The sequence below is a fragment of the Apium graveolens genome, chromosome 2, assembly GCF_009905375.1.
Source record: "Apium graveolens cultivar Ventura chromosome 2, ASM990537v1, whole genome shotgun sequence".
Classification (NCBI taxonomy): Eukaryota; Viridiplantae; Streptophyta; class Magnoliopsida; order Apiales; family Apiaceae; genus Apium; species Apium graveolens.
The window spans coordinates 30488777-30560865 of record NC_133648.1 but is presented as its reverse complement, the minus strand read 5'-3'; the positions used below and the strand labels follow the sequence as shown (position 1 = coordinate 30560865).

The following is a 72089-nucleotide window of genomic DNA, read 5'->3' as shown; positions in this document are numbered from 1 at the left end:
GGTGAAGGAAAGAGATGAGAAAATTGTAAGGGCAAAAGCTGAAAAGGAAGAAAGAGACAGGAAGTATGCAGAAGAACTTGCAAGAATGGATAAGTGATCAAATGAGCTTAAAGCAAAAGGGATGAGCAGACTCTCCAAGGATGGATATTTTCTGAACATAAAAGTTGGCAGATTCTCCAAATTTAGAGTAGAATATCTAAATGGTTATTCATTGGATGATGGCTCAAGCTTATGGAAGCCTTAAGGGGAACTGAAATCTTAGAAGAAATGGAAGTTTTGATAACTCTTAAGGAACTCATTAAAAAAGAGCCAGGCTATGAGGACTTTATGTAATGAATTTCCTTTTAAAAATTCTAATACCTCTCAATGATAAGTATTGTATTTCTGTCATTTTTTTTGTAAAGTTTAATTGTTCATTGTAGCTTGGGGTTAGTCTTGTTAACATGCATGAATTTGTGATAAGCAATCTTCTCACAAATTGGGGGAGACTGTTGTGCAAGACATGCCTGTACAATAACAAGACTAAGTCAAATTGACAACCCTAAGTAAGTTGTATGATAATCTAAGTTTGCATTTTGTATTGTAACAGTTAAGTCTGTAAAAGTGTAATTAAATTAGACTGGAGTATTTTTCTGTAAACAGTTTCAAGCCTAAGAATAAACTCTAAAGGAAGATCATGAAGATCATGCCTCAGAGAAAGTGTGAAGAAGCTTGGAGTTGAATAAATCTGTTTTGGGAAAAACATCTAAGTCAAGAAATCTACAAGTCACAGATTATGTGTTACAGAGAAGTCATTCGAGAACTCCAAAATGACTTATCGAGAAGTCAAGAAAAGCTACTAGAGAACTCAGAGATATCGACAAGCCAAATTGAAGACATCGACAAGTCATCTCTTCACTAGAGATCTCTGAGATATCGATAAGTTAAAATATCACTAGAGATCTCTGAAATATCGATAAGTCAATTTGTCACTAGAGAACTCAGAGATATTGATAAGCCAAAGTGAAGACATGAAGATGAGAGATCTCGACAAGCCAAATTCTCTTTTAGAGAACTCAGAGACTTCGATAATTCAAATAACTATGGAGTTATTAGAGATCTCGATAAGTCATTATACTTATCGAGATGTCGAGTTCTCTATATGACTAACTGGATATCTCGATATAAAACTCAAGTACTGTTATTCCCTAACAATACAACAAGAATTACAGAAGGGGGGTTGAATGTAATTCTGGCTTCTTTTTAAGATTTATGAAAAATGGTTCAACTCAATAATATATATATATATATATGTTTATGATTTGCAAAGTGCGGAATGAAAGAATTATATAAATCAAGACACAAATAATAAAAACACAAGTCTTTAAAACTTTCTGGTGGATTTGAATGTATCCACCAGATATATATATATATATATATATATATATATATATATCAAGAGAACTCTATGTAGCTCAAATAAGCTCACAGCTGCTTACAAGTATGAACAACTAAAACTTGCAGAGAAATGCTAAAGGATACATCTTACAAATATTTCTCTGAGAATGTATTTTCGTAGTCTAGTTAGTTGTTGATCTACTTGCTGCGTTTGGTTTATATATCACCAAGTTTACATAGAAAAAAGACAAGATAATAAAACAAAACTATCAAGTCTAACTCTATGCTACTTCATTACTCTATTCCAGCATCTTTGAAAACCTTCATAGCTTGCATGAAAATGGTAATGCTTATTTGTTCTCATTTTCCTGCTAAACAGGCTACCACATTCCTTTTACAAACACCCAATGCATGTGACTGCGTTGTCACTGTAAACAGATGTTTGAATTGATCATCCGTTGGGTACATGCTTGTTATCCGTCAGCTTGCCTTGTTGATCATTCGTCGGGTAGCTTCGTTAATCATCCGTCGGGTAGCCATTTATCACTTGACTCCATTTTATTTATGCAGAATTACAAGACATCTTATATTTACATTTAATCAACCTATTCTGCACATCTACTAGCAGTCTCCTAACTCATAAGCTACTACAGAAGCTATACAAAGTTGTTTGCAGAAATGTGCTACATGACTTATTATTACATAAGCTACTCACCCGATGGATATCAATTAGTCATCCGTCGGGACTATATTGAATCATCCGTCAGGACTATAATTGATCATTCGTCGGGTGCTACAATATTCACTAAGTTAAATCTACTAAGGTGTTTTGTTTAGCTTATCATCAAGTACACAACATATTCCTAACATTCTCCCCTAATTTATATCTACTGGTATTGTAGCCATAAATTAAGAGAAACTTGATGATAACAAAACATCCTAAAGATACATTTTAAAAAATAGTAGATAGAACTGATAAGTGCTACAATATTGCTGAAAGTTGAACAATGCAAAGTACACAAAGAAATTGCTCACAATTGTTATCAAGATGCTCCTCTAGTCTGAGAAGATAGATTTATTTCCTTGATTGTCTGGATTTCTTCCCAAGCCTTCTGTTGTTTTCTTCAATTTAATTTTGAAGTTGTCTGTGGAATTCTAGTTCATCAGCTTCTGAGAGATTTAGCATTTCCTGCATTTCCAAAAGAGTCTCATTGCTAGAGATACTCAGTTGGTCCTCCATTCTGAAGAATCTTCTGACACCTTTGTCATCCATGAACTCCATCAGCCAATAAGGCCTTAGATGCACTCTCTTTCCTATAAAGAGAATGGATAGAGTTTTTGGAAGTGCATATTTGGCTCTAATACTCCTTAGTTCATCAATCCTCTTTAGAACTGTTCTTCTTGCAGTCACATTGTATCCAAAGTTCTTCTTGAAGGATGAGTAGACTTTAATCAGAACATATTGGCTTTCTTGGAGAATCCTGTGAAAAGGCCATGTCATCTATTTCCCTCCCTTGTATTTGAATACCAGTCTTTCAGGAAGATGTCTGTAAGCATCAATTCCTCTCACTTCTTCCAATTCATTCAAGTAGAGATTCAAGTCTGAAAATTCCTTGATATCAAAAATGTACATGAGATCTCTCTTGTTGACTGTGGGTTGGGATTTAGTTAGAGCTTTGGATTTAAGAGATACGGGCTTCACTTTATTGCTGGCTCTAGTCTTTGTCTTCTTTGTCTTGAAGATGGGCAAATTTAGTTCAGGAATTGGTAAACTATCCCAGTCTACTGGCTCATCCTTGGGAACAATTGGTTCACCATAAATATTTCTTGTTGGATCAACCACTTTAAATTCTTCAAATACCACTGAGGGTTTTGATGTATGAGTTGTAGTTGTAGGCATTTTGGGAAACTGATCTTCCAATTCCTCTTCATCAAAGTTCACTTTCTTCTTGGAATGAAGTTTATATCTAAACCTTCTTTTCTGCTGTGATTCTTCTTGCATTTTCAGATCCTTAGGTTCAGTGATTACAGTTGATTGTACAAGAGGTTCTGTTGTGGTTTTTACAGCTTGAAACTTGGCCAAGATAGCAGCTTATTCTTTTTTTTTTGCTTCTTAGCATCCAAAGCAGTTTGCTTCTTCTCTAGCTTGATTCTTTCTTTCTCTTCCTTCTTAGCTTCCACAAACAGTGGGTGTCCAACCACCACACAAATCTCCTTACCATTTCTGTAAATTTTGTAAATTCTTCTTTTTAATACTGATTCAGCTGGATCCTTGTAGAATGCAATAGATCTTGACAATAGTATCTTTACATCTGGCTTTGGTGTCTCAAACACTGTATCCATAGGATTCTTGTCTGAACCCTTAGGATAGTTCCATTTGGCCTTTATGATGAGATCTTTCTTTGGAGACTTAACACAGGAAGTTTGACCCATTTCCAAATAGTTCATACTGATATCATTCACAAAGATTTTCATGAATTTAGAGTGATGATTGAAAGTTTTGTCTAGCTTCTGTGTTGGGCCAAATATTTTCTGGATGTTCTCATCAATTTTCTTCCAATTGATTGGACTCAATTGCTTCTTCTCAGCTGCTCTCAAATTGGCTGCTGCTTCTTTGATTAGATCTATGTTATCTTTAGCAGGTGGCTTTGTGAAAACAATTGTGGGCACAATTGCTTCACTTACTTGAACATTGAGCACTTTTTGCTCCCCCTCACTTCTTGAAACCCCTTGACTGAATAAGACTATTGAACTTTCTCCCTTAGATGAGGTTTCTTTCTTCCCCTTTTTGTTATCAGCAAGTTGAGTAGAAGAGGAGGTTTGTGCTGCCACCAGCCTTTGAAGCAAGTCTGTTTGTTGTGCTTGGTGGAGATGAATTGTTGTTAGAGAGGCTTCCATTGATGTCATTCTTGTATCCAAGGCATCTATTTTTGGGGCAAGATCAGAATTTTTCCTGATTGTCTCTTAATGTCAAGCATTGTAGCTTCTGGAAGTTTAGAATCCAATCTGTCAGAAATGTCCCTCTTTATTTGGTCAATTTCACCTTTGATAGAGGTGATATCCTGAGTATGTTCAAAACCTTGGATTTGTTGTAATTCCAGAGAAGCCAGGTGTGCTTGAAGGAGCTTCTTGGTTGTAACGCCTGAGAAATATTATGTAATTATTTTTATCAATAAATAATTATTATGTGATTTTTCTGTGAATTTTGGTGAATTATTTGATGATTGATATTAATATTTGGATGTGTATTTCTGATAAAAAGTTAAATATTTTAATCTTTAATTATCCAGAATTAAATCTAGATAATGTTGGTATTTTCTGGTAATTTTTGGAATATTATATATTTTTATAAGGATTTATAGAATTAATAATGATTACTTTCACATAATTATAAAATTACTTTTTGGAACCAAAAATCGTCTCACTTCAATTGTTTTTACGGTTTTACAACCCGAAACCCTTCCGAAAACTCCTTCCTAACCTAATATGATAATTCTGAACATTTTCCGTGTTTTGGCTTTTTCGATCCGGGGTACGGTTTGACCTGTACGAGTCCCGGTGTGAAATTTTCGATACGCAAATTATTTTATAGATTGATAAAAATTCGTATTTCCAAAAGGCGAGATACTATTACCTCATTTTCGTATAAAGTATTTTATAAGAGTCTCTGTTTTGATAATTATCCAATCCTGGTATTAAAATCGTATCGTCTTTTAGTTACTTAGCGGCTAAGTAACCTATTTTCGGATCTGGTATGTAAGTGTAATTATTGAATTATTCAATAAATAAAATATGTGATGGATCTGTCGGCTATGTGTTGCTGTATTATTAATTGTTTGTAATTTGTTGGATGCGAAGATTAATTTTATAATAAATTATCGAGCTGTATGAATTTAATTCATTTTAAAATGATTTTATTGAATATTTATTCTCATAAATGCTAAAATTGCTCCTAAAATTATTTTTGTTGTTTTATAATTTTATTTATTATTTTTAGGAGTTTATAAAATTTAGAAATCAATATTTTATTGATTAATTATTTTTAAATGATTTTCTGAATTTCACTTAATTGTAAAATCAGTATTTAATTCTAGAATATTTCAAAAATTATGAAAATTTTATTTTATTAACTTTTAAATATTTCAAGAATTTTAAAATTATTTCGGCAGTTTTCTAGCTTTTATTTATTTAACCCAACGTTTGTTCGTTAAATTGTAAAATGCGGGTACGTAACGCGTTTTAAAACTACTTTAAAAATTTTGGAAACTTTGTTTTAGTAGTTTTAAATTGTCCCGAAAATTTTAGAAACTATTTTGATAAATTTTAGGGTTATTTTACTCGTTAATTGTTTGTTAAAATGTTAATTGCAGTGTCGTATTCGGAATAATAAAAGAAAAAAAAAGGGGCGCAGGGTTTAAAATCGGGTTCAACCCGTCTCATTTTTCAGCCCTGTCTCTCTCTCGAAATCTCTTCTGTCTCCCTCCTGCTTCTCTCTTTCTCGATTCCCTGTTATTTCTTTCCGTTAATCTCTTCTCCTTCTCCTACCTTCTTGTTGTTCCCGATTTATTCCCCTTCTTCCCCGATTGTTTCTGGCCACTGCATAGTCCGGTAAGGCCTGGTGGTTCCTATCGGTTTCAATTGATATGCATATGTATATATACAGACGTGTATATATATTTGCTGCTATTTGTGTTTGACTTCTTGTAGTTCCTTGTCACTGCTATTATTTTGTACCGTCTGGTACGGTGGTTTCCGGCCGTCCTTTTGTTCCGGTTGTGTGATTTGTTTAGCAACGCGTATGCGCGTGATGATACCCTGTGACTTTTATTTTATTGCTGGACTGAATTTCTTTTATTGATTTTTTTGCAGAAAATGAATATATAAAATTTCTGGATATTCGTGATAAAAATAAATTATTCGGATGAGAATAATTTATAATAATCGGTGAAGTTCGCGTTGGATGTCCGATATAAACGGAAACCCGTGAATTTTACCGCCGTCGGCGATGAGCCTCGGCGAGCCGACGGTGGGCGATGATGATTTTTATCTGAGTCCTACATTTATTATTTAAATAAAAATTAATTTTAAAATAAATTTCGAAACAAAAACGAATAGTAATAATTAATAAAGCAATTTTGTATCGGTGAATGGGAGTGATGAATTGATTTTTGAATTGCTTGGTGTTGCGTTTGTGTTGTGATTGACGTCGAATTGTTTCGACGGGTAGGCCGATAAATAAAGGAGACGCTGCCCGATTTTCGGAAAAATAATTCCAAAAATACAGGAACGTAACATATAATTATCGGAGACGTCGAATAACCATATACAATTATATTGTATAAACTTAATTACGAATAACACAAAATAATTTATAAGTAATCGCTTACCCTATTTTCGAGATAACAAGTATATGTATTTTCTGAAAATAAATACCGAACTGAGTTTCGAAGATGTAAACCATAATTGCTATGTGTATTTAAATAATACATATAAATATGAATTCAGTTATGAAATCGTATGGGTAGAATAGGATAGCGAGTTGATATTAAGGTCAAGCAGATATCTAAATTAAGGTATTTCAACCCTGTAGGTTTTAGACGGAAGACCCGAGACGTGACATCGGACTAGGAACGATCTAGTTGTTAGGCGTCGAGATCAACGAAGTTCCAATTGAAGGGTCTGAATGTTGAGAATTGTATCCAGATTAGGGTAGTGGTTTGACGATGAAGCCAAACGCTCAAGGAAATACAAAAGTCGACTGATAATAGTGGTTAACGCTTAGTGAGGCAAGTATTCCAGAACATTTTTTAAATACTACAAGTATTCCCGAACTTTCTTTTAAATACTGCAAGCATTCCTGATTTTCTTTTAAATTACTGCAGTTATTTTTTCATTCCTATTCTAAGTTCAGAATAGTTAAATGTTTTACATTTTGCTGTAATTACTCTGATTATGCATGTTCATTTATTCTTGTTCCTATAATTCGATTGCTCTCTTGAGCAAATACCCATTCTTTCGGGTTATTTGCGAACCCTGAATTGGGATGTTTTGAATTCAAAATAATTTGACATCAAAATACTCCATGGGCTGGATAATGATGATTTTTTGGGGATTAAGTGTGTCTTAATCCTGAGGACCGGGATGACTGGTGCCTCGAGATGGGCCGTAGTGCCTGGGGACCCGACTGGATCTATATATTGAGATATAGATCTGCATTATATTCTGACTGATCAGCAGAATATAGATGCGAACTAGTGTCAAGTCTAATTTGTTGTTGATCGCCATTAACGGCATTCTCTCTCGTATGGTTTTATGATTCCAAAACCAGAAAAAACCCTGGTTCAGGAGATGAATCGGGGAATCGCTTGTCATTTTTGGATTTTAGTTAAAGGCTGGTGACAGCCAACGTTTACTCGCTCAACTCACTCAAATAATTAAAATTGTTTAAAATTGTTTTAAGATTTTGTCCAGAAGTTTCCTTTGGTATTAATATTTAAACTCAAATTATATACTTGTTGGGCATTTTTGGCTCACTCTTGCTTTGTCAATTCTTATTTCTGCCAGAAACAGAAAAGGATAAAAATGAATAGCTTAGATAGAAAGCAGAAGTTCGAGAAATCTCCGCTGCGAGAAGTGGAAGAAGTTAGAAGAATATGACACGATCATTAGTTCAAAGGTATTTACACTTGTATTCTAGTTATTGTGAGTTGTAAAGAGGTAGATTCTTGTTTCATACCATAACCTGTAAATGATCTGGATTCAAGGGGTTAATTGAATATTCTTTTGTTTTATGTATAGATTGTTTTCGTGACACCAAATCTTAACCCCGGATTTGGGTTGTTGCATTGGTGCTGGCATTTGTTGTGGTTTGAAGAGCAGAATGTGTCTGATTTATAAGTTGAATCAGGGTTGTTTTGAAATAGTGTTCATCACACTGCTTTGAAAATGCCCAAGATGGCATACCTGATCTGGAACTAGGGCCTACTTCTCCCCCTATGTCCAATGGCCCTTCTTCACTTTCTGCATTCTCACCACCAAAGATATCTTCTGAACCATCAGTCTCATAGTCAACATCACCAGCTGTAGAAGGCAGAGCTGTGATTGCATCCTTTGCTCTTTGCATAGACTGTGTGATGTGCACCAAATATAGTATCCATTCTGCATTGTCATTACCCTGTCCAGCTAGAAGTTGGTATGCTGGAACAGGGTGAGTAAATGCCTTAGCATCCAAGGAGGTTGAATCTACAACATCTTAACTTTGCTGAAATAGTTCCTCCCTGTTAGCATCCTGGACATTCATTCACTCACTTGCAATGACATCCATCCTTATATCTCATGTACTTGCATTTCTCTCATTATCTCTCTTTTCTTGCATCAAGGTCTCACCTTGGCTCCCCACCCTAACACCCTCACCTTCACCATCTAAGGTGGGACTCCTCTCACTCACTTTTGCCAGTCCTGAAGAAATGGACTGCATTGGTTCACTCTTTTCCTCTCCTTTTTCTTGGGAGCAACCCAGACTCTCACTCATATCACTCCCTTCCCTCAGTCCTAGGAGTGATTGCACTACTACTAAATCTTCTGCACTTGTAATAATTGATGAAATTTGAAGTTGTGCAGAGACACCCGACGAATGAGGAATATCCATCAGGTTAGCAGTTTGACTATCCGACGGATGACTTCTGTTAAGCTTATCCATCGGGATACAATCACTACTCGATGGATGAAAGATATCCATCGGGATAGAAGAAATAATTGAGTTTGGAGTGGAGACTATTGTGGACTCTATGCAGATTGATGAAAATTTTGGCACAAATGTCTCAACAGTCTCAGAAAGAAATGGCAAGTGAGCCAACAAATCATCTAGAAGATGATGCTCACTTGCATGGATTTTTGGCTTCTCCAAGAGAGTTAAAGATGGAGAATTTGGAAGTGATGTGTTTATCATGTCAACATCCAAAGAGTGTGAGGGAGAGTTTGGTGTATCAGGTGCTTCAAGTGTTAGAGATTTTGGCTGTGACTCCACATTTATTGGAGCCACATCAACCTGACTTTGAGAAGGTGCAGTGACTGTGTCTTTAGCACCAGTTTGCACAGTGTGTGAACCGTGTGCATCCCCAAGGGTTTTTGATTTCTTCTTTCTAGTATAAGTTTGGGTGAGCTTGTGTCCCTTACCCTTTTGGCCTGTGATCTTGGTTGAGAGCTTGTTTCAATGGTAACATCCTTTTGGGAGGATGAAACCAGTAATGAGCTAGTACTTTTATTAATCACTGCAGTTTGTTGAGCAACTGCAGTGTGACTAGGCTGGGAAACTCTCACCTCTCCATCCTTATTCTTAGGGCTTCTTTGATTTTCACCCTGTCCCTCACCTTTCTTACCCACCTTCACACTCCCCTCTTTAGGTTTGATGGATTTTACAACTGATTTCTTTTAAAAGAAATCAGAGGGGGCTTTCTTAGCTTTGGATTTAGAAACTTTTGTTGGTTTGGTAGCTTGGGTAGGCAACTATTGGGTCATTGACACAGTTGTCATAGCTACACTAGAAAGCAAAGAAGTTTGTGAGGTTGGAAGAGTGGACACAGAAGAAATTACCTCACTTACCTGAGGTCCCTCAATTACTGGAAAGTAGAACAAGGGAACCTTCTTGTGATGGTTTGCTCTGTTTAAATCTACAATTATCCTTCTTTTTTGAACCCAGCAATTCAGCTTGTTGGTTGCGTTTTCAATTACAATTTCCTCAACAAGATGGTTAGCAAGCATCATGAAAAATCTAGCATAATAGACACTTCTACCTCTCTTATTGGCCTCTCCTAACTTAAAGCCTAACTCAAACAAAATTAAATCACTGAAATTGAAGAATTTATCATTAACTAGCATGTAAAGCATGTTAAACATAGAAATGCTTATGGAATCAAAGTTACTCACTTTACCAGAAAACACCTTAGTTACTACATCACACATATAACTTCATTCTTTCCTAAGATCCAACCTCCTAATTTCACTTAATTTAGAAGTGGTGAGTCCATAGCCCATGAAATTAAGCATATCAACAATATCAGAGTCTGTGTGTGAGGCAGTTACAGTGTTATCAGGAATCTTAAAGCATGCTATAATAACATCACTATTTATGCAAAACTGCTTACCTTTCAAAGTGAATGTGATGGTTTTGTCAATTGAGTTGTACACTGCAGTTGTCCATATCTCTTTAACAACCTCACAGTAAATGGTGGGTGATTCCAGCATGGCATAGTTGAGTTTGCAGTTCTTCACAAAATCCATCATTTTGTGATAGTCACCAGACTGTTGAATCTCCTTGTTCACCAAAGCTGAGAAGTTGTTTTTCTCATAGATATAACCAGTTTGAGACATGATTTTCACTACAGGTGCCATTGTTAGAGATTTGGAATTTGAAGAGAGAGAGTTTGCTTTTGAGAAGAAAGAAACTAGAGCAATTGAATCTTGGGAATGATAAAAAATGAATAAAAGTGAAATTGCCTTTTATACTATCTCAGAAAATAACTGTCAAAAATAATAAAGTAAAACAAAGTGACCAATAAAAATTTCCCAAAATAGCTGTTTAAAAATAAACTGTAAAAATTACATCACTTATCCGTCATGTTATGTTTACAAACTGTAAGTATACTTGATGGATAATATTAAGAGAATTAACGGCTAGGATAGAGACAATTCGACGGATGAGGATAAATCAGTTATCCGTCGAGTTATAAAATATTCCATAAAAATAATTGATTTTATTAACAAATTGCATTTCGACGGATGATCGAACTCGATGGATAATGATCATCCGTCGGGATGTAAATTTTGACTTAGCCAAAATTTCATCCAAAAGTGAAAAATCAATTAAATTTCTGGATGCATTACAACTTGCAAAATATCTGAAATGATTCAAGAATAATTAAGCATACCTAACTCACTTACCAACCTTGAGAAGGTGGATTCATCCAGTGGCTTGGTAAATATATCTGCAAGCTGTTTTTCACTTGGAACAAAATGCAGTTCCACAGTACCATTCATCGCATGTTCCCTTATGAAGTGGTACTTGATGTCTATGTGCTTTGTTCTTGAATGCTGTACTGGATTTTCAGTGATGGCAATTGCAGTTGTGTTATCACAGAAAATAGGAATCCTATCCACTTGTAGACCATAGTCCAACAATTGGTTTTTCATCCATAGAATCTGTGCACAGCAAATACCAGCAGCAATATATTCAGCTTCAGCTGTAGAAGTAGAAACTGAATTTTGCTTTTTACTAAACTAGGACACAAGCTTGTTTCCTAAAAACTGACAGGTTCATGTTGTGCTTTTTCTGTCTATTTTACAACCTGCACAATCTACATCTGAATAACTAATTAGATCAAAACCAGAATCTCTAGGGTACCAAATGCCAAGTTTTGGTGTTCCCTTGAGATATCTGAAAATTCTCTTAATAGCTATAAAATGAGATTCTCTAGGATCAGCCTGAAATCTAGCACAAAGACAAGTAGCAAACATTATATCTGGCCTACTAGCTATTAAGTACATAAGTAAACCAACCATGCCCCTATAACTTGAAATATCCACAGACTTTTCAGTAGTGTTTAATTCAAGCTTAGTTGCAGTATCCATGGGAGTTTTTGCAGATGTGCAATCCATTAGATCAAACTTCTTTAAAAGATCATGAATATATTTAGTTTGACTAATGAATATTCCATCACTAACTTGCTTAACTCGTAAACCAAGAAAGTAAGTTAGTTCTCCCATCATGCTCATTTCATACTTACTTTACATCAATTTGGCAAACTTTTTGCAAAGTTTTTCATCTGTAGAGACAAATATAATATCATCTACATAAATTTGAACAAGTATACTAGAGCCATTAACATTTCTAAAGAATAAATTTTTATCCACAGTACCTCTTATGAAGTGATTTTCCAAAAGGAACTTTAATAAAGTGTCATACCAGGCTCTAGGTGCTTGCTTCAGTCCATAGAGTGCTTTCAAAAGATAGTAGACATGATTTGGGAAATTTGGATCTTTAAAACCAGGAGGTTAACTGACATAGACTTCCTCCTCCAAATCTCCTTTTAGAAAAGCACTCTTGACATCCATTTGATAGACCTTGAAATTGGCATGGGCTGCATAGGCTAAAAAAATTATGATGGCTTCAAGTCTTGCAACAAGAGCAAAGGTTTCATCAAAATCTATTCCTTCTTGTTGACAATAACCCTTAGCAACCAATCTAGCTTTGTTCCTGACCACTATGCCATTTTCATCCATCTTGTTTCCGAATACCCATTTGGTATCAATTGAATTCTTTCCTTTAGGCTTGGGTACCAGCTTCCATACTTTATTCCTTTCAAATTGGTTTAGCTCCTCCTGCATAGCTAAAATCCAATCAGGATCCAACAAAGCTTCTTCTACCTTCTTTGGTTCTTCCTCAGATAGGAAGCTGCTATATAGACATTCTTTTTGAGTTGCTCTCCTTGTTTGAACTCTAGAAGATATATCACCAATGATGAGCTCAAAGGGGTGATCTTTTGTCCATTTTCTTTGTTGAGGTAGATTAGCTCTAGATGAAGAGGCCTCATTGTTATCTTGATGTGTGATTGAGTTTTTATTATTAGAAACTCCCCCTGAGTTTATGGATCTTTGATTTGAGAAAGGGGAATTTTCCGTGAGTGATCTATTCTGACTTTCAGCTTCTTTTGATGACCCGACGGATGGTGTATTTTGAGTTCCGACGGATGAAGCTGATTGTCTCCCGACGGATAAAGCAGATTGTCTCCCGATGGATGAAGCATTTTGCAACTCGACAGATGTTAAATTTTGTGCTTCATTAGTAGTAGATTTTTCTGCAATATCCTTTGTCATTGTTTCCTGATCACTTTCATCATCATTATCATCACTAGCCATCTCCACATTATCAAATTTGAGGCTCTCATGGTAATCTTCATCTTGCAGTCCTTCAATCTTCTTATCATCAAACACAACATGTATTGATTCCATAACAATGTTGGTTCTTAGATTGTAGACTCTATATGATTTACCAACAGCATATCCAACAAAAATCCCTTCATCTGCTTTAGCATCAAACTTTCCATTTTGATCAGTTTGATTTCTTAAAGAATAACATTTGCAGCCAAAGACATGAAGAAATTTAAGGGTTGGCTTTTTGTTCTTGAACAATGGGTAGGGTGTCATACACTTTGCTTGATTAACCAAAGAAATATTCTGAGTGTAGCATGCAGTATTTACAGCTTCAGCCCAGAAGTATGTTGGTAACTTTGATTCTTCAAGCATTGTCCTTGTATCTTCAATAAGTGATCTATTCTTTCTTTCCACTACTCCATTTTGTTGTGGAATTCTTGCTGCTGAAAACTCATGCATAATCCCATTCTCTTCACAAAATGCTCTCATAACAGAATTCTTGAACCTAGTTCCATTGTCACTCCTGATTCTTCTAACTTTAAAATCAGGATGATTGTTGACTTGCCTTATGTGATTGATGATGATTTCACTAGCCTCATCTTTAGACTTTAGGAAATATGTCAAAGAGAACTTTGAGAAATCATCTACAATTACTAGGCAAAATCTTTTTCTTGAGATGGACAACACATTGACTGGTCCAAACAAATCCATGTGTAGCAATTGCAAAGGTTCTTCAATTGTTGAATCAAGCTTCTTTCTGAATGATGCTTTGATCTGCTTTCCTTTTTGACAAGCATCACACAGTCCATCCTTAGAAAACTCCACTTGAGGAATACCTCTAACCAGTTCTTTCTTGACAAGCTCATTCATGGTCTTGAAGTTTATATGGGATAGCTTCTTGTGCCATAACCAACTTTCATCTTGACTTGCTTTACTGAGAAGACAAGTAACAGATTCTGCATTTGATGAGTTGAAGTCAGCTAGGTACACATTTTCTTTTCTCACTCCAGTGAGAACCACTTTGTTGCTCCTCTTGTTTGTCACAACACAGGCTTCTAAATTGAAGGTTATTGAATTGCCTTTATCACAAAGCTGGCTGATACTCAACAAATTGTGCTTGAGACCATCCACTAAAGCAACCTCCTCAATGATGACATTGTCTTTTGAAATCAAGCCATATCCCTCAGTATAACCCTTGTTGTCATCTCCAAAAGTAATACTTGGGCCAACTCTCTCCTTGAACTCTGTGAGTAGGGTAGAATCTCCAGTCATGTGTCTTGAACAAAAACTATCCAAGTACCACAGATTCTTTCTGTTTCCCTGCACACATCAAAACCAAATCAAGTTGATTTTGGTACCCAAGTTTCCTTGGGTCCTGCCTTGTTAGCTTTCTTCTTTTGTTTCTTAGGTTTTATCTCATTTGACTTGGGGATATCAGATTCAAATTTTAGTCATCTGAGTTGGACCTTTGAAACCGGTCATTAAAACATAATTATCATGCATATTTTGATTAACATGAAATGACAAGCTATTTACAAACATGTTATTCCAGTAGGGCATGCTAAATGGCATTTGAGGCATACTAAATACAGCATAATAAGGATTAGGTGCAAATGGCTTATTATCAAATTGTGCATTCATATTCTGTGCAGACATAGCATTCATAGGCATAGAAGGCATAACACTCATATTGGGAAAAGAATGTGGTACAGATATGGGAGTAGGCATGGCAAGTTTGCAATTAACAGACAAATGATTAGCACTACCACACTTAACACAGATTTTTCTTGGAACATACTTATCAGGTGTGTAGATGCTATGTTTGTTAATCCCTACTTTCCCATTTCTATTTTTTTTCTTTTCAGCCTCTATTTTAACCTCAATCTTTTCTAGTCTGTCATTCAATTGCTTGATGGACAGATGACCAAAATTCACTTTCTTCTTCTTCTGCACTTGACTAGATTCTCCTGAAATAAAGTTTTTGGAAACTGATCCATATTTTTCATTTAACTTGGCAAGTTTGGCTTTACTCACAGGTTTGCTCACAGCCGATGGATGAGGATTTATGTCACTTGACGGATAATTTTTTGATTATCCGACGGATGACTCTCATCATCTGTCGAGTCTACATCTGTTAGCAATCCTTCAACTAAATTGGATTCCAGCTTCTCTTTACTCTCTTTCCAGGCTGCATCACAGAAGGACTCAATTCCTTGAACTTCGGTGATTTGAGCATGGACATCTCTAGATGATTTCCATGCCTTAATCACCTCCTGCTCTCGTTCAAGCTGCTTCTTCAAAATCTCTTCTTTCTTCAAGGACTCTGTTAATTCATCCTTAGCAATCTTACATTCTATTCTTAATTTTTCAAATTCAATGAACTGAGACTCTAGCACATTATTCCTCTCACTTAAAAACAAATTGTTTTCTTTAATTTTAGCATTTTCCTTAGTAGGGGACAAGTGTAACACACAAATGATACAATTATGTAGACATGTCATTAATTGTATCATTACACTCAGCTTTAGATAAATGTGCAAGGTTAGTGGTGATTACCTGATTACTTGAAGAACTTATCTTTGTTTAATCAGACTTGGCCATTAGGGCTAGATTGACATAGCTGACATCTTCATCCTCATCCAGACCATCTGCTGCCCAGTCATTTTCTTGTGTAATAAAAGCCCTTTTCCTTTTGTTTGAGCAACTCAAACTACTTCTGTTTATAATCCACAGGCTCAAACTTCTTCTTGATGGAATCTGACTTTCTACACTTACTGGCAAAGTGTTCTACCAAGCCACATTTGAAACACTTGAATTTTGATTTATCCACCATGTTTCTATTTGGCTTAGCTGCTCCAAAGTTCTTCTTGAACTTGAGCTTGGCAAATCTTCTGGAAAGAAATGCAAGATGTTCATCAATATCATCCATATCATTTTATCTCAAAGAATCTTCATTTTCGGCTACCAGCCCCTTGCCCTTGTTATCACAGACCTTTGAAGTAGACTCAACAGTTTCTACCTTCACCTATTTCTCTTTCTCTAACTCAGCAACCAGTGCTATGGACCCTTCTTTCTTCCTTCCTTTCTCCATCCTCTCATCTTGCTCTATTTTAAGCTCATAAGTCTTCAGGATGCCATACAGTCTCTCTAGAGTAAACTCCTTGTAATTTTGAGAGTTTCTCAATGAGACTGTCATTGGTTTCCATTCCTTTATAAGAGATCTAAGGAACTTGAGATTGGAGTCTTTTGTCTGATAGACTCTTCCATGCAACTTCAAAGCATTTAGAAGTTTTTGAAACCTACTAAAAATGTCCATGAGAGACTCACTATCTTCACAATGAAAGTGCTCATATTGCTGAATTAGCAGCTGCATCTTATTCTCCCTTACTTGATCAGTACCATCACAGATAATCTGAATTGTGTCCCAAATCTCCTTGGTAGTTTTGCAGTTAATGATGTTATCAAACATATCACCATCAACTCTATTGAATAATATATTCATGGCCTTCTTATTTTTCCTGACTTGCTCAATATCAGGATCTGACCATTCATGCCTAGGCTTGGGAACAGATGGTTCATTCCCTGTTGCAGCTCTCATTGGTACATGAGGACCTCCTTCAATGCAATCCACATAGGCCTCATCTTGAGAAAGAAGATGTAGGTGCATTTTCACCTTCCAGTGGTGATAATTGTCTTTGTCCAGAAATGGAATCTTCACTCCAACATCCTTCTTGTTTATCTTGTTATTTTGTTATGATCTTTAAACTCTTTGTACTTCAAGAGCTTGCTCTGATACCAATTGTTATTCCCTAACAATACAACAAGAATTAAAGAAGGGGGGGTTGAATGTAGTTCCGGCTTCTTTTTAAGATTTATGAAAAATGGTTCAACTCAATAATATATATGTGTATGATTTGCAAAGTGCGGAATGAAAGAATTATATAAATCAAGACACAAGTAATAAAACATAAGTCTTTAAAAATTTTTGGTGGATTTGAATGTATCCACCAGATATATATATATATATATATATATAGAGAGAGAGAGAGAGAGAGAGAGAGAGAGAGAGAACTTTGTATAGCTCAAATAAGCTCACAGCTGCTTACAAGTATGAACAACTAAAACTTGCAGAGAAATGCTAAAGGATACAGCTTACAAATGTTTCTCTGAGAATGTATTTTCTTAGTCTAGTTAGATGTTGTTCTACTTGCTGCACTTGGTTTATATATCACCAAGTTTACATAGCAAAAAGACAAGATAATAAAACAAAACTATCAAGTCTAACTCTATGCTACTTCATTACTCTATTCCAGCATCTTTGAAAACCTTCATAGCTTGCATGAAAATGGTAATGCTTCTTTGTTCTCATTTTCCTGCTAAACAGGCTGCCACATTCCTTTTACAAACACCCAACGCATGTGACTGTGTTGTCACTGTCGACAGATGTTTGAATTGATCATCCGTCAGGTACATGCTTGTTATCCATCATCTTGCCTTGTTGATCATCCGTCGGGTAGCTTTGTTAATCATCCGTCGGGTAGCCATTTATCACTTGACTCCATTTTATTTGTGCAGAATTACAAGACATCTTATATTTATATTTAATCAACCTATTCTGCACATCTACTAGCAGTCTCCATGACTCATAAGCTACTACAGAAGCTATACAAAGTTCTTTGCAGAAATGTGCTACATGACTTATTGTTACATAAGCTACTCACCCGATGGATATCAATTAGTCATCCATCGGGACTATATTGAATCATCCGTCGGGACTATAATTGATCATCCATCGGATGCTACAAAATTCACTAAGTTAAATGTACTAAGGTGTTTTGTTTAGCTTATCATCAAGTACACAACATATTCCTAACAAGTACAGAATGCAGATCAGTTAAATATCCAAGATTATCAATCAACAAATGAATCAATCACTGATTTGAAAAGTCTACAAAAGCATCTTGAAGAGTACAAGATCAAGGGTCAAGATTAGATGGCAAAGTACAGTCACAGTCAGGATAGATTAGCAAAGATACACTAAACCAGAAATAGAAAGATTTGGTTATCCAAAAATAGGGTTTAGTACATGCCGTTGCATGCTATGTAAAAAACAGTGGTTACTGTTCTATAAAGTAAACACTGGATGCTTTGTTTTGAAGTAACAAATAGATTCGAAAAATCTTGTAACTCTCAAGAGAGAAACTGAGTTCTTAACATACTAAGAACCCAAATATTCATAGCAAAACACTAGCTTAATTTTAATATAAAATCAAGTAGGTTTTGAAAGATAATTGTGTCCATGTGCCTGTTTTAATTATTTTGTTAAAGCACATTATCTCTATAATACAGATTACTCTATTCACCATTCTTAAAAGTTCAAAAAGCCATTAAAATTGTCTAAAACACATTCACCCCCTCCCATTACCCAATAGTATTTGACTTGTCGAGGTCTCCGAGTTTTGTATAAGTATATTTGACTTGTCGAGGTCTCTGAGTTCTCTATAAGTGTACTTGACTTATCGAGGTCTCTAGATCTCTACATGTAGAAATGACTTATAGATATCTCTGAGATCTCTATATACATTTTGACTTGTCCATATCTCTGAGATCTTTAATGAGAATTTGAATTATCGATATCTCCAATCTTCACATCTTTATTTGACTTGTCGATATCTCTGAGTTTTCTACATGCAGAAATGACTTGTCGATATCTCTGATCTTTAGATCTTCATTTGACTTGTCGATATCTCTGAAACTTCTCTGTAAGCAATTTTGGACTTCTTGATAAGTCATTCTGGAGTTCTCGAATGACTTCTCGATATTACTTGATCTGTGACTTGTCGATATCTAGACTTAGAACATTGTTCCTAAAATAAACTTATTCAAGTCCAAGCTTCTACACTTTTCTCTGAGGCATGATCATGGCTTGATCTTCTTCCAGAGTTTATTCCTTAACTTGAATATGTTTACAGAAAATACTCCAGTCCTATCTTCTAACCTTTTTACAGACTCAAGTGATACAATACAAAATAAAAAATTGATTATCAAACAACTAAATCTCAGGGTTGTCAATGTGATTTAGTCTTGTTATTGTATAGGCATGTCTTGCACAACACAATTCAACACAAACTCTAAATAACCGAATCCAAGTCAATAAACTGTATCCATTCTCAACCAAATAAACACTGTATCCCAGTTTAAATTTTATCCAGATCTAATCAAATCCCGCGAAGGGCCAATATGCCTAAAGTATCCGATAAACTAAACCAATGTGCCTAGAACACCAAATAAACTAAACCAATCCCAGTGACGGGTCAATGTGCCTAGAGCACCAAATAAACTAAACCAATCCCTCAAATGGCCTATGTGTCTAGAGTACCAAATAAACTAAACAATCCCTCGTTGGGCCAATGTGCATAGAGCACCAAATATACTAAACCAACGTGCCTAGAGCACCAAATAACCTACACAAATCCCGTGAAGGGCCAATTTGCCTAAAGCACCGGATAAAATAAAATAAAAAAGCAGAGAAGTATACAGATGTGCCTAGGGCAGCAGTAAAGTTGTATGAGAGTCCCAACCAAAACCAGCAAAAACAAAATTTAACTAAAATTAATTTTGTTTACCCATGAGAAATCCAACCAAATCGAAGAAAAAAAATAATAGTCATGATTAAAACTCAAAATTATTCGAGAAAAAAATAGTCGATTTGAATAAGAAGAATACGAGAAGAAATAATAATCATATCACATGTTTTAAACCCAACATGTGAAACCCAACCCGATATAACTCATTATCAACCTATCTTGAATCGAACCATAACTCTTGGTACCATGATAAAGTATGGAAAAGAGAGAGAAAAGTATAGTTTTATTATAATACGACTTGTTATCAATTACAATAGAGGATATGTTTATATAGCCAACAACCAAATATAGTAAAGGAAAATATTATAATAAGAAAATGATTATATTAATGAAACTATCCAATAATATAATATCATTATATATGTTAAGATGACTGAAACTCATAACTGATCTCAGAATTTGACGAACTAAACGATCCCTAAAAGAGCAGTCATTACAATCTTATAAGTAAGCAAATCCCTAATTTCTACACCATCAAAGCCCAATCAAAACACGGAAAGTAGTCTTTTCAGTCTCCTAACCCTAGGTTATATACTTTCAATGCCAACAAAGAAGGGACTTCCTTCATTCTCAAAACTACGTCACGACTTGATTCACTAAACAAACTAGAATACATATTCATCTTGTAAGGATATATTAAGTTAAGAAATACAGGGGAAACCATTAATGTTCTAAACTCTCCAACCCTGTCATTAATTACAAGTAATAAATACACTTCACTTTTTATCCATGACAAAAGTATTATTAAAAAAAATCAAAAAAATGATGTCACAAGTATAAAATTAATATAAATAATGAGGATTAAATAAATATGGGTTTTCAAGAATATTTTTTTGGTTAATTATAAGTTTCGATACATTAATAAGTTTTTTGAATATAAAATTAATTCAATTAAAATATTATAATTTTATTTTTCAAAAAGCATATATACTAGGGCTTTTACCCAAATTTTACAAACTTTTTGTAAAAATATTGTCAATTTTTAAAATAAATTGCAAAAATACTATCTTTCAAAAAATATTTATAAAAATACGGAGGTTGTATTTGCAACCATATCTGCAACTGCTAGCAACCATGTATGCAACCAAAAATATAAATTTAAAAAAATCTGTTAAAAATTACATTTAGTTGCAACATAAGTAGCCCAAGTGGTTGCAAATAGCGAAAAATGAATGTCCCCGCGGGACCAAAACTAATATAAAGAACAATTAAAATATGCACAAAAATTGGTAAAAATTAGTAAAGGTATCGGATGCAAGCTTTAAGCGATGACCAACAGCTTGAGAAAATCACCCACACACCAAGCTCAGCTCAACATAGTTGTTTGTCAAACAAAATCACACATATTCCACCTAAAATTCTCAAATTCACACACACGCACACACATTGATCAGAAAAAATGACACTTTGATAAAAGGAACTGTTTTCCTGACACACAGTTATGTATCCGATTCAGGCTGGATGTTTCAGAAGATTTGCATTAATTACGCCACCTGATGGAGGGCGTGGAGAGGGGGTTTGATGCGGAGACGACATTTGCGGCGGCGGCGCTCGGCGGCGGCTTCTTCGGCGGAGGAGAAAGCGAAGGTGCGGAGAGAGATGAGAAAGGTGGGGGGGAGAGAGAGTAGGGAACGAGAGAGAGAGACAGTGAGAGGAGAGTGAGAGAGAAAGGGAGAGAAGTTAAAAAAAGGAATGAGAAGATGAAGATGGTATTTTGGCAATTTAATTATTTCTATGTTTAAAAAGATAGTAAATTGGCAAGATTTTAAGCAAGGTAGTAGAGTTGCAAATAAATTTCCAAAAGTTGGTATATTTGTCAAATTCCCTATATACTATTGCATTTACGTTATTGCATTTATGTAATACAAGATATTGCAATTGTATATAACTTTGAACCCTCTATGTTACGAATTTTTTAAAAGAAAAATAGATAATTCAATTGTTGGGTCACACACACAGTAGAAGGGGGTTGAATACAGTGTATACTACAATCAAATCGAATTAAGAACACAAGTATGAAACACAGAATAATCTTATTAATAAAATAGTATTACAATGAAACCGTTCTCTCTCAGTGATGAACAAAATATCACGAGAGCTGCTAGGGTTACAATGAATAATATTCTCGATTAAGATAACGCATATAGTGTAAACCCTATGATGTGTTTATATAGACACACAGTTACAAGATAATCTTCTAATTGATATCGAGTATAAGTCTGCATCCTAAAATATATCAATTAGTTATATTTTCCTCCAAGTCTTCTATTCTTCATATAATTCTTCTCCATGCATATCTCTTCTTGTTTTAGTCTTGATCTTCTTTCCTTTCAATCAGTCGCCTTCCTTAACTGAATGTCTTCTTAAGTCCTGATATTATCTCCTGATAAATATCTTCTGATATCTTAAGTTCTGATAACTTAAGTTCTGATTTCTTAAGTTCTGACTTCAGTATAAGTACTGATTTCCAGTTAAGTCCTGATTTGTCCTGTTAGTCAAGATCTGAAAACTAAACACAAATCATTATTAGACATGACATCACAAATATATCTAACAATCTCCCCCAACTTGTAAATTAGCATAATATACAAGTTCAATAGATATTTGATGATGTCAAAAACATTAAGTACAAATGCATATGAGAATTTGATTAAATAACTACAACTCACAGTCTTTAGAGCTTTTACCATCCTTAAAGTCTGATATCAGCTTTAACCTGTATATCCTTCAAAATTTATCAGCATCTATTTTTTACTTGAAGTAGAAATAGCACATATTGAAATTCTTCAAAGTACTTCAAACGAATAGCATCCTTTCTTATCTGGAATACCCTCCCATATGCCATGAAGTATAGCATGATATCTTCTTTTAACACAGAATGGTATACCATTTGTACAGACTCCAATTGATTTAGTCTTTCTGGAGTTGTCCCTACTCCTGGTTCAGAAAGAGATGTAGGATCTAAGGTAGAATTGTTTAATCTTCTCTCATCAGCATTACCCAGTCCTGTTTTATCTCTAGCTTCCTTCCCTCGAATAAATCTTGCTTCAAAACCACTTGATGTAGTCTTCAAAGGTTGAGTAGATTGTTGAGCTTTAGTAAACCCAGGTAGTAGAATTTTTGAAGGTTTAACATGAGCAATGTCAGAGGTTTTCTTTTTTTCTGATGTCAAGACAACTTGAGCTCTGTCAGAGGTTGCTTGAATATTGCTTTTCTTCTTCAAAATCAGAATTGCATCTTCATCAGATTTTGCTTCTAGATCCATGATTGGCATATATATCTTTACAGGTTCATCAACTCTAGCTTTGCCCTTGAACCTAGGATCTACCTCTACTTGTGATTTGGATTTGGATTCAGATTTGGTTGCCTCAGAGTTTGTTTTCTCTTTAACCGCAATGCCCTTAGGCTTTGGAGGTTTCTTTGCAGTAATAGAAGCTTTAGACTTGGATTTGACATTTTCTGCTTTAAGTCTGGCTTCTTCTTCCTTCAGACTTTCAAAGTCCATTCCTGGATTGTCTTTGAGAAATAGTCTTTTTGAAATTTCTTCATCCAGCTTCTGGGTCTTGATAGTAGACTTTTGTTTCCTTCCCCTTGAACTTCAGTGTCTGCATAGACTTCTGTGATTCTTGACTTTCACCCTGTATCAGAACATCAGGCTTAGTCAGAACTTGCTTATCAGAACTTATTCTTCTATCAGCATCAGAGCTTGATCTCTGTGTAGAAGTTCCTGCTTTCCTAGATGAAGAGCCTTTGCCTTGACCATGAGCTCTACCCTTTTCAGAGTTTCCCTGGTCATCATTTCCATCATCCTTTTTCTTCGGTGCTAAATCAGTAGAGCATTTGGACTTAATCACTTTCTCCCCCTTTTTGGCATCATCAGGTAATAGGAGAGAGAGAAATAATTCCACTAAAGATTGAATTTCATTTAGTTGAACTTGTTGAGAAGCTTGATTCTTTAGTACTTCAGCAATCTGAGCTTGCTGTTTCTCCTGAGCTTTCTCAATACCTTAACTCTGGTAAAGGCAGGCTTGAAAAATCTGTTCTTATCCAGTTTAAAGTTCATGTCTTGCTGAATCAATGTTTCTTGAATTTTGTTCACCTTGGCTTGAGTGATTGAGTGTTGACATTGAAGGTTCCTGGTACTCAATACAGTAACTCTGAGCTGTGCTTTGAAGTCATCATTCATTAGCATCTCATCGGCTTTAGCCAGGTGCTCAGCAAGAATATTTGCAGTAGGAACAAAATCAACTTTGTTCCACTCCTTGATCCATTCCCTACCTCTATTAGTTTCACTCCAAGGTACTGGTGCATCCTCTCTCACAAACTTTTTAATCAAATCAACTTTATCAACTGTTTGTAGAGGTACATGTCGTGAAGGACCAGCTGCATCAGCATTTTCATTTGTAGCAGCTTCACCAGTATTGTCAGTATTTACTTCAACAGAACTTGCAGAATCTTCAGTATCAGCATCTTGTGATAGAATTACTGTATGTGAAGCAATAGAAGATTCATCTGCATTGACACCAGCATCTAGCAGTGGAGTTGCTGGTGGAGTGTATTGAGAAATGGTTGGAGCTTCTAAGTACAGAACTGCAGGTACATTTAGATTGTGAATATCAACTTCAGTACTTGTACATGGTGCATCTGTATGTAATGGATCATTATGTGGAGACATAGAAGGTGTAGTCACTCTGTCTTGAGCAATTTCTTCAGCTTGAATTGGCAACAGTGGAGGTGTAGATTCAGTGGCTTCAACAAATTTTGGTTGTGTAGATGGAAGGGATTCAATCACAATTGGCTCATTTGGGATCAGAGATTCCTGATCCCCTTCCTTAGTTGCTGCTTCCACATCCTCTGAATCTGACTCAACTATGTCCCTGTTAGCTCTTTGTTTCTTCAATCTCTTCAAGGGTGGAGAGACTTTGGGAGCTTTGTCATCAGAATTTATCTTTCTAAGCCTTTTGAGGGGCCTAGAACTCCTAGTTTCCTTTATTTTCTGAGGAGACACTTCCTCAACTACTTCAACAACAGGTTCTTTTGGTTGAACTTGTGCCTCATCATCAGATTTATCTATCAGAATCATCTTCCTTCTCTTTTGTTGTGTCTGAGGTACAGTCTCCGTCCTCTTTGCTCTAGAAGAAGAAGGATTCACTTGATTATGTGTTGATGGCTGGTTGGCATGTTCTGATGTTAGTGGTTGTTGAGTGACAGTAGTAGGTGCTGATGGCTGCTGTGTATTGGTGGGTTGGACATCAGGATATAACATTGAATAGGTAGCAACATCAGCATTTACAAGGGCTTGCTTTACTGATAAAGGAATTCTAAGGGGTCTCAAAACTCCCTTCTTATTGTCAGCAGTTAAAAGATCAGTAAAAAGCCCTCTCAGCTAATCTAAATGGTTCTATATGTTCACTTGCTAATTGTGGTTCTTCTGAAGTACAATAACTATAGATTAACTGACAGAACCTAGCAAAGTAAACTACATTCATGTCCTCTTTCATTCTATCACCTATAAAACATAACACAGTCTTTGCATAATCGAAATGAGACCGGTTTAAGAGTGCATACCCAATTTGTTGTGTCAGAATAGGAATGGCATCAAAATTTGAGCACTTGTTGGCAAACGTCTTCGTGATGCAATCAAAGAAGAAGCTCCATTCCTTTCAAATATATGGGCGCTTGAGTTGACCCAACTTAGCCAAACTCTGTTCATACCCAAGATTAGCCATCATTTGCTGTAGCAATGGCTCTTCAACAGCAGAACTGTATTGACAGTTTTCAGGTAGGTGTAAAGCTTTTCAAACTGTTGCCGGAGTAACAACATACTCAACCTCATGTGTTGTAAACACGATACTTGGAGTCCCATTCTTACCAACATCATCATAAAGTCCTGTACGCCAAAACGTCAGAACTTGAGTTCCAGATAAATAGGATGGCTGCGTCAAAGCGAACCCAATTTTAATGTGAGATAAGAAATCCTGAATAAAATGAAGTTCTGAAGGAGCTTCACTTTTAGTGAGAATGGCAGCATAGTTGTTGGGGACAAACTTTGCTCCATTAAAGATTATATCCTTGGGTGCCATTGTAAATGAGTGAGAATTTAGATTGCCTGAAAGGTGTTTGATAAAATACCTGGAGAGAAAACTGTTAAAGAATATGAGAGAATAAGAAAAAGAGAGAGAGTATAGAAAGAAATGTAAATAAAAGATTTAAAATCTTTTCTCTCTTTTACTTATACACGCCACTTGACAGCAGTTATTGAGAAGTGGAACAGAAGTTACACCTGTCAGCCATGCAGTAGTTAAGAAAAAAGTTAATGGGCACGGGAAATAAGTAATGATTACTATGCACATGCAGTTTTTCAAAAAAAAAAACTGTTCCCACTAAACAAATGATTATTACTGTCTTTATCTCACTTAAACCAATATTCTGATAAAATATAACCGTTCAAGTATTGACCAAAAATAAATCAATTAAATAAATACTGCCACGTAAGCATCAGAACTTGATTATTATCATAATTTAAAAGTAATCAGAATATGGCTCCTGTACTCAAAAAGTGAATATTTATTTCTGTAATTCTTCACACAAATACTGATATGGTTTCAACAGAACTTAATCATCAGAACTTCCATCAGAACTTGTCCTCAGAATTTATGCAACTAACACTTAAACTGTTCATCTAAAACAACATTGATCACCACAGTAATTTTCATCATTCATATGGAGTGTAAGTGTGTGCATTAAGCTAAATATGAGACAAAGAGTAAAGTCTGATTAACTTCAGTACATCTTAGAAATAAGGCATAACTAAGAATTGTGCTCAAAATCTGTCATTAGTCTGAAGTCTACTATAGAATGAGTTCATGCATGAATCTACCTCAACTGTTTTGTGCTCATTTTATGCATCTTTGAAATTCTTTTTTACAGTGGCTTCTCAGTGTAAGTGAGTCACGACTGCTTATCAGAATTAATGCTATTATGATAGTATTTCTCCAGTAATCATAGAATGTGAAAAGTCACCAAGAAAATTTTATTTTGCTTTTCTAATGCATATTACTTAATACCAGCAATGCACTTGAGTCTTCCCTTCCACATACATTTTTCTCTAGATCTTAAAGGAGTACCTGATATTTATTTCTTTTCTTTACTTTTTCTTTTGATAAGTGAGGCTTATCAGCACTTAGTACATCCATAAGATTTACCAACATCAGAACTTAACAGATAAAAAGCATTATTCTAGTTTTTTGACTTAGTAATAAGATACACAAAGTAAACCTAACCAAACTCAATATCAGAATTTGCTTGTGTTAAAAGATTTCCACATAAACAATTACTTCAAACATGGGATCATTAGTATATTAGAGACTACTAGGTAAACATCTAGCACAGTTATCCTCATTGGATTGAATAGTCACAGAAACATTCATATCACTATCAGAGTTTAGAAATTCACATCAGACAACAATCAACACTTAAGTAAATTACAATTTAAGCACAGATTACATAAAGATAGTAATATCTGTAAATACTGATTATAAAGTCTGATGAATCAGAACATAAACTAAGCAGATTTAGAGAAAGAACCTGAAACCATTCCAAGTTTATTTACCAATCTTGTAAAAATAGATTCACATAGTGGTTTTGTGAAGATATCTGCTAGTTGTTGATCTGTTGGAACAAAATGCAATTCCACTGTACCTTCATCCCCATGAGTTAATATTGATGACTTTATTTCTTTCAAATTCATTTAACTCTTCCTGCATTGCGTGCACCTAATAAGCATCTTGAAGAGCTTCTTCTACTTTCTTTGGTTCAGCCTGAGAAAGAAAAGAATGATAGATACATTCATTTAATATTGCTGTTCTAGTTCTAATACCTGTTTTAGGATCTCCAATAATCAAGTCAGGTGTATGTGCTTTAGTCCACTTCCTTGCAGATGGAAGGTTATCTCTAGAACTGGATGCTCCCCCATGATCCATGCTATCTCCATCAACATTTTCTGATGCTCCCCCTGAAATCATGTTCTCTGAGTTGGATCCTTCAGTATTTGAGTTTCCAGAATTATCAGAACTTGGCCCATCAGAACTTGATGAATCAAAATTTGAGTTTCCAGAATTATCAGAACTTGGCCCATCAGAACTTGATGAATCAGAACTTGAAGAGCCTGTTCTAGGTTCTGATGCTTCTTGAGATGTGATTGGATCTTCAATATGCTTCCCCTGCACAGGTGCATTTTCCTTTGGCGTAGTTACCATAATTTCAATAACATCGGAGTTTAACCGATCAGAGTTTGCAGTATCAGGATTTAGACTATCAGAATTTACATAATCAGAATTTAAAGCTTTATTCTCAAATCTCAGCTGATCATGATCATTGAAATCTTCAAGTCCAGTAATCTTCTTATCATCAAAAGAGACATTGATAGATTCCATGACAATCCTTGTTCTTAAATTATAGACTCTAAAGGCTTTTGTGGAAAGTGGATATCCAACAAAAATTCCTTCATCAGCTTTTAGATCAAATTTGGATAGCTATTCAGGATGAGTCTTAAGAACAAAACACTTACATCCAAATACATGAAAGTACTTCAGATTTGACTTCTTTTTCTTCACCACCTCATATGGTGTCTTTCCATGCTTGTTGATAAGTGTTGCATTCTGAGTAAAATAAGCAGTCTGCACAGCTTCAGCCCAAAAGTAGGTTGGTAACTTTGCTTCATCAAGCATAGTTCTTGCAACTTCAATAAGAGTTCTATACTTTCTTTCAACAACTCCATTTTGCTGTGGAGTTCCAGGAGTAGAAAATTCCTGCTTTATTCCATGGTCTTTGCAGAACTCTTCCATAATCATATTCTTGAACTCAGTGCCATTATCACTTCTTATAATTTTCACAGAGTCTTTGACCAACTTATCCAGTTGTTTGACATGATCAATCAAGATAGACGCAGTTTCACTTTTTGTACAATACACCCATGTGTATCTGGTAAACTCATCTACTATGACCATAGCATATTTCTTATTTGCAATAGACATGACATTCACTGGACCAAATAGATCAACATGTAGTAGGTGATAAGGCTCAAGAATTGAAGATTCAGTCTTGCTCTTAAATGAATATTTTTTTTGTTTTACCTTTTGACATGAATCACAGAGGCCATCAGGAGCAAATACTGATTTTGGCAGTCCTCTCACAAGATCTTTCTTAACTAGTTCATTTATATTGTTAAAATTTAAATGAGAGAGTTTCTTGTGCCAATTCCAGCTTTCTTCAATTTATGCTCTGCTTAACAGACAGATTGCAGAACCATCAGAACCTGTTGAAAGCTTGGCTTCATAAATATTACCATGCATGTATCCCTTCAGAACAACTTTGCCTCTAGATTTGCTTACAACTTCACAGTGTTCTTCAAAGAAATCCACATAATAACCTCTGTCACAAATTTGACTAACACTCAGCAGATTGTGTTTAAGTCCTGAGACTAGAGCTACTTTTTCAATGATGACATTCTCAAGATTGATATTGCCATATCCCAGAGTTTTTCCCATGTTGCCATATCTATAAGAAACTCCTGGGCCAGCTTTCTCCACAAAGTCTGATAGCAGGGCTTTATTTCCAGTCATATGTCCTGAACATCCACTGTCCAGAACTAGGATGTTTTTCCTGTTGCCCTGCAATCACAAAGACCACTAATGATTAGTTTTAAGGACCCCGACTTGCTTGGATCCTTTGGCCTTATTAAGTTTGTTAACATTTGCAGCGGATTTAACATCAGAGTTTATGTTAACATTTTTCTTATCAGAATTTACAGTATCAGACTTTGCATCAGAACTTACACTAGAAGGAATAATGCTAACTTTCTTTAAAGAAGGTTTTATTTGATAATAATCATAGTACAAACTATGATATTCCTTACAAGTATAAATGGAATGCCATAAACTACCACAATGAAAACAAGGATTTTGTGGCATAAACCTAACAGACTGACTCTTAAATCCTGACTTAGAAGGTAAGGAGTTTATATTCTTATTCTTCCTGCAAAAAGAAGCCAGATGGTTAGAATTTCCACAGTTATAGCATTTCTTTCTAGGAGCATTAGGAACAGGCATATAATTATTGCTTATATTCACACCTTCTTTTCCATTCTCATTTTTCCTAGGTGGCTTTACCTTGTTTACATTCTTAATCTCTTTCAACTTATACTTAAGCTGCTTCTTTGTCATTAAGCCTATGTTAACTTCAGCTGGTTTATCCTGTTTTAATTTGTCAGAAGTTGACTCTGCCTTAACTTCTGTATCAATATCTTTCATCTTTTCAGAATCAGACTTTACAGTTTTAGCTACAAACTTAACAGGATTTACCTTTGGCTTAGTAGTCTTTTTAACAATAATTGGCTTAATTTGTTCAGTTCCTTTTTCACTTTTATCATCTCCATAACCTAAGCCTTCTTTCCAGTTTCCACTACTCAATAAATTCTAAGTTGTTCTGCCAGAGTTAGTCCAAGTCCTGATAATCTCTCTTTCCTTTTCTAACTCAGTTTTTAGAGATTGATTCAATTTTAACACTTCATCTCTAACATAAAAAACATCATCTCTTTCTTTCTGAGTTTGATGGAACATAACTAACTCTTTTTCTAAATAGTCATTCCTTTTCTTAAAAGCCAGATTTTCAGAAGTTAACCTATCACATGTTAAGGTCTGATCTCTATAGCTAATGAATATGGTTTTAAGATAAGATCTCAACTCAGTAATATCATCAGTATGAAAAGCATAAGTTGTTTGAGATACCTTTAACTCAGCAGCTTCAGAACTGCTATCAGCATTTGCCATCAAGGCATAGTTCACCTCATATTCAGAATCTGAAGTGTTTGTCCAACTTTTCTTCTTTGTGACAGGTGCCTTGCCTTTGTCACCTTTTCCTGTCTTGCAATGAGGAGATATGTGGCCTTTCTCGCCATAATTGTAGCATTTAACATTTGAGTAATCTCCTTTGTCAGACTTTCCTGCTTTGCCTTCAGATTTTCTGAATCCCTTCTTATCAGAACTTCCACTTTTCCTGGAAAATTTCTTTCCCCTTCTGAATTTCCTGTAGGCTATCTTTGTGATACCCTTCACCATAAGAGCACACAATTTCATCATCTCTTCATCAGCATCCATCTCAGATAGACCTTCAGTTTCTGAATCCTCATCATCATCATCAGAACTTGAAGAATCTGAATCAGACTTTGTGATGAGAGCCTTTCCCTTGGCTTTCTTTGAGGCAGCCACTTTAGGGGATTCCTCCTCAGCCTTAAGAGCAATTGTTCTTGACTTTCTCCCATGTCTCTTACTTCTTTGATCCATCTCAAGTTCATGAGTTTTGAGCATACCATAAATTTTATCAAGAGTAGTTTCATCAAGAGCATAGTTGTCTCTTATAGTAGTTGCCTTCAAATCCCAACTTTCAGGAAGAGCTAAAAGGAATTTAAGATTAGTATCTTCAAGATCATATTCCTTATCCACCAGTGACAGATTATTCAAGAGTTTGACAAATCTGTCATATAAACCAGTTAATGACTCATCAGGTTTTGAGTCAAAGTGCTCATATTCTTGTGTGAGTATAGTCCTCCTGTTCTTCTTAATTACATCAGTTCCCTGGCATCTTGTTTCCAAGATATCCCATATCTCCTTTGCAGTCTTGCAGTTAATTACCCTTTTTGACATGACATTATCAATGGCACTATGCAGCAAATGCCTTACCTTTGCATCCTTGGAAATAGATGAGATATCTTCAGCTGTATATTCACTTTTCTCGATGAGATATCTTCAGCTGTATATTCATTTTTCTCCTTTGGTACAGTCATTGCTGGCTGATCTGCAACTACAATAGAGAGCTTGGTTGGCTTATGTGGTCCTTCATTAATTCTGTCAAGGTATTCTGGATCTATAGCTTCCTGAAACATAGTCATCCTCACTTTTCATATGGGATACTCAGAAGGTTTCAGTATGGGAACCCTAATAGTCTCATATCGATTATGAATTTGAGTCTTTGGAGTTTCTTCAGTTTTGGTGGGCTTGGTTGGAGTTTGTTCTTCTTCAGACATGATTGTTTTGGATCTTTACTGTATATGTGTTAACAGATAGGCTCTGTTACCACTTGTTAGGTCACACACACTGTAGAAGGGGGTTGAATACAGTGTATACTACAATCAAATCGAATTAAGAACACAAGTATGAAACACATAATAATCTTATTAATAAAACAGTATTACAATGAAATCGTTCTCTCTCATTGATGAACAAAATATCACGAGAGCTGATAGGGTTACAATGAATAATATTCTCGATTAAGATAACGCATATAGTGTAAACCCTATGATGTGTTTATATAGACAAACAGTTACAAGATAATCTTCTAATTGATATCGAGTATAAGTCTGCATCCTAAAATATATCAATTAGTTATCTTTTCCTCCAAGTCTTCTATTCTTCATAGAATTCTTCTCTATGCATATCTCTTATTGTTTTAGTCTTGATCTTCTTTCCTTTCAATCAGCCGCCTTCCTTAACTGAATGTCTTCTTAAGTCCTGATATTATCTCCTGATAAATATCTTCTGATATCTTAAGTTCTGATAACTTAAGTTCTGATTTCTTAAGTTTTGACTTCAGTATAAATACTGATTTCCAGTTAAATCCTGATTTGTCCTGTTAGTCAAGATCTGAAAACTAAATATAAATCATTATTAAACATGACATCACAAATATATCTAACATCAATAATGAAAAGTTATACGACATCTACAAAAAGATCTAGCCGAACAATTATAAAATAGATCAAATCACCAATTTTAATGCGGAGACAATCAAGTGATATATTAAATATGATGTATTTACAATTATCCGATCTCTTAAAACCCGTTTGAGCTATCGATTTTCTACACTAAATCAAAACTAACATCCACGATAAAGTAGAGAACAAATAATATCTTACCAGGGAGAGCAACCAAAACTCATATTGCAAACTGAAAATCCAAATAAAACTTTTAGATCTAAAGAAAGAATACCACGGTAAAAGATAATCGACCTCTCGAATTAAATAATCTTTGTTTTAATTGAAGACGAAAAATTCCGAAGATAAATATGTTATGAATTTTTTTATAAAGGAGAGTTAAATAAATAATAAACGACGACATCACATCGCTGATTAATCTAGTAATCTTGGATATACAATCAAACAATTTGTTTGAATTAATATATCTATATATCTATATATACATATATATATATATATATATATTTATCTATCCGTTTCGTGACATCTAAAGTTGCGCTATCGACTATAAATTCATAAATATATTACCAAATAAAAAACTTGAATATTTCGTTGATATAACATTTTGGACATGAAATCCCACCAGAATACACAAACTCCCACGAAGGGAGCCTAAATAAATTCAAATAAATTTGTAACAACTCTTACCAAGTAGATATTTAATTAAAACAAATAATTTCAAAAGGCAGAATTCCTTGACAAGGGAGAAGACTATTAACAATAAGATTAAAAGAAAATAATAGATTTACGGCTTTTCATCGATTGTAAATATCGACGTGATGATTAAGAAAAATAATAATAAAGAAGAAGGGGTGGTTGCTTAGCAATTATATAACATATTTTTTAAATAGTGCAATTTGGTGGAGAATTTCTTTTCTTCATGAAGTATTTGTGAAAATATGACAAAAATTACTTTTAATTATAATTTTTTTAAAACGTATTTCAAATAGGAATTTAGAAAAATTATTGTATCAATGCCTAAAAGATAATTTATATCTATATAAATACTACCATAGAACTTGACAAAAAAAACTTAACTATAAAAAAAGGAAAAAAAGAGTTTTTCTCAATAATATGTTTTTTTTGTAAAAATAGGATTTTTTTTTAATTTTAATTTGCAAAATTACGATTTTATAATTTTTTTTTGTAAAAATATGGTTTTGCAACCCGTTACAACCTCAAATATAATTCGATACAATCTTAATTATAATAAAATAAAATTCAGTATTCTTTTAATTAGATTGCATATTTGGTTATTTTTAGTTGTAAATTATATTTTTACAATTTTTTTAAAAAGAAACTTAAATAAATAGTATTGTTGGTAATTTATGGGTGAAGGACAAATTTAGTCTATTTTTACACAAAATTGACAAAAATAACCAATTTCTGAAAAGTTGGCCAATTTTGGCCGATGAGATACCCAACTGTCAGTGTAGTATCCACTTTATATAAGATACCCAACTTGCAGTGGAGTATCCCATATATGAAATACCCAACTGCCAGTGGAGTATCTTATACAAATTGGGATACTCAACTGACAGTGGAGTATTCAATCGGCCAAAATTGGCCACTTTTTTCAAAATGACTATTTTTGTTAAATTTTTTCAAAAATCAGTTATTTTTGTTATTTTTTCGTAATTTATCCACGTGTTGGTTAAAATGCATCTCGTATAAGTTTCATAAACTAAAGACACTTAAATTAGAATACAGAATTAAAGTCTACTCTTACGCACGAATCAAACTACCCCCTCTCTCAGTCTCAGCTCTCGTAATCTCTCTCTCTCTCTCTCCGCGTATCCTCTTCGGTATGTACATAATTACTTCCAGATCATAGACCTTGATTTATTGTTTCCCCCAATTTTACCATATGCTAGTTCAATTTCAAATTTCAGTAATTTCTCTAATTCGTTCTGCAAATTACATTATTTCCATCATTAGATTATGCTCCATGCCTTGAATCGATTGTTCGATTTTGTTGCTCTCTGTGTTTTGATCGATTGTTTGGTTTGCGATTCACTAATTTTAAGATGTTTATAATTTAATATACGTTATAGTTTTAGTGTTTTGAATTTGACATAGGAGATGGATTGGATGTGGTGGATTTATGTTTTCTTAGTCTAATCAACTGTTGTGATTGTCGAATTTTTGTCTTTCTCGTAAAATTTTAGTTCTATAGCAGTTTAGTGTTTGCACTAGTTCATCTAGGGTTTCTTGAGTTGTTTGATTGGTTATATATTTTTACTAATTTTTGAGATGTTTTTCATTTTATGTAGAGAGAGTTTAGTATTGGAGTTTCAACTAGGAGATGAATCCGAGAGGTTTGATCTACAGCTTTGTTGCGAAAGGAACTGTTGTTCTAGCAGAACACACACCTTATTCGGGGAACTTTAGTACCATTGCAGTTCAGTGTCTGCAGAAGTTGCCGTCTGGTAGCAGCAAGTACACTTACTCCTGTGATGGTCATACCTTCAACTTCCTACTCGACACCGGATTTGGTATTGCTTTTCTATCTAGAATTTGGACGATGTTATCGTAATGCATTGATTTGGAAGAATCAAGAATTAATTTTTGTTTTGGTAACTGCAGTTTTCCTTGTGGTTGCCGATGAATCGACTGGGCGAAGTGTTCCTTTTGTATTCCTCGAGAGGGTGAAGGATGATTTTAAGCAGCGGTATGGTGCAAGTATTAATAGTGAAAGCTCTCACCCACTTGCAGATGACGACGACGAAGATGATTATTTGTTTCAAGACCGGTTTAGTATTGCTTATAATCTTGATAGAGAATTTGGGTTAGTTCACGTCAACCTTTTTTGACTTAATATTTTAGCTATTATTTTATATGATATAAACCTTGAACATTTTTTTGTGGGTATAGACCAAGGCTGAAAGAACACATGGAATATTGCATTAACCATCCTGATGAAATGAGCAAGCTATCGAAATTGAAGGCTCAAATAACTGAGGTGAAGGGGATAATGATGGACAACATTGAGAAGGTAAATTCCACTTGAGTTAGCTCTCAAGAATAAAAATATATAAATGAGTATCTGATAAGTAGCTGTATTATTTTGATTTACATTAGAGTTTATGCATAATTTATAGCATGGATCTAATTATAAATTAGCTTTTAAAGCGCACATGTTTTTCTAAGAAATTTGAGATTAAATTTCATTTGGTAAATATTTTTATCCTTGGTTCAACAATAAGTAGGGATAACATAGAAATAAGTGAATCAGTATAGACTCCGTACATATACTATTCTATATCATTATTTGCATTCTTGCAGATATATATTGATTGTTGAGTTCTAAATGTTATTTATGAATGTTTATTTTGCATAATCGTGGTCTATAAGCACTAGCACATGGTTCCTATCTTAAAACATGAGTTACTTTGTACCACAGCAGAAGTTTTCGTCTCTAAACTAATTTTCTTTAAAGATCACATGATCGAACATCCTCATCATTTACTGTTTACTCAGATTCTTTTTCACACTCCAATTTGTGAAACTTCTTTTGATCTACTTAACCACAACTAGATATAAGACATCACAGTGAGGATCAAATTAGTTAAAACAACAGTAATAATCTAATAATAGTAAAGATTGGAAGGTGCTAAATACTTCTACTATAAGTGTTGACAGTATTCTACTACTAGAGCTGCACTGCAGTCCTCTAGCAGCGGTTTCCTGCGCATTATTATGGATTTAAACGGTTGTAGTTCAGCTACTTGTAAATGGAAATTCGGAAGGAAGCTAATTGTGTCACTGCACATTTTTTGCTAATAAATTTGGAGGATTTCTATGTATTAATGATAGTTGTAAAGGTAAAATAAGGAATTTTAACCTTAAGGTTCAGAATCCAGAGGAGATAATAATGCAAATGTCTATCTTGGTTAGATTCATAATTTGATTGGCTGCCACAACGTCAGGGCCTCGAAATTTCCTGCTACAGCCTCAAGATTACTCATCAGTTAATGAGGCTGGCTAAAGAAATTACGAGGGTCAACATGCATTTGTTGGGTGGGGCGAAGAAGAGACAAACTAGTGGAAATATGAAAATTTCCATCAATAGCCACTCACTAAATGAAACAATACATGCATATGAGATGGAGCAGATTCGCTTGTTGCCAAGTACTAGAGCAAGTACGGTCATGTCAATATGTCCTAATTTTGCTTAGGATAAAGATACCTTGGTCGTTATATAGGATCATTAGAAATCTTGACAATTAAAAGTTTAGTGAGCTATGTTTTAATTCTTACACTATGCGATACCTTTCTAGTTGCTCATCAAGTAAGGCACATCTAATATGATTATGGTTCTAAGAGTGGTGTCTTAATTTACAATTAAGAGAGATTGAATGTTCATAAAATTGTTAAGAAGCAACAATACGCAATATCGCCCTTTGGTGAAGGATGTTGCGCTTATGTTTTACAAGGCCATTCGGTTTGTCCTCCAGTTTCATTTCGATATAGTTGTAATATAAAGGTTGTGTGTTAGGAATCAGCCTAGTAGTAGTCTGTAGTAGTATTTGGGATAGTAGGAATAGTGAGGGTATATGTGTCATTTACTGATTTAGTTAGTTGGTAGCCTATATATAGCAGGACTTGTTTGTATTTTGGGATTATGCAATATGAATATATGAAAATGGAACATGTTCCACAAGTCTATCTCTTCTCTCTCTAGGGTTTCTCTCTCTAGAAATCTATCTCATTTTCAAGTTCCTATCTGATTAGTTCCCTCTCTGCATTTTCTGACTGTATCTCTCTATTTCTGCCTCTAATATGCTGTTTCTCTCTGTTTGTGTGCTATATCTAGCTGGTATCTCTCTTATATAATTAGAAAATACCAAAAACAGTTACAAAACTAGTTCAGGAACCACCAATTCCTGACATTGTGTCACATGGACAAATGGAATGAATTTGAGTACCATTGATGTTTGGTTGGTCAAAATAATGGATGCACTACACATATTCATCCTTATGTAGGCCGGAATATGCTCACACATTTATGTATATGCTTATATAGGTACATAAATATGTATATTATTTTGATATATATCTATGTAGTTCGGAAAAGAGATTATAAGTGTGTTACCGCATATCTATACTTTATTATTAAAGTCGAAACATTAAAAATTTGGTGGTCGGTCAGTCGGTTAGTGGTTAGTACGGGTCTGGCTATTTGATTTTTGAGCTGGGTAATGGGCCTATATATTTAAACTTATTTTAGTGATCTATTTTTTTTTTTTAAGTTATTCTTATTAATATGAATTTAACAATTTTAATTTAAATACATCTCTAAAATCTATTTACTTGGATCGATCTACGGGCCTACTTATTTTAAAATCAAATTATTTAGGCTGGTTTACGGGCCTAGTTAATTATTTATATATTTTTAATGTTTCTAATTATTTTAAAAAGTTATTCATCTATATTCATATACCTAATTATTATAAATTATGAATACATATTCTAATGAAAATACGTCTATGGGCCTAATTGTTTTCTAACAACTTTAGTTGATAAAATATTTAAACATAAATTTAAAACTATTAAAAGCAACCTGTGTGATATAAGCTAGGATAATTAAAGCTATGGCAGAGAATCAGCCCATCATTCAAAACGCAGCTGCAATCAAGCTATCATGATTACTATCTGATTTGATTTTAAATCTAGTTTTAAGTTAGGAACACTTGATTGCATGCGTAGTCACACCAATTTATTCTGTTGTAAGTGTATCCTATTAAATATGAGCTATACAATGTACAAAATATGCATCAATTCAGCTCAAGGGAAATACAGTTCTAAATGGTTTCACATATTTTAATATAAGCCATTATGAGTGAGTTTGGTGGGATTTTATACCAGGATTTCAAGTCTTGTTGCATCCTTTTCTTGAAATACGCATTCACCTATATAAGTTTGTGTATATACAAAAGACATATGTATATGTTCTTATAATCGAGTATACATGTTTGCTATCATTTGCCCATCCTCTTAGAAAGTAGAATTTCACCCTGTATATGTAAGTATACTTTGTTATGTATAAACAAGTTTAGAATATCAATTTACATATGTTATCATTAAATTCATTTAATATCACAGTTGAACATAGACAAAATAAAGTAATAATGGAACCAAAAATCTGAACATAATGCTATTCTACTTTGGGGATGCAACAAGTTAAGATTTTAATTCAATCTGACATCGTATAACATACCACCAATTATACATACGCGAATTCATCAACAATGATTTTTGACTTTTTTTTGTTAATGATCAAAAATACAGTTATGACCAAAATTATTTCATGACATAGTTAGAGAAAGGGTTTATATTCGGAATAAAATCATATCTTCATAGAGAATCAGTTGAGACAAGTAAATCCCCTGTTTTATCCAATAATCATTAATTTCAAATACTCATATAGATAACCTGAAATTTGGAAAATAAGTAAAATCCTATATACAAGAAACAAATCTTTTGTTATTTCAACTACTGTAATTTAAAGTATTCCGATAAATATACCTAATAACTAAAATACGTAATCATTTACAATTAATTTTCCTCGATCAACAGATAAGATATACAAATTAGTTTATCGTTCTTTTGTCTGCATCATTCTCCTCGTTTTCAAAAGTTCGACTACGAGTTTTATAGTAAGGAAGAATCCATGATCCTCCGGATGAGTTGGACATGAAATTTGGAAGTCAGTAAGATATATTATATGCATTTTGACTTCGTAAAACCATTTTATTTAGGTATTAATGAATCAATGTGGTCTGTTTGAGATGTTTTTTACGTCTTCATGGAGAGACTTTACATTAATGACATTGTCTTGTACGATTTCCAATTCATCATTTTTACCTATAATTGTTTTGGCACCTTTGAAATACTGTATTAATTTTGATGGGAAGTAAGTTCTTTCATCATCAACTTGCACATTATTTAAAAGTATTGGTGCACAGGTCATTTTATAATTTTTTTAGTTGCACCTTTGATTTCTATATTCATCACATAATTGTTAACATTGCTTTTAATTGTTCATTATATCCACAACTAACAAATTAATTAGAACCATGTAAATTTTTGTAGTCATTTGCAATCCCTAAAATCATTTCCTGGAACAAAATTAGACTCAAACTTGTAAATTATTTGTACCCTGAGTCCGAGGTAGTTGACATGATGGCGGGCATAAACTGATGGTAGAAAGGATATTGAATAAACTTTTCTCAAATTATGTGCGGGCCAGCTAATATGACGAGCCAAATATTCTGCAGGTGTTAGATAGGGGTGAAAAGATTGAGTTACTCGTTGACAAGACCGAGAATCTTCAGTTCCAGGTATGTTTATTTAGTGTTTCTTCTATATATATATATAATGGGTACATGTGGCACATGGCCTATAAATTGATGTGGATGTTGTTCTAATGTCAGGCTGATAGCTTCCAGAGGCAGGGTAGGCAACTGCGGCGGAAGATGTGGCTTCAGAACCTTCAAATGAAGCTGATGATAGGCGGAGCCATATTCATTTCGATTGTGGTTGTGTGGCTATTTATATGCGGTGGGTTTAAATGTTGAAACTTTAGTTCCTTCTGTGGGTTGCCTTGTGTTTTATTGTACAAAAATGCTTGCTGCTAGTGCTATCTTTTGTATATGAAGATAATCCTTCTGAAATTTGTCCAATCAAAACTGAAATAAAAGCAACTTGGCAACTTGGACTATGTGACTTGTCGTTTTATTTAATTTTTTATGTATTATATCTTCAAATTTAAACTTGAATAAATACACATCTTATATCGTAACCCAATACTTCCACTTATTAACATACATTATAAAATAAACTTTTACAAAAATTAGTCAGTATATAATTAGCCGACCTAAGAGCATTTTCAAAGGATGCACCTGTTAAATTTATGTGGCAGCAGTAATTTAAAAAATATAGATGATATTTAAAAAAACACCCACTCCAGACACCTGCTAGGTATAATTTTAGATAATTTTAGATGCTCTTTACTCCACTCCAAGTCATTTGCCTCTCAATAAATTTCTATTCCTAACTTTATTTTCCTCTAAAATTTTTAATCTAGGATATATTGATGTATATATACTTGTTCATCATGAAGTGTGAAATTAATTTATAAAAAATTATAATTTTTTTCATTGTTAACCAAATTTATTAAATATTTATATAATAATTTTAATATATATTTTATATTTTCAAAATTGTTAATAAACTAATATAATAATAAAATTAGTTAAATATTTTATAATATATAAATATAATGTTTTTAACTAATTCTTCTGATGTTTATATTATAAGGATAATATCCTTAAATACGTTTTAGTTAATTTAATATTTTAGTTTCACTTGTATTCACTAAAAAAATAATTAGTTTGTTATTAATAATTTCTTCACAACTATATATGTTAAAAATAATTATTTAATATAGTTGTTGAAATTTGAAAATAACAATAATTTTTTTTTCAAATATAGCTAATCATTTTAGCTAATATCATTAAAGTAAAATTGCTTACAGATTCGACAAATTTTATATAATATATTTTGTATCTTTTAGCTAATCAATATACCTAATAACCTTGAAAATGCTCTTAAAATCCTACACTACACTGTTTAAAATTACTTAAAACTGAAAATAGTGAGTATATAATTAGCTAACCTAATAAATAGGAAGTTATGAAGTTCAAAAGAATTTCAATGCCCCTCTAAAAATTTATAAGTATATAAAGGTAAAATCAATTTTTTAAAAATATTTCTTTTGAATATTTCTAATGATATTTATCATCATAGAATTTGACTTTTCAATTGGGTAATCTTCTTGATTTCTTTTTTTTTTTGACATATATGGCTTATAACCTTACAAATAAGTATCTGTTCTCATAAATTCTCGGGATGAGCGAGGATCGAACTCAGGACCTGGGCTGAGAGAGAATAAACCCTTAATCACTTAAACTATCCAACCGTGCTCAATCTTCTTAATTTCTAAGTGAAATCATTTTGCGTTGTTGACGGTTAAATTTTATTTTCAAGGGCACCAAATGAGAAAGACATAAAAGAGCCATTGTACAATCATACAATTGAGAATTGCCAAAGCAGAATTTGCAACAACTAATAAAGTAATGTTAGAGCAAGTCCAAAAATGCCCTAAAAATTTATCATAAATTAAAATTTGAGGCATTTTAGATAAAATAGTGCTCCAACAATGTCTTAGTGGTGCCTTAAAACACTAGGACATTTATCATCTGCCTCATTTTTAAGGCACCACTAAGCATGTCCTATCTTATTTATTTAAATTAAAAAATTATTTCCTTCTTTTTTTACACATCTCTCTCCTCTCATTATTTACTTTCCCTCCTCATTAAAATTCAAATATATTACTCCCTCCGTCTCATTTTACATGTCCCTTTTGGAAAAAAACGCATATTAAGAAAAATGTTAGTTGGATAACATTTTCAACAAAATACCTCATTAAATGCATTGAAAAAAGAGAATAGATACTATATTTAGAAATTCAAATCTTGGAAATAACAAATCTAAGAATAATTTTGAAAATTTATGCTTAAATTTACATTGAAAAAAGAGATGGACAAGTAATTTGGGACAATTTTTTTTTTTCAAAAGGGACATGTATATTGGAACGGAGGAAATATTACTTAAGTCATAAAGCATATTGTTGAAGTTAATATATAACAAATTTGTCTTAAATCCCTATAACATAATATTTTATTATATTTATAAAGTATTTACTAGGACATTATTAAATTTACTCCTAGGGATTCAGAAACTCACGGAGCGTATGTTTGATACAATGTGTCCTTTTCATTCCAAAAATATACATTTAACTAGATTATGTCAACTCTGTATTTGGAAATTTTTATAATTCAAGGAATGAAACTCTCACATTTCTATGGTACATTTTTGGAATCCGTTATCATTACTTGTGTTGTGTAGGCTAAATTTCAAATAATAAAAATTATCCAAATTTTGACAGGTGTAGTGTTTCTTTATAATCCTGTAAAGATAAATGGGGCAGGTCTCTAGCAAGCGGTTGCTAGAGATGTTTAGACAACAAACAGCTTATGAACCGTTGGATGGTTGATCCAACGGCTGATATTAAAAAAATATACCACGGACCGCGGATATTTTCAGCGGTAAGCAGAAATTACGAAAATACCCTAGCCCTCGGACCGCGAAAATTTTCCGCGGTTGGTGTCGTTTGTTTGCAACAATACCTAGCAAACACAAACTGTAAACACACACACACAAACTCTATACATACACGAAAACAACAGCCGCAGCAGAAGAAAACACAGCAGACCCAGCACAAGCAAAAAACACAACAAAGAAACCTTGAATCATACTCCTTTTTCGTTATTAAGGTATATAATCGATTATGTTATGTTATTTACAGTTTTATTGATATAAATTTATGTTTTTCTCTTGTTGTAGATCTTATTTTGTGTATGTAATTCAAATTTTTAGGGTTAATTAATGTATATATCCTTGTAATAATTTAACATATGAATTGTAGTATGATTAAATTCGATTTTTTAGAATTTCTAGGGTTCATAATTTGGAATTGATTTAACTCGAAAAATATTAGTGTTGTAGTATGAAAATTTAATTCGTTTTTTAGGATTAATTTAATTAGATTTTTAGGATAAATTAGTGTTATTTTCGAAATTTTAGGATATAATTCGAATTTTTAGGATATAATTCAAAATTTTTTGTTGTTAAATTCGAATTTAATGATAATATTAGTGTTAAATTCGAATTAAATGATTGTTATTGTTAATTTCGAATTAATTTAGTGTAAAATCGAAATTAATGATAATTTTAGTGTTAAAGCCGAATTAAGTTAGTGTTACTTTCGAATTAATTTAGTGTAAAATCGAATTTAATGATAATTGTAGTGTTAAAGTCGAATTAAATTAGTGTTACTTTCGAATTAATTTAGTGTATAAATCGAATTTAATGAAAAATTGGTGTGAAATTCGAATAAAAAAAATTAGGAATTTATAATTATGAATTTAGGGTTAATTTAGGGGTTAAATTTCAGTGCTTAATTTTTAGGATGTAATTAACATATGGTAATTATTTTTATTGTGTACGTGGTGGTGTATTTATTGTGGTGATTGATGAATTATGTTGACAATATTTTCAGGTATGGATAATTTTGGTGATTTCGGGAATATGTTGTCGGGTCCTAATGCGCATAATATTATTTGGGACAACCGGTATCACGTCAGTGAGGATGTTTGGGATGGTGCAGGGAGAGATGAGTTGCAGAGCTATTCGGGGAACAAGTCATTGCACTTGTGGAAGTTAAGCAGACCACAGCGGGAATTGCTACACATGCTTGGGTTTGGGATTTTTGCAGACCCTACTGTTGTCTTGGCTACTGACACTCGGTTGATATCTGCTTTGGTGGAGCGTTGGAGACCTGAGACCAACACTTTTTTCATGAGGCAGGGGGAGATGACTGTTACATTGGAGGATGTGGGGTTTATTTTAGGGGTGCCAGTTCAGGGGGATGCGCTGACTTGTGGGGCGATAGAGAACAAGACGGCATATTTTGCTAATAATTGGTTTGAGCCTTTGACCGAGGAGGAGGTGAAGGAGGCTTTGTATCAGAATAACATCAAGCTGGGGTGGTTGTTTGAGAGATATGGTGCACAGAAGCCTGAGAAGAACAATATGAGAGCCACGGTTGTACATACCAAGGCGTATCTGCTATTCATTATGGGTTGTACCCTCTTCCCCAGCATCAACCGCTCTTTTGTTCATGTTCGGTATATGCACCCATTGATTAATATGCGGGAGATTCATTATTATGCTTGGGGTGCAGCTGTGTTAGCTCATATATACCGGGGTTTGGAGATTGCTGCAAGGAAGGGCAGCAAGAGCATTGCTTGTTGTGTCTGGGTGTTACAGGTTTGGTCTTACGAGAGATTTCCTCGTATTGGCGTGCCTTTACGATCTCCCGGTCAGGAGGATTATCCGGTTGCTGAGGGATGGGCCTATGCTAGTGATACTCATGTCGGGGTTTCGAAGAAGCGCAGGATGTCAGGACCTCACCACAGCTTACCGTTCTATAGGGGTGAGTTTGATGGTGTTGCTGTGATGAGGTGGTCTGGAGGCCGTATGCTAGGTTCGAGGATGTTATGGACAGCGAGATGATACATGCACAGTTAGTTGGGTGCGGTCGAGTTCCCCTTGTATGTTACGACGTGGTCGAGTGGCAGCATCCGGACAGGGTGTCGAGACAGTTTGGTTCTAGTCCCCGGATTCCACGGGCACCGGTGAACATGGTTGGTTATAGGGGGGCTAAGGATGCCACGTTTGCAGGGGAGGATTGGCTGGTGCGGTGGTTTATTGATATTGGCAAATGGGCCAGGTTCTGTTTAGATTTGGATGGCCTTGTTGATGACTCGGTAGACATAACTTCGGAGGCTGATTACATAGCGTGGTATGCTGATATATCTCGTATGCGCATAGGGAAGCCCGATCCACAGCCTCAGCAGCAGTACAAGACGAGGGAGTTGTATGATAGCCTCGAGGGCTATGAAGTTGTAAGTGTTTTACAAATATGCATATTTCACATTACACCCCCACACACTATAAAATTTGCATTCACACGTATTTCATCTTGATGATATGATATCCTTGTGGAATGGTTGCCGGGCTTAATATGTTGAAGCAGCTGGATGCTAGGGTTCCTCCTGAGTTTGTGGAGGAGTTTGGGAGGATTTCTGCTACCTTCCTCACACCATTCTCTCGGTTGATGAAGAAGATCAAAGGACCCGCCTACAGACCTCCCACATTTCAGAACATAAAATCAGATTTCATTGCACCTTTGGCTGACGACTTTGACATTCCAGTCATTCCTGCCCAGGATGTCGTTGACATGACACAACCATCCCAGCATGTGTCTCAGCCACCCCAGGCTATTGCTTCATCTAGTAGGCCCACGAAGCTGGCATCCCGCATGATGAAAGAGGAGAAGTGGAGTATCACTAAGAGTCTTAGCATGACAAAGAAGAATGCTATATATTCAGATTGGGGATGGGGCTTTGGGATGGCGTCGAGGAATCCCGGTGGTCTTAGTGTTCGGGACTATCACGTCCATGCATTAGCTATGCAGAGTCTGGCTCCAGGAACATGGGTTGATGACAGGATCATATACACTTATATGGTATTGTTCGTTGTCTAATATATTTTAGTTGTCTAATATATTTTAGTTATTGCATTAATTTTACTTATTGCATTAATTGTATTTGTTGCATTCATATATACTTTCAGGGATTGCTAAGGACTCGGGAGGAGGAGATTCACACTGGAGGTATATGGGAGAGGAAACCCGTCTACTATTTCATGGATCCCTACTTCATGGTTCTTGGGAAAGGACATGTGAAGAAAATAAGAAAAGCATCGAGGGTCGGTGGAGATACATTGCAGAGGGCATGGAATAAAGCATTACGTAGCTTTACCGGTTTTTCCAGTGCTACTGTTGGTCCTTCTGTTCTCGAGGCGGACTACATATTCATCCCATGTTGTGTCGGAGATGTGCATTGGGTTTTGTTCATGTTCGGTACTAGACGATTTGAAGGTCTTATCATAGATTCAATGAATGACGAGCCGGATTATCGTGAGGATATATGAGTGGTGGTATGTTCCTCTACTATTACTGTCTTCTATATAGTCCTTACCAATTGTATATTTTATTCATTCTCGGATCATAATTTCATTGCAGTCATGGTTGTTGCCGAGGCTATTGCATATGGTACACCCAGTCGAGGGGCGTGACCCTACTTCAGCCGAGGTCCTAGCTCTACCGTCCAGGCCAAAGCAACGAAACTCTAATGATTGTGGTGTTTATGTGATGAAGTACATGGACTAATTCACACAAGGATATGACTTAGCTGAGGTACCAAATTGGTCGCAGGAGGAGGTGGATACCTTTAGGTATCGGATAACCAGGGAGCTTCAGTTAGGGAAGGCAAGGGGGATTCCCGAGATTCGTATGCGTAGGCGTCACGAAGCTTCGTAGTTGAATTTCATTTGATTTTAGTTTGTCGGATTATGTAGTTAGATTGCATTTAATTTTAGGTTGTCGGATTATGTAGTTGGATTTCATTTGATTTTAGGTTGTTGAATTATGTATTTGGATTTCATTTCATTTTATGTTGTCGGGTTTTATTTGGTTTTATTTGGTTTATTTGGTTTGGTTTATTTGGATTTCATTTGATTTTAGGTTTGTTTTGTTTATTTGGATTTTGGTGGATTGTTGTGTTGTAGGTGTTGGGATTTTGGTGGAATTTGGTTTTGAATTTTGGTTGTGAATTTGGTTGTGAATTTTCTGGCTGCTCTGTTTTCAATCTGCAAAAAAAAATTCAAAGGCCCCAACCGCGGAAAATTTCCGCGGTCCCTCTACAGCCCAACCGTGAAAAATTTCCGCGGTCCATCAGTTTGGTTTTTTGCCCCTAAAAACAGAGCAAAATACAGGGGAAACAGAGTATGCAAAATAATCTTCTGTTGAAATTGCTTAATTTTTGGAAGTTAGTCCTAAACTAACTTCCACTAATCCAAACCACTCTCAAAAGTCTTAAAATATGGTAATGAGTGATTTTCAAAAAAAAAAAAATTCATTTTTACATTAAATTGAAAATTCCTTAAAAAAGTCAACAAAAGTCAACATTTGTCCAAATACTGAAAAAAACTTTTCAATACATTTGATAACAATTTGAAAAAAACTTTTCAATACATTTCATAACAATTTCATAGAAAATTCATATAAATTCATATAAAATTCAATAAAAATACATAGATTCGAATGAAAATTACACGATCAATACAATCCACTAAATTTTATGAAATATATTGGTCCTAACAAAAAATACCTAGTATATTAGAAAGACCACCGGATAACCGGTGTTGAGCAACTCCTTGCGTAGTATCCACGAAACATGCAATATGGTAGAGAACAAGTACACAACCATCACGGATATGGCCTTCCGTAAGTTTCAAAGGGTAAGGGTTGGAGTCGTTCCAAATGGTAACGGGAATCGTATTCGAGCCATCGTAGAGATGAAATCTTGAAAAACATGTCTCGCGTTCCCTCTCCGTCCCTCCCGTTAGGTGTGAAACCCAACCCTTGACATATTCGATGCGTATTTGGTCCATATTACAACCCTCACGAGGCCTCAAGTTTATAATATCGGCAATCCGATCACATTTAACAAGCTTATCGCCATTCCATCCGGATTTTTTCCATTTTCCATCGGGCGTGTTGTTGCCCAAATTCAAGATCGGAAGGAAGTGCGGATCCGGATGAGAATTCACCAATCTCCACGGTTCAGTACCCTCCATCTAATTGCATGCCTCGATCCAATTTTTGGCCCTATAAGCCTCCTCATCGGGTGGGTACAAGTCCGTTTCCTCTTCCTCCACATGGGGCGGCTCGTCATTGTCCACAAGGGGCATCAACTCGGCATATGCATCTTCCATCTCACTAAAGGTTGGTGAGACCACATCTTCCTCGTCATTGTCCTCATACCACGAGTCGCTTGGTAGGGAATCCGAGAATGTTTTGCTAACGTGGGAAACCGAATCACAACTATGATCCGAGTTGTTGTCACCACTATACTCGCTAGTCATGTTACCTATCACAATAAAACACAATTATATGACAATAATTGACAATTATATGACAATAATTGACAATTATATGACAATAAAACATAACAAAAAAGAAAGCAATGTTAAACACTTAAAATTCAAATCCATTTAAAGATTACAACATTCGGTTACAAAATGGTACACCACTAATTATATTGCGATTCTTGAACATTTTTAAGATCTTCTAGTCTACTAGCACACTTCCTTTTATCATGGCTTTCCATTTGACAATAAGTGCACCTTCTTGGCGGCTTCTCCTTTTTACCAATCAATTCTATTGGATTTTTGAAACGAACGTCCTTCCTCCCTTTAGTTTAGGACATAATAGGGTCAAGAATTGTTTCTTCATGAGCACTTGCATTTGGACTTTGCGAATTGCTTTCGTAAGATTTAATTCCATCAACGCTCATTCTTTCGAGAATTGGTATTTCTCGATTCATCACTCCAACGGCATAATCATACCGTTCCTTGGATGCAATGCTACTATGACAAAAACTCATGGTTAACATTGTCATGTTATTAAATCGATCGGTTGAGGTCATCTCATGACTTTGTCCAACATCCAAATTGTAAGGCAACACACCATCAACTCTATTGGCATGCATTGTCCACCTCCGGTTTATGTAATACGGGGGAATTTCCGAAACCCGTTTCTTAGTGAAGACCGCCAATAGGTGTCTACAAGGTAGCCCCGAATGTTCAAGCATTCTACACGTACACATTCCCAAAGAGCTTGCTTTCTCGAATGCCACAAAATAAATATTTCTTCTCGTAGGCTCGGACATGGGCCTATAACAACTATAGTACGTATAAACATCCCCTATTCTCTCCCCTTCTTCACTAGCTCGTCGGTCTTTTTCAACAAAGTATTTTGAAGACTCAACCAATTCATCTTGAAATCTTCTAAACATTTTCTTAGTGTAGATACAAGAAGCATGATACTCCAACGTGGTATGCAATTTCATGGGACGTTTTAGATTAATGGTGACATAATCTTCTTCCTTCTGCCTCATGAATTTCCTTGCCAATGCTTTTTGGGCATTTTCAATGAATTCCTTCAAACCCGTTGCCGAACTCACATACTTATCAAAGAAAGAATTCATCCCCTCACTCCTCGATGTACTATTTTGAAACGCCGAAAATTTGTTTCTAGTATATGCAGGAATCCACTTGTGCTTCAACTCATATAACCCCTTTAACCATTTATGATCTTGCAAGTGATACTTTTTCACAAACGACGCCCATCTAGCTTCAAAAACACATTCGGTGAGAGATTTATAAATGCAATTGTTGAAGTCCGTCTTGAATTCCGGAAAAGCCGAATAATAATGAGCTAATTTCTCCGGGAATTTTTGACTAATGTGCCAAGAACACAATAAATGGGTAGTATTCGGGAGTACAACCGCAATAGCGCTTGACATGGCTTGATCTTGATCCGTGATTATAGTCAATGGAGGATTATTCCCCACACCTTCAAGCCAAGTATGAAGAATCCACTCAAAAGTCGATGCGTGTTCATCCCGCATCAATGCAAACCCGAAAATTACTGATTGATAATGATGATTGACTCCGGTAAATGGGACAAATGACATTGCATACCTATTTGTCCGATAAGTGGTATCAAAAGCCATAACATCGCCAAAATTTTGGTAAGCCATTATACATCTCGGATCAATCCATACTAGACACATCAAGCGATTCTCTTCATCGACTTCGGTCCTAATAAAATATTTAGAACCACTTTCTTCATTCAACCTATGCAACAAGTCCAACCCCGCTTGGGCGTCACTAATCTCAAACCTTTTCTTCCTCTCGTCTCTTAACACATTCCTAACATGTTGAACATTGAAACCAACTTTGTCATTACCTCCATGAATGTTACCAATCACATTCATCACTTGACAATTACGAACCCCCGAAACATAAAGCGTTTTAATCAAACTACGGGTCGCGGTGTTGACATGTCTTTCTCGTTGTACCAAATTCATCTTACTAGGGGAAATAAGACCGTGGTTGTGTACCAATTCAAGGCTAGTTACCTCCCAATGACATTTTTTCTTTTGATAATTGACATACATCCTCACCTTGCACTCGCTTTTAGGAAGAACTTCTCTACGCCATTTATTTTGACTACTCTCGGCGACGACACTTTTTCCATAAAGCCTACAAACATATAAACGACCATATATCTCGTTGTCTTTATTACGATGGCTAGCTTGAATTTTAATAGCAAATCCATTTCGTAAAGCATAAGCCCTAAAAAAATGACCGGCCTCATCCACACTTTGAAAAATTTGATTCAAATATGGAACTCCCCTCCATCAATATTTTCATACAAATTTGCATCCTCTACATTATCATCTTCATCTTCCTCCTCACCCTCAACATTATCACTATCATTTTCAACCTCGTTTGCAACCTCATTTTCATCATTTTCATCTTCAACATCAACCAAATCCTCATCTAAATTAATAAATTCCTCATTTCTATCTACAAAATCATCATCTTCAACATATACAGGGGTTTTAGGTTCTTCATTAGTATTTAAATCATCAAGATGTAAGCTATGATCAATAGACTCTTTTTTTTCATTTTGACGTTTATGACGAAACATACGAGCAAATAATTTATCCGCCATGAAAATGTAAAATTTAAGATAAGAAATATACCTTGAATTGACAAAACTACTTGAATTTCTTGATGAAAATGCCCAAAATTCGCCCAAATTGATCACTCTCCAAGTAGAATTTTGTTGGGAATTTTTTGTTGGTTTGTGTGGTGGGGCGGCTGTTGGGTTGCCGGGGATAAGGGAGCAACACACCCAACCGCGGAAAATTTCAGCGGCCCGTCCCACCCAACCGCGAAAATTTTCCGTGGTCCGCCCCTAATCCCAGCCACCCAATTCCCATCCAACGGCTACCAATGTGTTTGTTATGAACTGGTCTACAACAAACGGTTGTTGTAGACCATCCCCCACGATAAATTATCTTGAACTACTTTTAAAATGAATACCTTTATCGTGTTGCAATATTTATAAAGATAAATTATATATACTCCCTTCATCCCATATTAATAATTCAATTAATAAATTTCACACATATTAAAAAATAGAAAATATAATGTTTTTTTTTCTTGTTTTCACACAATAATATAACTTAATTTTTTAAACATTATGTTAATTACATGTACTTTAAGATTTAAGTAAATATACACACATATATTTTTATTTTATAAAATGAACTATTAAAACGGGATGGAAGAATATAATTTAAATTTTATTGTGGGCTTAAATCTATCATCTATCATATATTATAATAACTGGAATGAGGTATAATTTGGTTCAACGGTTATTCCCTAATTTTATTTATTAACAAAATATATAAATAGTGTTATATATCCATTAAACTACTAGATTATTAAACTATTACACACATATTATACTTATCCTACTAAATTATAATCACAGCTTATCTTATTATTAAAAATATAAATAAATAGTGTTATATATCCACTAAACTACTAAATTATCAAACTATATAGTATATTTATACTACTAAATTAACGACCATTTGTTATCATATTTTTTTTATCATAAACTTATAATTATTATATATTTATATAAATATTTTAAAATTATAATATAACAAGATAAATAAATTTTTTAAATATTAACGGGAACCGTACATCACACTAGATTTAAGCCTATAAAAGTACCTATGTTAGTATTTGGCGTGAGGTGAGTAAAATGAATTTGGTTAAATTATAACTTAAATACAGGATGAAATGGAATATATTATATATCACAATTTTAATAATAACAAATATGTATGAACTATTTCAGCATTAATTTTCTTTAAATTTTCCATTGTATTGGATGCTCTCCGACCAAAAACTCAGCAAAATAACAACAATGGTATGTTGGTTATTCTTGAAACATCAACTATGCCATGCCTTTAATCTTCAGCAGCAGTCTCTCTAAAACTCTGCCGTCTTCCTAATACACCCATCCACCACGTTTCTCATACTCCAAATTCTTAAATTATTCAAATGATATTTTGAATTATTGAACATTGGGTGGTTAGAAATCATAAATGACGTGGTGAGATGTGATACACCAGATTCAATATTTCATGCATTTAACCACCACTCCAGCACACCCGCGGAAACAGCCCCAATGTGATTCTCATCCCCGAACGTAAATTCTTTTACTCCTCGATTCCCGTCCTCATCAAAGATTTTCGCGCCAATTGTGAAAAACTTCTTTTTAACTAAAATAATAATAATATAATATTATATATAATAATTCTTAATAAAAAATTATCTACAAGACTCCAAATTCATAATATATATATATATTATCTCAAATTTTTAAAATCAAATAATATTAAAATTAATTTATGATATATATAAATGATAAATTTTAAATTATAAACATATATAATTTATTATATTATAATGTGAAATATTGATCAATAAATTATAAATTATTTTAAATTTTCATAATATTATAAAAGCTATTTATTTTAATAATTAATATAATATATATATAAATATTTTATTTTTTATGATTACACACACAATCGGGATCGGAGATTGGAGCCGGAAGACACTACCTACCCCAGTCCCGAAATTTTAATTAAAAAATTTCCGATTCTCGTCCCCCTCAAACAAATCTCGGAATTTCTGATACTACCTGAATGGGGTCTAATTAGGATCAGTACGGAATGGATTTTCATCCCTAAAAAAGATTAAAATGCAAAAGTACATGAACAACAACATCATTTTCTTATTACTGAGGGTCGGTTCGAGAATCGGATAGTGATCGGCGCCGGACCAAAGAAAAGTAAAATGCAAGAGTACATCATTGTTCAATCACCACTTCTCTTCTCCATCTACAATTCCCTTTCATTATTTAATCATTTTCACTCTTTCATTTTCTCTTTTATTTTATTATTTTTTCAAAATTTCAAATAAACATCTTTTATGAGTGTGATCTAATTCTTTTTGGGTGAGATCTTTCTTGTACCTTGTTATTAAGGTTGTCCCAAATTTTTTTGGGTGTCAGTTTTATTTAAAGTATTTGTATTTGTTGGTGTTGGTTTCGCCGGAAAGGATTTATATGGTTTTTTGGCACATCTTTTGCATCAAAACTGAGATGGTGAATATCACAAGTGCTTACTTTTCACTAACACAAGATTGTTCATAGTTTGGGGGCATTTGTTCTTCCGATTTTAGTTGATATAACTAAAAATTCTGAATATTGGATTACATATGGCATTAATTTGGCATTAATGTGACGGTCAATTGTGATACTGCTATCTTCAGGGTTGGTATTGGGTGGATTGTTGGGAAAGTTATTATAAGCCTTTTTATTTTAAAGAATATTATTGTATTTGTTAAGTAATCTGAAAATAAGACGACTATTTATTTAGTTCGTTTATTTGTTTTCCAATCAGGTTGTATTATCAGTTCGGAGGTCTGTTCCGACTATTTTTCAGTATTTTAATGAATGCATTCTATTTTGTTTGTCAAAAAAAAATGCAAAGAGTGCATGAACAACTACATTGTCTTGTTACGGAGGCGGCTAAGGTAATCAGTCAAATAAAATGGCTTTAGAGTCTTCAAACATCAACCCGGGGTTGGTGAATGGTGAGTCTTCGTTGAACCATTTTTTTTTCTTGCAAAATACTGTACAAACAATTAGTTAAAATAATTAAGAGGTTTCTCGAAAATGGAAACTTTTTAAATTTTTATTGCAATTTTTTTTTAAAATTTGTACATTTAGAAATACTAATTTCTGTTTTTTTGTAATAATGCAATTTTGCAACCAAATATAACCAGATACTATTAAATGCAATAATAAATAACTAAATAATTTTCTAGAAACACTTAAAAATAGTTAGTATATATTATTTTGGTTGTAAATCATATTTTTTAATTTTTATAAAGATAATAAAATCATAATGTTTTCAAAATAATTGTACTTTTGATACTTGCTCAATAAATAATTGGTGCTCCTTGTCCTAGCCTCCTCAAGGTTTAAAGTCGATTACATGCACTACTGTTAAACTTGGTACTCGAAATTAATGGGCCTACTACATTTAGAATTAATTAAGAAATTGAGGATTAATGGTAATTAATTGGATACAAAATTGGTTGTGTTTTAATATTTTAATTAAATTTAATATAAAATTCCTATTTTTAATTATTTATAAGTTACTATATATTTAACATATTATATAATTCATAATTATTTAATAATTATTAAAATTGTATTTAATATATAACAGTTTATGTATAATATGCAGATCAAGAGTAATTTATATCAATTAATCCGAGAAATCGGATCAGTCAGATTTTAGAAAGAATTAATCGGGAATTTGTAGAGAACGCGACAGAAATGGTAGGTCCCAAAAACACTGATAACTAAGCCGAGTAGTTGCGGACGCTAGGGGTTTTGAATACTCCAATCTTACGGGTAGGGGGAGCAAGTCGAGTTTCGAGTTGTGCGTAATTAGAGTTAAAATTAATCGAGTCGAGCAGAGTCGGCTCGTTTAGTTAATTGATCCTAAATCCTTATCCGAACTCTACTCATTTAATTTTATGAGTCGAGTTGAGCCGGCTCGTTAAATGACCCGATTTTAATGAGTCAGACAAACCGGCTCATTTAATTTTAAACCTAATCGAACCTAAATCTCTACCGAACTCGGTCCGTTAATTTCACGAGTCGAGTCGAGCCGGCTCGTTTAATTAAACGAGCCAGATTCTCTGACCGGACTCGGTTCGTTTAACTAAACTAGTCGAGTCGAGTTCACTTAAACGAGTTCAAGTCGGACGAGCTCGCGAGCCGCCCGACTCGAATGACAGCCCTACCCAGAAGCAAAGGCACTCGTTAGACTTAACAATTTAATTTATACTTACAAATATTTCCTCCGTCTTATTCATTTATTTACAGTTTTTTTCTCATGTTTGACACATATTTAAAGGCTATTATAAATATAGTTCTATAATTTATTTTTAAAATTTTATTTATTTTTATAAAAATTTACACATTATATTTTTACTTAAAAGTTTTATTTTAAAAAAAATAGGCAATTACAATTAATAAAAGGATTAAATTGCGTGACGAATTCCCGTTTTCCAATATAAAAAATTGAATGGGACAGAAGGAGTAAACATGAATATTGTATATCTTTTACAGAGAGAAAGCAAACTTTATTCATTACCAATACAATATTGGTGTAATATTACCTTGTGAGAGGTCAAGAGTTCGATTTTTAGCGTATACATGTGATTAATTATATAATTTTTTTATTCACTTATTTAATAGTATAATTTAAATTGATTATTCTAATTTCCACGACCAGACTACATTTTTCATGAAATATTAGGCCAATTTTCATCTTTCATATTATCGTGTTATCTACCATCTAATTTAAATTGATCATGGCTTGATCTTCTTCTAGAGTTTATTCCTTAGCTTGAATCTGTTCACAGAAAAATCCTACAGTCTAATCTTCTAACCATTTTACAGACTCGAGTAATACAATACAGAATACAAAATTGATTATTAATCAACTTAATCTTAGGATTGTCAATGTGACTTAGTTTTGTTATTGTACATGCATGTCTTGCACAACACTACCATATTAAGGTGATGGGTGAATTCAGGAATTAAAATTTGTACCTCGAACCTTGCCCAAGTATGCCGCAAACCCTGTAGAGGAGCTTCTCTAGCTTGACCTTTCACGTAGCATGTAACCTTCCATCTATAACGCTAATGAACCTTCCATCCAAAATGCCAATGAATCTTCAGAGGGTGATCTCGAACCTTGTTGTTGAAGTACGTTCGAGTCTTTTGCTGACATGCAACAAGCTTCAGCTACAGATTGGCTCGAACCTCCAACTATGCTGTAAATCCTTCAAGTCTTCGTTGTATGACCTTATTTCCATCCTTTGTGGACAAGGCGTACCTATTTCTCCTTGTACTTGAATGAAACTTCATGGTCACAGATTTTGATACTTGTATGTATCTGAACTATGCCAAGATCCAAAGATTCACATGAACCTGCACCCTATAGCTCTTCCATCTGATATACCTTCAATTCTATGTTGAAATGCTTCAGATGCACACACCTCTTCTTTCTCAGATTCATCACTTGAACCTTCGCTTGAATTGTGAGTAGAGCTCTAATGAGGACTAGAATCTCCATCGTCATCTTCTACAGTAAGCACCACTGTGAACCTAGACCCGGTCTTGTTCCATAACCAACCCATATTCTTTCCATTCCATTCCATATATAACCAAAACCGTCATCTGCAACTTCAAATATGAGCTACGACCAAGTCATAGCTAGTCCCTTCTACTTGAAAATTTAGCACTTTCAAGTTACCATCATGAGTAGGGCACCTTCCACTACCCCCGGTTCCTTGTAGCAAATTAAATGCAGAAGGAACCTTATATAATCCAAAATTAGGTTCAACCAATCTTCACATGAACCTCTAAGCTAATGTGAGCATGCTCATTGTTAGAAATATGTAGTTTCCTAATCATGCGACGAAGTTCCACCACCGAACCTTTTGGTAGTAGACCTTTTACCTGATCCATTGAGGAAATGTGAACCTTACATCCATAGAAAGTTCATGAAGTTTGCGAACCAGAACCTCATTTATATGCCCATTTGTTTCGAGATAGGTGCCTTTAGAAACCTTTATATGCGAAGTTGTTAACAACAACTCCTTGGGGAAACTACCTCTTGAATAACAGTAATGTCTTCAAAAATGAGGTGAACACGTTCCTCCTACTTCTTTTAATTGACTCAGCATATGGGATTCCAAATCCATTCCATCCGAGATTTCATTATTAGCCTCCTGGCCTCCTTGAGCTTTCACAACTTCTGGTTTTTCCTTGAGGTTCATTTATGTATTTATCTCGTGCCATTTCCCTTATTTCCCAAGAGGTCATTTGACACCTATCAATATTTCTTTCTTGAGGTATTCTGAGATCCTTGACTCCTCGTATCCATTAAATATAAAAGAAGTCGTATTCCACTAATTACCAGGTATAATCGGCCTTTAACCTTTGATTAAGTGACAAACAACTTCAACTATGAACCCCTAAGCCTACCTGAGCATGCTCGTTGTAGAAAATAAGATGTACCATATGAGAAATATTTATCAGTCTTCATTCATGATCATGCAAAATTACTTTTCTCTGGAGCTAAACATCCTACAAACCTAGACAAAAATATTTCCATAGATCCTTCTAGTAGAGGCCCACTTCTTGCGAAGCTTCTGGAATATGCACCTCCATATGTGTGAGGATCTTATGACCCCATTGTCCTGTTTTCTTCCTTACGAGTCTCCTTATTAGCCATCTGAACAAGACCTACTTTGGAATCCTCTAGTTCAGGTGATCTTTCATCATCAATCCTCCCGTATGAGAACCTCATTTCGATGCCTTTAGTAGGTGAAACTTCTTGACTTTTGAACTTTTCTCCTTGAACCTTATATTTCATTAAGAGGTCTGCATCCTTATGTGTTTCTAGGTCCTTCAATGCCTGCTCGCCCATGAGGTTCGCATCTTCATATGAACCTGTACCATCCAACTTTACATGCTACTCATTAACTAGGAGGTTCGTATCCTTGGCTTCAGTTGCATTCGCAAATCTGGAGGTTCACATCCTCATTTTTTTCTAGATCCTCCTACAATTAATCACCTAGGAGGTTCACGTCCTTGGCTTCATCTGTATTGGCCAATATAGAGATTCCCATCCACATATGAACCCCTTTTCTTTTGTCCAAGTTCACATGCTGCTCTTATAATCAAGAGGTTCATACAATTAACAACAATCAACTTCAGCTGTTATTTATTAATCAGGAGGTTCACTCCTCGGCTTCAGGTTCAGCTATTTTTGCCCCTTATGAGCTAAAGCATGGTGCGAACTAGACATTTACTCCACAATTTTGTAGTCATTAACCTCTTAGCTGTTGAACCTCCAAGATGAGGTTCTCCATTGGGCTTCGAGAATCTTCTGCCATGAGGCAACCTTCAGAATGAGGTTCGTCTTGTCCCTGACTCTTGCACCTCTCGCCCAGAAATCCTTCAAATGCCTTTTTCTTCACTAGCATGTAGAGGTTCAACTTCACGTCTGACGCTCATATGAACCTATCCCAATGACCTTTACTTTCATCAGCAAATTGAGATCAAGCTTCGCGCATGTTCGTCAAATACACCGATAATCCAGATTGAAGGGCCTTCAGGTGCCTGAACCATCCCACGTGCGAATCTGTACCTGGTTCACATGCATGAATCAGAAACCTGTTGGAACAAATTTTCATTTTCACCGAAAAGCCATTGTTTCTCCTTCATTTCTCCGTCTTTTTGAACATACCTTATTAAGGAATTGATCCTCCCTCGCATATGTCGGCTTGATTCACGAAATCATTTGTTGAAACACCATTCATAGGCTCATTTACAAGATTACCACCATTGTTCTACAAGGTACGATCATTGTCAGACATTTTTCCTCTCTAAAGATGATGATGACCCCTTCCTTCTAGTGCCAAAAAGTTGTGAGAGGAATTTGGTAACAACATCCCGAGTAAATATCACCTGAATACCTGATTTTACCCTTGGTTTTCAGATATTAGAACGAATATGTTTATTTCATGCTTCTGCATCGCCACTGCAGCTCAAGTTCGCCTGCTCGAGTAGGTGGGGAGATGTGATGTTTTTTGGGACTGAGTTTGCAAGGTTTCCGGGCATTGGAGGAGGAGTAAGTTTTAAATGTGAATTCCCAGAGATGCCTATTGTTCCACTTTTTACGTGATCCTCGTTGAATAAAGTGAGAATCAAAATTTGTCAACCCTTGCAAAGTGCCTACATATCCTATATTTATGCGCATCAAGTCCAATATAGTTTTTAGGTTTTGGACTCATTTACTTGATGAGAAAGTCACGTTTTGTTAAGCCATTCTATGTGTCCAAAGTTTATCCAACCACTTCAAAGTGAGCTTCTAGTGTCCTAGCTCCAGCAGGACACTCAAATCTTGGTTAATTCATGATTAAATATAATTATCCAATAAATCCGGTATATATCCTTTAAAAAGAAGTAATCACCAGGTTTTTAGTGGTAGAAATTGTTAGGTCACACAACACTGTAGACGGGGGTTGAATACAGTGTTTATACAATCAAATCGATTTAACACAAGTATGCAACAAAGATCAAGTATATTGAATAAATTCTGTTACAATAAGAACTGTTCTCTCTCAGTGATGAACAAATATCACTAAGAGCTGCTAGGTTACAATGTATAATCTTCTCGATAATGATAACACATATAGTATAAACCCTAAGTTTGTGTTTATATATTACACAGTTACAAGATATATTCTAATTGATATTAATACAATTCTGTCTCTTAAAATATATCAATTGGATATCTTCTGCAAGTCTTCCAGTCTTCTAACTCTTTCCATGCATATCTTCTTTTGTTTTAGTCTCGATTTTCTCCTGTAAATCAGCTTCATTCCTTAACTGAAAGTCTTCCCGCACTTAAGTTCTGATATGACCTTAAGTTCTGATATTAAGTTCTGACTTCCAGTAAGTCCTGATTTGTCATGTTGTTAAGTTCTGAAAACTAAACACAAATTATATTAGACATGACATCTCAAATATATCTAACAATCTCCCTTAACTTGTAAATTATGCAAAATATACAAGTTAATAGATTTGATGATGTCAAAAACATTTAAGTACAAATGCAATAAGAGTTTAACTAGATAACTAACTACAACTTACAGTCCTTGTAGATTTTACCAATATCACTGAGTCAATCTGAATCCAAAATGATTATTGACAAAGCTTGATATCAGCTTTTCTTCTTTATTCCTCAGGACTTGAGATAGTGTAGTCTTGATTTGCTTCATCTCTTTACTATGACTTCCAATCTGGTAGATTGTAGTCCTTAGAGCAGAAATATGGTTTCTGTCTAAACCATCATTCAGTCTTATTACCCTTGGATGAGAAGAATCTTCATTGTAGCATAAACATTTCTCTTTCAGTATCACTTCAAGTTTAGCAGAATCCTTCTTCATTAGAATTTCACTTCCATCATCTTCAACAATATTAGGAATTAATCTTTCTAGCTTTATCTCTTATGGTCTTCAATATGAAATTTGACCATCTCCTGGTAATATCAGACTTTACCTCTAAAAGGTAATGAAAGAATTGAAGTTCTTTCAAAGATTTATTTAGCACATCTGATTTTGATATCTGATATGTCCTTCCATCTTCAATAAATAGAATCAGATTTTCCTTGACATTGTGCTTGTCATGAGCATCCAGTACCACTTGAACAGAGATAACCTTATCAATGTGATCTGTGTAACATCTTCAAGAGGTTGGTCAGTTAAAAGAAATGGATCTCTAGTCAGCACTTCAACTACTGTTTTTATCTTAGCTTCATCAGAACCTAGTCCAGCTCTATCTCTTGCTTCTCTGGCTTTCAATCCAACAGTCATGAAATCGGATAACAATTGGCTTTTCTTTGGATCTGATGGTTTGACATTTTTCCACAGAAGTTTCTTTTTGTCAGCTACTTTCATTTTGTCTAAATCAACTTGAGCTATATCAGAGGTTGATGTCTTGATAACTCTATCAGAACTTGCTATTTCTGTTGTAGCTTGCAGTTCTTCACTCTGAACAACTTGAGCCTTGTCAGAGGTTGTCTTTGATTCTTCAGAAATCTTCCTTCTTTTCAGAGTTTGAACATCTTCATCTTCAGCAAGAGTATCATCAGTAACTTAAACCATTTTGCACACTGGTTTCATCAGGATTTGAGGAATTTTCATCTCCAGTGGCTTGGTTGGTTCATCAACTTTTCCCTTCCCTTTGTCTTTGGGATCAATCTCAGATTGTGATCTTGTTTTAGGCTTTGATACCTCAGTATGTGACTTCTCCTTGATCACAATGCCTTTTATCTTAGGCCTTGGAGGTTTCTTTGTAACAGAAGTTTTTGGCTTTAGATTTGTCTTTTCAGCTTTAAATCTAGCTTCTTCCTCCTTGAGATTTTCTAAATCCATTCCTGGATTATGTTTCAGAAATAATCTTCTAGCAATTTCCTCATCAAGTGTCTGAATCTTGGGATCTTTGTAGTAGACAGTAGTCTGCTTTCCCTTGAGCTTCAGAGTTTGTATAAACTTTTGAGAGTCTTGACTTCCACCTTGTATCGGAACATCAAGTTTTGTCATCAGAACTTGATATCAGATTTTGATTATCAGCACTTGCTATCATATTTTGAGTTTTAGAAGCTTCAGAACTTGTCTTCTTTTGAATAGAAGATCTACTTGCATCAGTAATTAGTTTCCTAGAAGAAACCTTGCTGCTGTGCTCTTTACCTTGAACTTGACCTCTACCCTTTCTAGGGTTTCCCTGGTCATCAGCTTCATCATCTTTCTTCTTCAGTACTTGATCATTAGAGCATTTGGACTTAACTATCTTCTCCCCCTTTTTGGCATCATCAGGTAGTAGGAGAGAAAGAAGAAGTTCAACTGAAGATTGGATTTCATCCAATTGAGCTTTTTGAGAAGCCTGATTTTGCAGGACCTCGGTGATTTGGGCCTGTTGCTTCTCTTGAATCTTCTCAATGGCGTCAACTTTCTCAGAAATAGGTCTGATAAACCTCTTTTTATCAAGCTTGGTCTCCATATCCAGCTTTTTAGCATTTTCTAGAAGTTTGTCAACCTTTTTTTGAGTAGCAGAGTGTAGACCTTGAAGATTTTTGGTAGACAAAACTGTGACTTTGAGTTGTGTCTTGAAATCAGCATTTGTGAGCAACTCATCAGCTTTACCAATATGGTCTGTCAATACTTTGGAGCTTGGAATAAAATCAGTTTCATTCCACTTCTTGGTCCACTCCACACCTCTGTGAGTATCTTCCAAAGGAATAGGAGCAGCTTGCTCAACAAATTTCTCAATAAGTGCCTCCTTTCCTAGAATGGGAGCCGGAGTATCAACATAAACACTGTCTCCAGTACTGGAAGAAGACTCACCATTCTCTGATAAGACAAGTGTATGTGAGGCAATGGGAGATTCGAGAACTACCTCATCTAAATTCTGATCTTCAGGTTCCTGATCAAGAATTGGTGTGGATGGTATCTCAGCATTTAATATTGGAGAATGAGTTGCAGATGTATGAGCTGCTGTAGGAGCTTCCAGATAAAGAACAGTTGGTATATTCAGATTTTGAATATCTATTTCAGAATTTATGCCTTGTTCTTCAGCATCATCTGTAGCTTTAATAGGAGAGACATGAGGTGTTAACACAGTGTCTTGAGCTTGAGTAGGGGATGGCAAAGCTTCAATTACAACAGGTTCTGATGAGATCAGAGATTCCTGATCCCCTTCCTCAGATTCAGTAGTATCCTCAGATGGAGGCTTAGCCATGTGCCTTTTTGCTCTCATTTTCTTTAATCTCCTTGATAGTGAAAGAGTTGCTTTATCGTCAGAACTTATAGTTCTTTTCCTCTTCAAAGTATCAGAATTTTGAGCTTCAGCATTTATCTGATGGGTTGACCCTTCAGCTTCTGTTTCTTTTTGAAAAACCACAGTTTCAGCTTCAACAGTCACAGGTTCTGATGCATAAACCTGTGCTTCCTCTTCACTATCAGATTCATCCCTTAGAATCATCTTTCTTCTTTTTGGTTGAGATTGAGGAACAGACTTTGCCCTTTTTGGCCTGAAAGATGAAGGTCTGATGGTAGGTGCTGATGGTTGTTGTTGTGAAGATTGAGCTGGTGGTTGGAAGTAAGTTCTGATGGTAGGTTGAGTTGGTTGAGGTTGAGAGGTGGTTGGTTGTGTAGTTGTTGGAGGTGTTGATGGAGGTTGGGTTGGTTGGACATCAGGATATAAGGCAACATATGTGGCTTGATCCGAATTTACCAAGACTTGTTTGACAGATGTAGGAATTTGGAGGGGTCTCAAAACAGTCTTCTTATTATCAGTAGATAATAAGTCAGTAAAGGCTCTCTTAGCAAGTTTAAATGGTTCAATTAACTCACTTGCTAGTTGGGGTGCATCAGAGCAACAAAAACTATAAATAAGCTGACAGAATCTAGCAAAGTAAACTGTATTTCTATCTTCTGTCATCCTATCCCTAATAAACCCTAAAATAGCACTTGCATAATCAAAATGAGTTTAATTAATGAGAGCATACCCGATTTGTTGACTGAAAATTGGGATTGCATCAAAGTTTGAACATTTGTTTGTAAAAGTTCTGAAGATGCAGTCAAAGAAGAAACTTCATTCCCTCCTTATGTTGGGTATCTTCAACTGTCCCAACTTTGCCAAAGTTTTCTCATAGCCCATTGGCCATTAGATGTTGAAGAGCTGGCTCCTCAACTGTTGAATATGTGCGGTATTCTGGCAGGTGGAGTGCTTGTCGAACTGTGGCCAAAGTCACCACATGGGCATCCTCCCTTGTTGAAAAGATAATACTTGGGGACCCATAAGCACCACCATCATCATACATGCCACTTCTCCAAAACTCCAGCACTTGAGTTCCAGAGATTGCTTCTGGTTGGGTCAAAGCATACCCAATCTCAGAGTTAGCAAGGAAGTCCTGAATGAAGTGAAGTTCTGACGGAGCTTCACCCTTGCTAAGAATAGCCACGTAGTTGTTGGGAACAAACTTAGCTCCATTGAAAACAATGTCTTTGGGTGCCATTTTTGTGAAAAATAAGTGAGAAAATAGAGTGTGCACAAGGTGTTTGATAAAAGTCCTGTAAGAAAAAGCTTCAGAGAAATATTAGAGAGAGAGAGAATAAGAGAGATTAGAGAAAGAAAAGTAGGTAAAAGATTATAAAATATTTTAACTCCCATATATATACTCTCTTTTTGACAACTGTTGATTGAAGCACAACAGACTTTAGACACCTGGCAGCATATCATTAGTCAAACATTATTAGTGGGCACGGGTATTAAGCAGTAAATGTGCACATGCAGTGTTTCAAGGAAAACACGCTTCCCACTTACTAAATGAGCATGACTGTTTTTATCTCACCTAATTATATTTTGATAAAATATGACCGTTACAGTATTTACCACAAATAAGTCAAGTAAATAAATAATGCCACGTAAGCATCGGAGTTTGCATCAGGATTTAATATCAGAACTTGACTATTATCAGATTTTAACAGTCATCAGAACATGGCTTCTGTACTCAAAAAGTGAATGTTTGTTCCTATGATTCTTCATACAAATACTGACTTGTTTCTTCAGAGTTTAAGCATAAGAACTTCCATCAGAACTTATCCTCAGAATTTATGCAAATGATACTTAACTGTTTGTCAAAAACAACTTAATCACCACAGTAATTTTCAGTATCCATATGGAGTGAGAGTGTGTGCATGTAGCAAAATATCAGATAATTATTAAAGTCTGATAAACTTCAGTACATCTTAGAAATAAGGCATAACTAAAAAAGTGCTTAAAATCTGTCATTAAAAATGAAGTCTAATATAGAATAAATTTATGCAAGAATCCACCTCAACTGTTTGTGCTCATTTTATGCATCTTTTGAAATTCCTGTTTACAGTGGCTTCTCAGTGTAAGTGAGTCACAATTGCTATCAGAATTTATGCTATTAACAGAGTATTTCTCCAGTAATCATAGAATGTGAAAAGTCACCAAGAAAAATTTATTTGCTTTTCTAATGCATATAACTTAATACCAGCAATGCACTTGGGTCTTTCCTTCCACATTTTTACTCTAGATCTCAAAGGTGTACCTGACTTCAATTTTCATTTCATTTTTTTTCTTTTCTTCAGATAAGTGAGGCTTATCAAGCATGTGGTTCATCCTTACGATTTACTGACATCAAAATTTGACAGATGAAAAGGAAGAATCTAGTTTATGACTTAGTAATAAGATACACAAAGTAAATTTGACTAAGCTCAAAATCAGAATTTGCTTGTGTTAATGAATTTCCACATAAACAACTAATTCAAACATGGGATTTCTAGTATGTTAAAGACTACTAGGTCAGCATCTAGCACAATTATCCTCATTGGATTGAATAGTCACAGAACATTCAAAACACTATCAGAGTATATAGATCCACATCAGATCGCAATCAACATTTAATATATTACAATTTGAGCACAGATTACAAGAAGATAAGACAATCTGTAAACACTGATCATAAAGTCTGATGCATCAGAACAAAAACTAAGCAGATTTAGAGAAAGAACCTGAAACCATTCCAAGTTCATTTATCAGTCTTGTAAAAGTAGCTTCACCTAGTGGTTTTGTAAAGATATTTTCTAGTTGTTGATCTGTTGGAACAAAATGTAATTCCACTGTACCTTCCATCACATGTTCTCTTATGAAATGGTACCTAATATTGATGTGCTTTGTCATTGAGTGTTGAACTGGATTACCTGTCATAGCAATAGCACTTTGATTATCACAGTAAATAGGTATTTTAGAAAATTCTAACCCATAATCCAGTAACTGATTCTTCATCCAAAGAATCTGTGCACAACAGCTTCCTGCAGCAATATATTCTGCTTCTATAGTTGATGTGGAAATTGATTTCTGTTTCTTGCTAAACCAAGAAACCAATCTACCTCCAAGAAATTGGCAGCTTCCACTAGTACTTTTCCTGTCTTTTTTACATCCTTCAAAATCTGCATTTGAGTAACCTATTAGCTTAAAATCTGATTCTCTAGGATACCACAATCCTAGATCAGCTGTACCCTTGAGGTACTTGAAAATTCTTTTCAAAGCTATTAGATGAGGTTCACTTGGATCAGCCTGAAATCTTGCATAAAGACAGGTAACATACATGATATCAGGTTTACTTGCAGTTAAATAGAGTAAAGAGCCAATCATACCTCTGTAGTTAGTAATATCTACTGATGAACCAGTATCTTTATCTAACTTGGTTGCAGTGGCCATGGGAGTGGATGTAGTTGAACTGTCTTGCATTCCAAATTTTTTGAGTAAATTTCTAGTATACTTGGATTGATTTATGAAAGTACCTTCTTCATTATTCTTGAGTACCTTCTTCATTTTGCTTGACTTGAAGTCCCAGAAAATAACTAAATTCTCCCATCATACTCATTTGATATCTTGACTGCATTAGATTTGCAAACCTTTCACAGAGTTTGGCATTTGTAGAACTAAATATGATATCATCAACATATATCTGTACCAAAAGTAAGTCTTTTCCATGGTTGAGGTAGAACAGTGTCTTATCAATTGTACCTCTGTGAAATCCACTTTCCAGAAGGAATTGAGCTAAAGTCTCCTACCATGCTCTTGGAGCTTTCTTAAGGCCATAAAGTGCTTTGTCTAATCTGTAGACATGATTAGAAAATTTTGGATCTACAAATCCTGGAGGTTGTTCAACATATACCTCTTCTTCTAATTCTCCATTGAGAAAAACACTTTTCACATCCATTTGAAAGACTTTAAACTTTTTGTGAGCAACATAAGCCAAAAAGATTTTTATGGCTTTCAATCTAGCAACTGGTGCAAATATTTCATCATAATCAATACCCTCCTGTTGAGAGTAGCCTTTAGCAACCAACCTTGCTTTGTTCCTTGTAATTATGCCATCACTGTCAGTTTTGTTCCTGAACACTCATTTTGTGCCAACAATTGATCTGTTCTTTGGTCTTAGCACTAGGGTCCAGACTCTATTTCTTTCAAATTCATTTAAATCTTCCTGCATTGCTTGCACCCAATCAGCATCTTGAAGAGCTTCTTCCACTTTCTTTGGTTCAGTCTGAGATATAAAAGAATGATAGAGACATTCATTTGATGTTGTTGTTCTAGTTCTGACACCTGCTTCAGGATCTCCAATTATTAAGTCAGTTGTATGTGCCTTAGTCGATTTCCTTGTAGATGGAAGTTGTTCTCTAGAACTGGATCCTCCCCCATGATCAATGCTGTCTCCATCAGCATTTTCTGATGCTCCCCCTGTAGTTATGTTCTCTGAGACTTCAGAGTTTGATTTGGATCCTTCAGGATTGAAGTATCAGAGTTTCCAGAATTATCAGAATTTGGCTCATCAGAACTTGTTGAATCAGAACTTGAAGAGCCAGTGACAGGTTCTGATGCTTCTTGAGAGTCTTGAGATATGGTAGGTTCTTCAACTTGCTCCCCCTGGACAGATGTATTTTCCCTTGGAGTAGTTACCAAAGTTTCAATGACATCAGAACTTAACCCGTCAGAACTTACAGGATCAGAGTTTAAGTCATTAGAATTTACAGAATCAGAATTTAAATCTTCATTTTCAAATCTCAGCTGATCATGATCATTGAAATCTTCAAGTCCGGTAATCTTCTTATCATCAAAAGATACATTGATAGATTCCATGACAACCCTTGTTCTTAAATTGTAGACTCTGAAGGCATTTGTGGAAAGTGGATATCCAACAAAAATTCCTTCATCAGCTTTTAGATCAAATTTTGACAGCTGTTCAGGATGAGTCTTAAGAACAAAATACTTGCAACCAAATACATGAAAGTATTTCAGATTTGGCTTCTTTTTCTTCACCATCTCATATGGTGTTTTTCCATGCTTGTTTATGAGTGTAGCATTCTATGTAAAACAAGCAGTCTGCACAACTTCAGCCCAAAAGTAGGTTGGTAGCTTTGCTTCATCAAGCATAGTTCGTGCAGCTTCAATGAGAGTCTTGTTCTTTCTTTCTACAATTCCATTTTGCTGTGGAGTTCCAGGTGCAGAAAATTCATGTTTGATTCCATGCTCTTTGCAGAACTCTTCCATGATTGAATTCTTGAACTCAGTGCCATTATCACTTCTTATAATTTTGACAGAATCTTTGACCAATTTATCCAGCTGTCTGACATGATCAGTTAGAGTAGATGCAGTTTCATTCTTCTTGTGCAAGAAATGCACCCAAGTGTATCTTGTGAACTCATCCACTATAACCATAGCATATTTCTTCTTTACAATAGACATGACATTGACTGGACCAAATAGATCAACATGTAGGAGGTGATAAGGCTCAAGAATTGAAGATTCAGTTTTGCTCTTGAATGAAGATTTTCTTTGTTTTGCTTTTGATATGAATCACGAAGGCCAACAGGAGCAAAAACTGATTTTAGCAGTCCTCTCACAAGATCTTTCCTTACAAGCTCATTTATGTTGTTGAAATTTAAATGAGAAAGTCTTTTGTGCCAATTCCAGCTTTCTTCAATTGATGCTCTACTCAACAGATAGATTGCAGAATCATCAGAACTTGTTGAAAGTCTGGCTTCATAAATGTTACCATGCCTATAACCTTTCAGAACCACTTTGCCTGTAGAATTGCTTACAACTTCACAGTGTTCTTCAAAAAAATCCACATGATAACCTCTGTCACAGATTTGACTCACACTTAGCAGATTGTGTTTAAGTCTTGATACAAGAGCTACTGTTTCAATGATGACATTCCTAAGATTGATATTGCTATATCCCATAGTTTTTCCCATGTTGCCATCTCCATAAGAAACTTCTGGGCCAGCTTTCTCCACAAAGTCTGATAGCAGGGTTTTATTTCCAGTCATATGTCCTGAACATCCATTGTCCAGAACTAGGATATTTTTCATGTTGCCCTGCAATCACAAAGACCACTATTGGTTAGTTTTAAGGACCCAGACTTGCTTGGATCCTTTGGCCTTTTTAAGTTTGTTAGCATTTGCAGCGGATTGAATTTCAGAGTTTCAGCTAACATGCTGTTTATAAGAATTTATATCAGACTTTGCATCAGACTTTACACTAGAAGGAATAATACTAACTTTCTTCAAAGAAGGTTTTATTTGATAATAATCATAGTACAAACTATGATATTCCTTACAAGTATAAATGGAATGCCATAAACTACCACAATGAAAACAAGGATTTTATGGCTTAAACCTAACAAACTGACTCTTAAATCCTGATCTAGGAGGTAAAGAGTTTATATCTTTATTTTTCCCGCAAAAAGAAGCAAGATGGTTAGAGTTTCCACAGTTATAACATTTCTTTCTAGGAGCATTAGGAACAGACATATAATTATTGCTTTTATTGACACCTTCCTTTCCATTCCTATTTTTTCTAGCTTCCTTTACCTTGTTCACATTTCTAATCTCTTTCAGCTTATGCTTAAGCTGCTTCTTTGTCATTAAGCCAATGTTTACTTCAGCTGGTTTATCCTGTTTTAATTTGTCAGAAGTTAACTTTTCTTTGACTTTTGTCCTAGACTCTTTCATCTTTTCAGAATCAGACTTTACAGTTTTTGCTACAAACTTAACAGGATTTACCTTTGGCTTTGTAGTCTGTTTAACAACAATTGGCTCAACTTGCACAGTTCTTTTCTCACTTTCATCATCTCCATAACCTAAGCACTCTTTCCAGTTTCCACTACTTAGTAAATTCTGAGTTGTTCTGCCAGAGTTAGTCCAAGTTCTAATAATCTCTCTTTCCTTTTCTAAATCAGTTTTTAGAGATTCATTCAATTTTAGCACTTCATCTCTAACATACAAAGCATCATCTCTTTCTTTCTTAGTTTAATGAAGAAAAACTAACTCATTTTCTAAATAGTCATTTCTCTTTTTAAAAGCAAGATTTTCAGATGTTAATCTTTCACATGTTAAAGTATGATCTCTATAACTAATGAACATGGTTTTAAGATATAATCTCAACTCAGTAATATCATCAGTATGAAAAGTATAAGTTGTTTGAGGTACCTTTAATTTAGCAGTTTCAGGACTGCTATCAGCATTTGCCATCAAGGAATAGTTCACCTCATGTTTAGAATCTGAAGTGTCTTTCTAGCTTTTCTTCTTTGTGACAAGTGTCTTGACTTTGTCACTTTTTCCTTTCTTGCAATCAGGAGATATGTGGCCTCTTTCACCAAAATTGTAGCATTTGACATTTGAGTTGTCTCCTCTGTCAGACTTTCCTTTACCTTCAGACTTTCTGAATCCTTTCTTATCAGAACTTCCACTTTTCCTGGAAAACTTCTTGCCTTTTCTGAATTTCCTGTAGGCTATCTTTGTGATACCCTTCACCACAAGAGCACACAATTTCATCATCTCTTCATCAGCATCCATTTCAGGTAAACTTTCAGTTTATGAATCATCATCATCAGAATATGATGACTCTGAATCAGACTTTATGATGATAGCCTTTCCTTTTTCCCTCTTTGAGGCAACAACTTTAGGAGTTTCCTCCTCAGCTTTAAGAGCAACTGTCCTTGACTTTCTTCCATGCCTCTTGCTCCTTTGATCCATCTCAAGTTCATAAGTCTTGAGCATACCATAAATTTCATCAAGAGTAGTTTCAGTAGGGTTATAGTTGTCTCTTATGGTAGTAGACATCAAATCCCAATTTTCAGGAAGAGTTAAAAGGAATTTTAGATTTGATTCTTCAAGATCATATTCCTTGTCCATCAGTGACAGATCATTCAAGAGTTTGACAAACCTGTCATATAAATCAGTTAATGACTCATCAACTTTTGAGTTAAAGTGCTCATACTCTTGAGTGAGTATAGTCCTCCTGTTCTTTTTGATTGCATCAGTTCCCTGGCATCTTGTCTCCAAAGCATACCATATCTCCTTTGCAGTCTTACAATGAATTACCCTGTTTGACATGACATTATCAATGGCACTATGCAGCAAATGCCTTACCCTTGCATCATTGGAAATAAATGAGATGTCTTCAGCTGTGTAATCACCTTTCTCCTTTGGTATGGACTTTGCTGGTTGATCTGCAACTGCAACAGAGAGCTTGGTAGGCTTATACGGTCCTTCATTAATCCTATCAAGATATTCTGGATCTGTAGCTTCCAGAAACATAGCCATCTTCACTTTCCATATGGGATACTCAGAAGGTCTCAGTATGGGAACCCTAATAGTCTCATATCGACTGTGGGTTTGAGTGTTTTGAGTTTCTTGAGTTTTGGTGGGTTTGGTTAGAGTTTGTGCTTCTTCAGACATGATTGTTTGGATCTTTACTGTATGTGTGTTAACAGAAAAACTCTGATACCAATTGTTAGGTCACACAACACTGTTGAAGGGGGTTGAATACAGTGTTTATACAATCAAATCGATTTAACACAAGTATGTAACAAAGATCAAGTATATTGAATAAACTCTGTTACAATAAGAACTGTTGTTCTCTCTCAGTGATGAACAAATATCACTAAGAGCTACTAAGTTACAATATATAATCTTCTCGATAATGATAACACATATAGTGTAAACCCTAAGTCTGTGTTTATATATTACACAGTTACAAGATATATTCTAATTGATATTGAATACAATTATGTCTCCTAAAATATATCAATCAGATATCTTCTACAAGTCTTCCAGTCTTCTAACTCTTTCCATGCATATCTTATTTTATTTTAGTCTCGATCTTCTCCTGTAAATCAGCTTCATTCCTTAACTGAAAGTCTTCCCGCACTTAAGTTCTGATATGACCTTAAGTTCTGATATTAAGTTCTGACTTCCAGTAAGTCCTGATTTGCCCTGTTGTTAAGTTCTGAATACTAAACACAAATCATATTAGACATGGCATCTCATATATATCTAACAGAAATGTATTAGAAAGTCATTCCTCAAAGATA

General features: G+C 34.8%; 2 protein-coding genes across 2 annotated transcripts; one reads left to right on the top strand and one right to left on the bottom strand.

Annotated features, from left to right (window-relative positions):
* The first annotated feature begins 34432 nt into the window (after positions 1-34432).
* Positions 34433-40486, top strand: LOC141707224 (vesicle-associated membrane protein 727). Its single transcript, XM_074510266.1, has 6 exons — positions 34433-34568; positions 35037-35258; positions 35350-35551; positions 35638-35758; positions 40044-40106; positions 40200-40486. Exons 2-6 carry the CDS (start codon positions 35069-35071, stop codon positions 40341-40343), a joined length of 720 nt encoding a protein of 239 aa, XP_074366367.1. The 5' UTR covers positions 34433-34568; positions 35037-35068; the 3' UTR covers positions 40344-40486.
* Positions 40487-48153: 7667 nt separating this feature from the next.
* Positions 48154-51100, bottom strand: LOC141687397 (protein FAR1-RELATED SEQUENCE 5-like). The gene is made up of 3 exons (XM_074492649.1): positions 50799-51100; positions 48818-50718; positions 48154-48446 (listed from the first exon to the last, which is right to left on the bottom strand). Exons 1-3 carry the CDS (start codon positions 51098-51100, stop codon positions 48154-48156), a joined length of 2496 nt encoding a protein of 831 aa, XP_074348750.1.
* Positions 51101-72089: the final 20989 nt, after the last annotated feature.

Coding starts and splice junctions, on each gene's coding strand:
- LOC141687397 (XM_074492649.1), bottom strand. CDS start 51,100: ATGGCGGATAAATTATTTGCTCGTATGTTTCGTCATAAACGTCAAAAT. Junction 50,719..50,798: donor AATGTAGAGGATGCAAATTT/GTATGAAAATAT, acceptor TCATTTTTTTAG/GGCTTATGCTTTACGAAATG. Junction 48,447..48,817: donor TTCGCAAAGTCCAAATGCAA/GTGCTCATGAAG, acceptor TTATTGTGATAG/GTAACATGACTAGCGAGTAT.
- LOC141707224 (XM_074510266.1), top strand. CDS start 35,069: ATGAATCCGAGAGGTTTGATCTACAGCTTTGTTGCGAAAGGAACTGTT. Junction 35,759..40,043: donor TGATGGACAACATTGAGAAG/GTAAATTCCACT, acceptor AATATTCTGCAG/GTGTTAGATAGGGGTGAAAA. Junction 40,107..40,199: donor CCGAGAATCTTCAGTTCCAG/GTATGTTTATTT, acceptor TTCTAATGTCAG/GCTGATAGCTTCCAGAGGCA.